A 72,089-nucleotide genomic window follows, 5' to 3' on the forward strand; every position below is an offset into this window, starting at 1 on the left:
AAGAAAGAAAAGAGAAGATAAACTTACAGATAGTCACCTCTTCACTCATTCTTTTGTTTCCTATTGTGGTGGGTCATATTATACTCATTGAACTGCTTAAAGCTTGTCTGTTGTCACTTTGAAACTCATGCATAAAGTATATTAAGTAAATCAGTTACAACGTAACATTAGGCAATGCTTAAAGTTTACATTTAGCATCTGAAATGTGCTGCAATTAATGTTCTTTTGTACTTTTTATAGTAGTCAGACACACTGGTGCATGGGCAAAGAACATCTGCTTCACTTATCCCTTTTGTAATATTTCTGCAGGGAAAGTAGCTAAGCATTTAGTTTTTATTTTTAATGAATCTCACCTCTGTATTTCATATACAAGAATGAAATACTCATCAATTTTTAATTGTATACTATGTACAGTTTGTAGAGGAGTGGCTATAATTAGTCAGAACATATGTTTGGTATTATATTCTTGCTGCTTAAGAGTGAGCTATGCTATTTAAAAAATGATCCTACAATATTCCCACTTTGTGTGGGCTCCAATTTTTGGGACCAATTGGACTTATTCCTCAGAGATAAAAGTATACATTATTATGTCAAAGGTTCACATCTTCCCAGATTCTAAAAATATAATTTTGCATTTCATAGTGCCTTCTTTGCTCTGGGAAACTTCCAAGGGAGTGTGTTGTAGAAGTTTACCAGTTTGTTCAAACACACCCACAACTTCATGGAAACCTCAGCCTCCAGGTCCTGTGTGTCTCAACAAAGGAAGCAACGAATGTTTTGCTGAATTTCTGTCCTCAAACACTGCTGCAGTTGCCAAAGTAAGGTGGTTTTTAAATGATTTTATAATAATAATAATAATTACTTCACAAAATAGTGAGTAATAGATTATAGTAATAGTGAATAATAGAGTATACTATCTGATCAGAAGTACCCAGACATCCCTGTGTAACGCAGAATGACCACTAGATGTCAGAAAAAGTAGACCCACCAGTATAAAAGGCGGTTGGGAGTTGTCAATACAGAAGCTGTTGTGTTGGCAGAAGAGTCAACACTGTGTTACTAGTGGAGGCCGAAATGCACGCGTTTTAGCTCACGCAGGCTGGCGTGAGGAGGGAAGAACTATACGGACGTGAGGTCTGGAACATGACAAGGAATGAGAATTCAGAAAGCAGACGTTATTAGTTTGATACTTAACTTTAATCCATTAATGATGAACGTCGCTCTTGACGGTACATGATTCATAATATTATCTGTTCAGATTATAGTAACTGAATATGGCGCCTTGCTAGGTCGTAGCAAATGACGTAGCTGAAGGCTATGCTAAACTGTCGTCTCTGCAAATGAGAGCGTATGTAGACAGTGAACCATCGCTAGCAAAGTCGGCTGTACAACTGGGGCGAGTGCTAGGGAGTCTCTCTAGACTAGACCTGCCGTGTGGCAGCGCTCGGTCTGCAATCACTGATAGTGACGACACGCGGGTCCGACGTATACCAACGGACCGTGGCCAATTTAAAGGCTACCACCTAGCAAGTGTGGTGTCTGGCGGTGACACCACAGAAGCAGTATCAACTGATTGGGTCCGTGAGGAGAGCTCAGTGATTTCGAACATGCACTAGTCATTGAATGTTACCTGAATAATAAATCCATCAGCAACATTTTGACCCTTCTAAAGCTACCCAAGTCTACTGTTGGTGATTTGATTGTGAAGTGGAAACACGAAGGAATAACTGCATCTAAACAAAGACCAAGTAGACCTCACGTACTGATGAGCAGGAGCTGTTGAGCATTGTGGAGGGTGGTTGTAAAAATTCACATGAAATCAGCAGAAGGAATCGCTTATGAGTTCCAAAGTGCTGCCAGCAGTCCAACTAGCCCAATGAGTATGTGCAGGAAGTTAAAAAGAATTGGGCACAGTGGTTGAGCATCTCCTCATGAGCCACAAATTTCTGTAGGGAATGCTGAACGATGCTTCACATGGTGATTCCATTGGACAGTGGATGACTCTAAAAAAGCGATTTTGCATAATGAATCATGCTGTACCCTGTGGCAGTCCAGTAGAAGTGTTTTGGTTTGGCAAATGCTTGAACAACTTTACCTGCCATCATGTGTAATGTCAATAGTAAAATACGAAAGAGGTAGTGTTCCACTATAGAGGTGTTTATCTTGGTTAGGGTGTAGTTCCCTTATTGTGCTTAAGAAAACACCAAATGCAGAAGTACATTTTACAGCATTGTGTACTGTGAACAGTGGAGGAACAGTTTAGAGACAATATTGATTGTATCAGCATGCCAATGCAACATTGTGAGGCTATACTTTGTGGATATTAGCATTTCTGAAAAGGACTGGTCTGTCCAGAGTCCTGACCTGAACCTAATGGAACAACTTCGGGATGAGTTAGAACTTTGACTTCGCTCCAGACCCCAGCATTCAAAATCACAACCTTCTCTTGATTTGGCTCTCAAGGAAGAATGGGCTGCCATTCCTCCACAGGCATTCAGAAATCTCATTGAAAGTGATTCTAACAGAGTTCAAGCAGTCATAAGAGGAAAGTCTGGCTATGCCACATATTAATGTCCACAAACAGGTGTCCAGATACTGCTGATCAGGTAGTGTATGTTTCTTTGAGTAAAGCTGAATTTCAACATTTTCAGAAGTATGTTTCAAACAGAGAGTGCCTCATGATTTGAACAGTTCGTTTTTCAGCTGAATGTTCTATTTATTTACATACTATAATAAATAAATTTGTTGAGAATTTTGGAAAGAAACTGAAAAATAACTAAAAATACTGATATAAAGTTGCAAGTTTAGCATCACACTCTTATTTTGGACACCAAAGAAAGTTCCTGTAGCATTTTTATGCATCACAGTTTATTAACTCAGCAATGAAATAGAACTGAAGGGAAAAATTGAGGCATCACTTTCACAAACATATTCACATTTTTTAAATGTCTTTCATTGTTAACAGTATGAGCTTGTTCCTGAGAATTAGCAGCTTTCACTCAGTTAATACTAGGCAGAAATCCAATCTGCATTTGGACCACATGCCATTGACTCTAGTGCAGAAAGGCATGCAGTATTCTGCTACATCCATTTTCAGTAAGATACTACAAAAATGAAAATCACATCGCAGTAACCCAAACATTTTTAAGTTTAAACTGAAGAATTTCTTCATACCACATCCCTTCTATGCTGTTGGGGAGTTCCTGGATAAAAATCAAGCAAATTCATGTGTTATGTTGTTGATCATGCTAGTTTCTTACTCAGCAGCTTGTCATCTTCATATAATTCATGTAAATTTTGTCTTCTCTTTTATTAACATTTCTGATGCTAATTAGTGTACTGATTCATTCCATTATGTATATTTGCTCAGTTTTATCCTATGGATCTAGACATATAAAATAAGATAGTAAAATATTATTGCAGAGTGACATACCTCTCTTCCATTCCTGGTAAGGGGACCAGAAAACAAATTGTAAATCATTTACCACCTCTCTCTCTTCAACACCTCACTGCTCCTTTCAAATAATATCTAGAATCCTTGCAATTATATGCAAGTAAATTTTAAATATGTGCCTTGCCAGTGGATTTATACGTTGTGTCTTTTTCTTTTTTCCATGGAAAAATTAAGTTATTTCTGTGTAACAGCTCTTGTTATTTTAAGTGAATCTGAGATTTAACTTTTAAGTTTGTAAATAGCTGCTATAAGCCGAAGTGTTATACATTTGAATCACACTGAAACTGTGTCTCTGTTTACAGGACAGATATACTGTTGACAGTGAGTACAAACATTTGTTGTCATTGTTACACAAGAAAATCAGTGCATTGTCTGATGAGTTACTGAAGCCATACTACATGCGAGTAATGAATGGTAAGACTTCCAATACTAAATCAGATGTTATTCTGTTTATGTATTCTCAAGTACCTGTCTCTTCATTATTACTCAACTGTAAGAATAATAAAGTAATTAAGTCTTCACATGATGTGACATTGCAGCTTTCCCAGCATTACAAATATGCTTTTCAGGTTTGCCACTGGATAACTTTGTGATAAGTCCCACAATATTTTTTTGAATCAGCTGCTTGATATCATCATGTAGTTGTGGTGGTTACTGCTGTGAAGTGCAACTGGTAATATTCATTTATTGGGGTCATGCAGTGACAAAAGTAGAACTCATTGAGCTCCTTGTTGAAAACCACAGCAAGACCTTCAGGAAGTGCATCATGGGCAACAACTATGCTGCTGCCTGCTTCTAAAAACTGAATTAAACCTTTGCAGCATGCTGTGTTGGGTATATTATCAGAGATTTTTGTTTCTCACATTTTAATTTACTGGCAGCCAGCACTTAATTGACTCTCACGTCCCTATTGAGGAAATTGTCTGCCATAAGGATATATATGGCTTACTTAATAATATAATTAATTCAGCTTTTAGCCATAGCAATGTCCGACAGCATAGTCATTGCCCATGGGGAATTTGCATAATGCTTATCTTCAGTTCCTATCTGGGGTCACAGGGAGTGCTCTTTTTGTTCAGCCGTAAGAGCTTTTCCACATATCTCATTTCTGCTCATGGCCCTGATAAATTTGGACGCTGCTACAGAAATATAATCACTTGTGTCAATAGCAAATACCAGAACTATCTGAATATGTCAAACAGTCGCTTTGAACAAATATCATGGGTCTTATACAATTTTTTCTGGTGACAACTCGAGAAATGTATTTGTAACTGTTAACCTGATGTTACAGCATGAACTTTTCATATGTAGTTATGTTGGAGGTTTTTCCATTATTTGGTGTCCTGCATCTGTTACCAGTATAGTGATGTTAATTTTGATGTGAATTTGTTTGGCAGTTCATGGATTTATTAAAAATGCCAGGTCTGTTTGTTAGTTATTTAAAAACAGTACACAGTTATATATGGCTTAGCATTCCATAGATTAAGTATTTATATGACTGTCTGTGTTGATTTTGCAAGGAATATGGAACGCACAGGTTCCAGATTGACAGGCACTTGAGACTTTGATAAATTTTTTTTAGGTGCACAGTATATGGCAAAAATTATAAGCAGAATCTCAAGCCACACTATGGTTCTCATTCCACATTAGGTTATTGATTTTTTTTCATGCTTCTGGAAATATCTACTTTTGGTCTTAAGGAAGTAGTAACGAACAACTTCCACAAAATCTGATATGAAAACAATGCAGAACTCCCATAGTGCTAGCAAGTGTTCAAAGTGAGGGTGATGGCTTCAGTGGCAAAATACTGGAATCATAATCAGAACGGTCTCAGTTTGTATCCTAGTTAGGATGCCTAATTTACACCTTGTGTGGTTTCCTCAGGTAGGGTTACAACAAAGTTTGTCCAGAGGTTTGCCATTACAGTCATGTTGCTGAATGCTGGGTAATTTCCATGGTACTTATGCTGCATATACAAACTTATTAATTTTAGTAATCATGATGTTGGATATCTTCACATTTGTTTCTGCTCAACAGTTTCATTTTATGCCTTTACTCTGAACAACAGTAGGTCAATATATTTCCTCTTCTATGTTGGAAGAGAAGTATCATCAACATACCTGAAATCATTTATGTTCCATTCTCCAAGTTTCATTCCTTTGTCTGTCATATTGAAGCCTGTTCATCACCTGAGTGAGTACTGTATAGTATACAGCACTGTCATACCTAGTCAGGTGCAGTGGAGGGCAGTTGCACCTGGTGTGAAGGAGCTCCATAATTTTGGAAGTATAACTATTATGTGTGGCCAATTAGATGTTTTCTGATTGTTCTATAGATGTATTTTTTTTAAATGCAAGTTATTGTCTCCTTTAATTTGATCTCCAAAAATAGCTGGAACTATGAACATATCAGTAATCATTACAGACAGACATTGATACATAAAAGTAACCCTGAAATTATTTTCCACTGGACCATGTGGATTGTAATGCAACCATGAATGGTTATTAAGTGTGTTATTGATTCCATCCTGTTCAAAGGTTGCTTCAGCATGATTATTATTTATCCAGTGACAAAATTCAAGCCACAAAGCACAGTTTCTGATATAAAGATGTTGCTTCCACTTAAGGTGAATGGGGTACAAACTTCCTCTCCTTCTAAGTACTTCACTATCAAAAGGGTGTTAAACTGTACACTTCCCTTTACAAGTTTTCTGTACGTAATGCTCATCATACATTTGGTTGCAAGTTATCAACATATGTAGAAAGTTTCTGCATGCTAGTTATAGGACTAATTTACACAATCGTAATAATATGCATACACATATTGTTACAAAGTCTTTTGTGATGGAGTTCTTAAATAAAGAGTTCTTGGTTTACTTGCTACATCAGTTTCAGGTAAAGTACTGAGCGTTTGATGACTGCCTCCAAAATCTTCATCAGGAGCTAAGTTTTCTATGCTATTTCTGTGTAGGTAGAAAGACAGTTTATGATAACTTGAACTGACGGTGACATAGAGACTGACAGAACAAAACAAAAAACAGACAGTTCTGGAGATGAATCACAGTAGAGATCATGAAGTGAACTAACAACCATCACAAGTCCAGAGCATAGCTAAGTTATCTAAAGCATATACAACCATCCAAGGAGAAAAATCCAATTGCAAATGCAATTCAGTCATGTGTAACTAAGACTTCAGTGACTGGTGAGAGATTGGCTGCAATTGCTGGGCTGAGGTATATTGGTAAACACTCATCAGGGGGTGGTGCCACCTCACATGCTTGCCACCACAGCCACACCCTCTGCAGCCGCAAGTAGCGTCTGTCACCAGGAACCTGACTATCTCTGATGACAGGCTACACAGGAATCCAAATCACTCTCAGATAATAAATCTCTCCCCACTTTAATCAACATATAGGACCGAAAGTGGCCCAGCTTCTGCCAACTTTGCCATGGGAAGGGAGAGAGAAATGTACAAATGCCTGTCAAAGACACCTTCAGGGGGTCATTGTCGTGTTTGGCTGGGGTGGTAGATGGTGCCATCTGTGAGAGTCCTGGTTGATCAACAGAGTCTGGGGAGCAGTTTAGGCCACCAAATTAAGTTGTCATTATTAGTTTGCACATCTGCATGTTGGAGGTCCTGACCATCTGTTCAGTTTCTGAATTGAATATGGGATAGAAAGGAATGGTGGTCAGGTGCTCACTGTCATTGTAATGACAAAAATCCTGAGGGACATTGTCAGAAACTAAAGTGGAAGGGAACTCTGTATCACAGATATGACACCCAGCGCATGGATGGTAGTTGCTGTCGTAATTTAGCCATCCATGTGACATATGGAAAGCTAGAGAGGGCATCAACAACAAACAACTACATCACTCCCCCTAATGGACCAGCAAAATCAACATGTGCCCTATGCCAGTGCCTGTCAAGCTGTAGCCAAGGGTTGAACCTCTGCTTGGGGCAGACTGGTTGTTGGTGCAGACATGGCACTTCCGTGCAGTGCATTCATTGATGGCATCAATCTCAGGCCAATACACATGATGCCACACTATTTCCTTCATTTTGCACGTTCCCCAATGGGCAATGTGGAGGAGTTGCACTATGCGTGGGCGGAGCATGAGAGGAACTACCACTTGGCATTCAGTATCATCCATACCCAACAAAATAACCCCGTTGATAACATTAAGCATGTGCCATAAGGAAAAATATGTGCATCATTCCAGATCAGCATCCTTAGGAAATTGCTCTGGCCAACTCCACCGTACAGCAGACACCACCTTGCAGAGAAACAGTTCACAGACAGTCTCTGTTGCTACTTTGTACACCATAATTAGAAATCCATCAACGGTGTGTTGCTGGTTTGTGTTTAAGGCAAAACAAAGGGCCTCATGCCTATCAAATTCAGCATATGAGCCACATGTCAACCAGGAAAGTGCGTCCACTTTAGAGTGCTGCATGGTGGACTGATAATGGATCTCGTAGGTAACCCACACCCCAATCTGATGCATCAGCAGCAAGTGTCAAATGCATGTCATAATGGAATATAGCTAAAAGCGAAACAAGGTGCCAGCCTAAGGCACTATTTAAGTTGCATAAAAGCTTTCTGGAATGCCTCTGACCACACTTATTTAATGCCTTCTGTACACAATTGAATGAGCAAATGTAAAATGTGGGTCACATTTGGAATAAAATTGGTGTAATAATTTACTGTGTCAAGGAACAACTGTAGTTCTTTGAGGTTCTTAGGAGCCAGTAAGTCAGTGATTGTTGCCACATGATTCTGCATCAGAGTGAGCCCACCTTGACTTAATATATGACCCAAGTACTTGACACTCAGCACAAAGAAACTACATTTGTCAAGCCAACAGCACAGATCGTGGGCTTGGAGCCACTCAAGCAACATCCGTAGAATTCACAGGTGCTGCTCTCACATAGCCCCAGTAAGTAACAAAAGTCTAAATAATTAACACAGTTGGGGATACCATGGATGAGTTGCACAAAATTTCTTTGAAATATCACGGGAGCACTTGCGACCCCAAATGGCAACTAAAAACTGTTTTGTCTGATTATGTACAGGTAACTGAAAGTAGACATCTGTCTTTGAAAAATATTGGCCCCACAGCCAATTTAGCCAACAATTCCTCCTGTCGTGGAAGTGGATACAAATTGACATTTGCTTGAGCATTAACGATAGACTTAAAATCAACACAAATGCGAAGTGAGCCATTAGGTTTCTGAACCACGACCAAGGATGTAGCCCACTGGCTCAATGATACTGGCGGTAGAACACCCATACTTTGCAACATATATAGTTCTGCTTTAACTTGCTCGCACGTGGTGAAAGGCACCGGAAGAGCCCTACAGAACTTAGACACTACCCATTGCCTTAAGGAAGTTTGGGCCTGGAACTCTGTTGCACAAACCAATGTTGGTTCAAATGGCTGCTTAAATTGTACACACAACATACGAAGTTCCTTGAATGGGATCGCAGGTGAAACTAAATTAACCTGGTCTTGAATTTGAAAACACAAAATCGTAAAAGCATCTATGCCAAAAACATTAGTCATCATCCAAGAATTTACTATGAACAAGGTTAGTTGCTGAGCAATATTTTTATACTTAGCTTGGTCAACTGTCTGACCCTGCAACAGGATTGACTCGGCATTGTATGTCACCACTTTGCACTTAGGAGATTACAGCTATGGAGAGCCAGTGCACTGGTATGTGTCCTCATTAATCAGAAAAATGTTCACACTTGAATCCAACTGGAAATCTGCATTGTCCAGTTACAACACAAGACATTGCATTTCACCTGTTGCTGCCATGGGCATCAACAAGATAGCATGGAGCATGCTGACGGCAAAAGTTGACAATGCACACCAGCTGAAGCAGACACTTGTGAGGTGCTTCGATTTGCACCATGCAAAATAGATGTTGTCACTAGTAGGGCAGTAAAGTCAGTTCTGCTGCGGTCCACCATATGGACACGATTTGAGGGCTTGAATGTAACTTCCTGGCAGATTAAAAGGGTGTGTGCCGGACCAAGACTCGAACTTGGGACCTTTGCCTTACGTGGGCAAGTGCTCTGGAAGTTTCATATCAGCGCACACTTCACTGCAGAGTGAAAATTTCATTTTGGCTTGAATGTTTTTGGTGTCTGCCAATGAGGAGGAGGAGGAAAACATCGAATGAGCCTCTGCTCACTTGAGGACATGCAAGTGGCGGACAAAGAGCTTCCATTTGTGCACATATGCTGACAATGAGGCTGAGGAATTGTTAACTTCGGCACTAACTATTGAATCGGTGTTGCTGGACAACTGGAGAAAAGGGTGCTCTGTAAATGAGATAATGACCTGGATTGGAATTCATCAGGTGATCATGGAGCACATTGCAACTTAAATTACTAACAACATCAACACCTGAGGAATCGTGAAACTGAGCTTGTGCTGACACAGTTACTTCATGAGCTTTGGCAGTTTTTAACACATCACTCATGTTGGGATCAGAAACTTCTAAAGTTTTCACATGAACATCATGATCTAGAGTGAGATGTATAATAACATCATGGATTAAGGAGTCCACATCCATTACAGGTAAAGTCACACTTGCATGCCAAGCATTTTATGTCATCAGCCCATGCTGCATAGGATTGTTTACATTGCTTAACGCATTGGTTGAACTTTAACTTAGACGTAATTACTTAAGTTTGGTGTCAGTAATAATCAGTCAGCAAAACCATGAACATGAGAAAAAGCCCAACTACTGGGATGAAATGATAATTAACCCCTTCAGTCCTGAATTATTTTAAAAATAGAAAAAAAAAGATTTGCACTTTATCATGTCTATATGGACCTATTTATTGTATATTCGAGCAAAATTTCAATATGTCATACTTGGTTTAAAAAATGAAATGTTGTCCAATAAATTGGACATTGGGTCTCGGAGGTGTTGATAATGTGAAATAAGAAGTCAGTAGTTACAAATTATACAGCAATGTTTATTGTGCAGAATCTTTTCAAGGGTGTAATTCTTTTATAAAATACAGGAATCTGTACGTTAAATTAATAATTTTAACTACTGGTATTATGATTTGCAGAACAGTCAATAAGTTGAACACTTACAGAAGACAGTTTTCTTTACATTCATTTTGTATGAAAGGCCACAAAGCAATTTGCATCCTTGTTTAGGCAAAGGTGAACATCACATTTTGAACAGATTATTTTTGATTTCCCTTGACATGGTGTGTTTTTGCATCTACCTCCATCTTTGCGTTGATCTACCACTGGGAGATGATTAGTACCATCGTATTGTACATTTGGTTGAGATCATCTCTCTGCTCTGGATCTTTCCTGTTGAGTCTCTTTTCCAGGTTCTTCACTGCCTGGCCAATCTCTTCTTCTCTTTGTGTTTGTCCCTGCTCTCACAAGACTTTCAGCTACACTCATTCGAAAATGCAGTAAGTCGAATACTTTGTTATCTTGAATTTTTTTCACTGAACAGTGTTTTCGGTATTCTAACCGGCTGTTGACCAAAGCAAAATCAACAGCATGCTTCAGCATTCTTAGAGTACATTTTCTGGGTGTAATAAAGATTCTGCACAGTCCAATCAGCTGATCAAACAAGTCTATTCCACCCATTGATTCATTGCACAATTTAACAACTTCAGGGCGCTTGATTTTTAACGTATGATCTTGAGGTTTCGTCCCATCATTCAACAGTGTCTTCTTTACCTATTCCAACAAAATTTGAACAGAATATCACAGTTCTGGTATCAAGCCACTTTGCCAGGACTACATTATTGTCTCTACTGACAATCTGGTCAGAAAATCCTCTCTCCTTCTTTCTGATATCTTAGTCATTTATCAACGTAGGAGAAGAAAACTTGTTTACATGAACTGTTCCAGCAGCAAAAATTTTTCTTTGTTTATATACTTGAAGAAGACGATAAGAAGAGAAGTAATTGTCAAAATATAGCTTGTGTCCTTCACTTTTTATTCTGTCACACAAATGGAGAACAACAGACGCACCTAAACTGAATAGTTTCTTGTTCTGTTCATCAAGCTCAGTCGCACTACCCTGATATATTAGGAAGCCATAAGCAACACCAGATCTTCCAGCCAAAACAAATATTTTAACAGCTTGCCTTTCACATACTGCTTGATTGAAAGCTGACCTTTGAATGGAACCATCTGTTCATCAGTACATAAATATTCTTCAAGGGAGAGCTCTAAACATCTTCCTCTGAAAACATTGTACAAAGGTTGAACTATATACAATTTGCCACTTGAGTTTGCAGGGCATTCCAAATTGTTGACAAATCTGCAGAGCATTTCACAACTGGAAAAACCTATCTCTAGTCATAGAATCTAAGAATAAACCTATTCCAACAAACTTGTCCCAGTAAAACCTCACTCAAGGAAATTTCAAGTTTCCTATCGCTATATGCAGGCCAATGAGTGCTTTTATTTCATCTGGGTTAGTTGGTTTGAAATTTGTATAACCAGACTGTAATGCATATATATTTGTCTTTCTCGAAAACATTTCCCATTCTTGCTCAGTTACATATTTCATAAAGTAACAGACAGGTTCTTCTTCAATTTCTTGATCAATATAGCACTGAATCTCAAAATGAATAGGAGGAGGTGACAAAGGGTGAGGTCTATACTTTATTTCTTCTTTCCTAGTGTGATAGTCATATTCTGGTTCACTATTACATACAGTCCCTGCAGGTGCAGTTAGCTCATGTGGCTCTTTGCCACCTTCTAGGCCATTATGAACTGACGCTACCTCCACTGCATCTTCTGTGAATTCAAATTGTGTCACCAACAAATCATCTTTCACTATCATTTTCTCACTTCTTATCATTGGAGTTGTGGAAACAGCACCTGGAATATTTTCAAGATGGTCTTTGTCATTGGAAATATTGATTTCGATATCAGAAATATCTCCTGCTGTTAAGAGGTCCAGGATCTCCTTGATGTGGTCTGGATTTGTTGTGTCATATACCTTCCTGTGATCTACAAACAAAAACCGAGTTTTAGCAAACTATCATGTATGTTACAGATGAAAATGTCATAAAATACAAAGCTAATCACTGGATACCACAGATAAAATAATTTATTAGCTAATATATTATGCTATGAATCCAAAGAGAAATGCAACATTAATTGAAAGAACATTATAAGACAATAGTAGATTGAAAACAACCATAATATTAATGCCTTCACTGCAGCTTATTGGGAAAATAATATTACTGCCGAATCCTGATGTCCAGAATTTTGGAAGATGTAATTTAGTGTTGTAATAGCTAAATTATGTTCATAATCTTGCATCTCTTACGTTAAATGCAATCTCTACAGATGGCTCTTACCCAATATATTTTTTTGAGCACCTGAAGATGTGTATATTGCAGCATTTAACACGTAAATATGACTTATCTGGAGTATTTCACAAAGGGTCCGCCATCTTGATTGTTTTTCGATGTAGTACACAGTTCCAGCAACAGAGGGCAGCAAGATGCATGGAACTTAATGTGAGAGATGTCCAGTAAACAGGCAACAGGGTTTCAATGGTGAATGAAATTGTTTACTGTTATAAAATATGTATAGAAATCAGTGTCCAATATATTGGACGCCAGGTCTGAAAGTGTTAAACTGAGACCCTAAGCTTTCGACGGGCATTGATGTACATCAACGGGGACAGTTGAAAATGTTTATGCCCTGACAGGGACTCGAACCCAGGATCTCCTGCTTACATGGCAGATGCTCTATCCATCTGAGCCACCGAGGGCACAGAGAATAGGATGACTGCAGGGATTTGGCCCTTGCATGCTCCCCGTGAGACCCACATTCCCAACATAATGTCCATACACTACATTCGTAGTGCCCCTGCCCATTACACTCATTACTCGCGGCAGACAATCTTACCAAGTCCCATAAGAGTTCGGGCAATGCATGTTCATCCAGCACAGAAGAAGAAGGTCAATGGCCGGTTAGCCTTAAATATATGAAGATGGTATCTGTTCTTTTGGACATGTCCGAAAAACATTGCTGGTTAACCTTAAATATATGAAGATGGTATCTGTTCTTTCGGACATGGCACACATTTTCAACTGTCCCCATTGATGTATATCAACACCTGTCAACAGCTTAGGGTCTTGATCTAATTATCATTTCATTCTAAGAGAGTTGCATGGTCACCGATGGTATCTGTTCTTTCAGACATGTCCGAAAGAACAGATACCATCTTCATATAAACAACTAGGATTCGAGAATGGGTGTAATTTTTGCAGTGCTTATTATGGTTTACCACTAGAAGACAGTAAGAACGCACACTGACACGTGGGGTCAGTTATTTGACTTGACTTGCAGTGAAGAACAAAATGATGTAAATAAATTACTACTTTTATGCTGTCAGTTGAAAGCTCGTAAAAAAAAGTTTTGATCTGGAATGACTCGTATAAAAAAGTGGTGATGGTATTCTTCAACAGCAACAGGAGCAGCGCCAGCAGCAACACTGCCATCATAGAGACCATAAAACATATGCCATATATACATATTCTGCATCAGTGAAAATTACCATATTTTTTGTAATTATTTGCACAATCAAATAATTGCCTGATGCTTCACTCCAGTATACTCTCTCTTATAGTGTTGTAATGAACAAGAGTCAGCATCAAAACCAATACTTGGTTTAGTGGCAGCGAAGGTATGAGTGCATAGATGGAGTAAAAGAGGACAGATATGTTAGATAGGAACTAGTGAAAAAGCCTGTGTACCTAACAATTTCAGCATTTAATGACTGATAGTTTAGTCTTCATCACAAATTTTATTTTCCTTAGACATGATGTGTTTCTCTATAATGTGTCATGTCAAAGGAAAACAAAATTAAAACTTTGATAAGTTTTTTGTATTTATCATTGAATGCTGAACAGAATATTGTTGCCTACCTCTGGAAGGAATTTTTATATTACACCATTAAGAACATGACATGCGTCTTTCATGGAAACAATTCAGACTAAAACATGTCTATTTTAATCTTTTTTCCCCAAAATGCTTGTTTCCATCAGGGACAGCATGTGTTTCTGGAGTTAGTGCACTCAAAAGAAAGGCTATTATTAGCCAGTATATTCAGGTACAGGGACACAGCAGACAGACAGACCCATCGAGAACCAATTCTGACCTTGAGCTGATTGTTGCCAGTAATGATTAGCAGTCTGTTCAGCACCTGGGGTGTTACTCAGTAGGAGACTAGTAGCTATACAAGGTGATTCCATAATGATGTGACAAACTTTCAGGGATGATGGAGATGGTTAAATGTACCAATTTGAGGTAAGAGACTGAGTCAAAAGTTATAAGCAAAAAACATTCTGGTACCTCTGACAGTGTACCTCTTCTCCTGCAAGCTCTTTGCTTTCCATTTTTTGGAAGGAGGTAATATGTACAAAAATTAAGTCCAATAAATGTAGGCTCTAAAGTGTGTATGGAAACTTAGGAGCTATGAGAACTTGTTCATCTATGCCACTATGAAAACACATCTCTTCTGCTGAACAAGTGCTGATAGCTGGAAGGTATTCATTTTAGAGCCTATATTTACTGGACATTATTCTTTGGTTTGGTCCATACTACCCCCTCCCAAAATATAGCAAAGCAAAGAGCTTGCAGTAGAAGATGTCCACTGTCAGAGGTAACAGAACAATATTCGGTTATAACTTTCGACCAGGTCATTTCCAGACTAGGGCCCCTTATCTCAAATTGAAAACCCTTCTTCATCATCCCTGAAAGCTTGTAACATGATCAAGGAATCATATTATCTGTGTCACACCTGACTGCAGATTGTCAGTTCCCCACATGTTAATGAGAGAGGGTTTTTTTTATGCGTTAAGAAAGGATATATCATCACTATTCAATGGAGAAAAATTTTGTTTAGGTATTTGTTGTCAGAACTTAAACAGAAGGAAGCAAACAGGCTCACAAATTAGAGCTCATTACTGAACTCTAAGCTTCTGGAATATTTAGAATTCCTTTGTTAGTGGAAACAGGCACACAGAAACTGGAGAAAAGAGTAGGTGAAGGTTCTTTAGGAAAGGAAAATTAATCCATCTACAGACCAACAGTAGCAGAAAAGGGAAAATGTGTGGCAAGAGTCTAAAGGTCAATATGTTTTGTTGCTTTTTCTGTAAAATTAATTATTACATTGTGAATGGTATTCTGTACCGCTCACCAGAGTAATGAAGTTTATGGAAATCCCAATGTTTCAGTCAATACTTATTTCCTACAATAACTTCCTTATTCCTCCTCTTCCTCTTCTTGTCTCAGTACTGAAACTCATATGATGAAGTTGCTGAACTCATTAGCAACAGAGGTATTTATTGAAGCAGCTGTGGGCGCCCTGTCCTTGTCAGCATTAAGTTTTGCTCTTGAAAGATTCTGCTTGTTGTATTTGTTATAGAGATTAATGAAATACACAATTGACTAGCTAACCATTAAACTGTTAAATCATAGTCTAGGTCATCTACTTAGCACAACTATATTTCTGCTTACTTACAATGGGGCACCTAATAGAAACTGAACATTTTTAAAGCACACATCTTTAATCCCCCTTAGTACTCTCCACTTGCATTAATACACTTTTATCTATTTTATTCTATTTTTCAAAACATTATTTACTTTCAACTTTTGTGATGCATTACATCATCTCTGTTGTTTTTTGTCACCTCAGCAGCATTAGCAAAATGCTTTCCGTTCTTGTCTCTTTTAACATGACAAGCTTTCTTGGAGCGAGGCAAACGTGAAGTCCTCCACTTACGTGATTGTTGCTTTAATTCAGGATTGTAAGCATAGCATCAAGTTTTGTCACCTGTGATAAATTTTGAAAAAAAGTTCGGATCACTTTGGGACTCTTCTTTCAAAGCGCAGCATACTCCAATGCAACCTTGTTTTTGTTCAGCAGTCAGCAGTCATTGCACGAATTTGGCAGCCACCCTTTTCATTTCCGAATCTTCTGTCACAATTCACTGCACTGAGCTCAAAGTCACTCCCAACAGCTCCAGAATTTCCTCAGTGGTCTGCCATCAATCTGCATTGATGATTGCACGAATGTTTTCAACATTTTCATGTGTTCAAGCTGTGGAGGGACAACCACAACAAGATTTGTCATCAGTTGACATTTCACCATTTTTGAAATGGGAAAACCACTTGAACATTTGAGCTTTCCCCTTAGCATAATCCTTATATGCCGTTTTTAACATTTCAAGAATTTCTGTTCCACTTTCTCTGAGCAGAATTTCACTGCTGCATGCTTGTCACAAAAATCAGCCATTACACGAACGACAATCATAGAAAACATTTGTCATTGTAAACTCCGCCAAAACTAGTCGTGGCCTTCTCCAGTGACAGCACTAGGTTTACTGACTCTGGAATGTTTGCGCTATGTGCTCCTAGCAGCAAAATGTCGTACTACAAAAACTCTGTCCACCAAAAAATCAGTTTGTTTTCTTTTAGGTGTGAGCTAACATAGATAATTGTATTAATTCTATCAGTTATCTAGTTGTTGCCATTTGTAATTACTATCCACAGTTACCATGATTCGTTTTTTACCAGACAGCTAGAAACTTGAAAGAATATGTGCTGTTTTACAATGGCACTGATCTTTAATATGATATTACATAATTTCATGTCATACATAAGATTATACTGTGTCTTTGATGAATATAGAATGTATGCATCCTATTATTTTCATTTCTCAATGTGTGAAATATTTTGATATCTAATTTCTGTTTCAGAAATTTTAACGTACTTGGCCCAGACATATCCATTGGAATCTCTATGCCAAATGTTACCTGCTGGAACAGAGTCTCTGTATGCTAGTTTTATCCACATGGGCCAACAAGTAACACATGCCAATCACATCAGATCACTTATAATGATTACTGGCCGACAGCTGTTAGGAACTCTGAAGTTATGAACTTTTATGTACCTTCCAGCGTTTTCTTTCCCACTATTGTATTTAATATTTAAGTTTGCAATATTATATTTACATTTCAGGTATTTAACTGAAAATACCGTCTAGTGGCAGGTCTAGTGCATTATAAGGCTGTGAAATTATGCCTGTATTAGTTGTAAAACAGTGTATGAATAAGTTTATAAACAGTTTACAATCATTATAGCAATTGTGGCATCATATTGGACTGCCACATCTATAAAACATAATATATAAGCCAAGGGCCTTCCACCATTGTGTTCCTTTTTTATTCTATTGAGTGCAAGATTTTGCACCACTATTAGTATTTTAAAAGCAACATGTCACTTTTTGGTATTTCTTAAAAATTTTACAGTACTCAAAAGTTATTACATGTATGGTAAATGAACTGTAACTGGTAGAATTATATTTTATAAAGAAGCCCACTGTGAGCTCAGACATAGCAGGAGCTATTCTTGATCACTTGATAACATAAAGCCATTTTCAAATCCAAAGAGCTTTTTAAGCAGTATGTAGAGTGCAGCAGTCACAGAAAATGCCTTTGTGGACATGAGCTACAGTTTGCTATTATTATTATTGTTAAGTTTCTTGCCTTAGAAAAAAATGGAGGATGCCTGTGAAATAATTTACAGATGTCTAAAACAAAGTAGTGAGTGATACTTTTTCTGTTGTTAAATTAGGTGATGAGAAATGTGGTAGTTAGTGTTATAAATATGCACGATGATTACTGAGCATCATGTGCTCTGATGGGTGGTGAAAGTGAATATAAAACATACTGAATTCAGCGTCATATTATACAATCCACATCCGAACTAGACAGCAAAAGACTTCTTTAGAAAATAGTTGCACAATGCACAATTGCTGTCAGTGAATAACTTCTGAGCCATAAAAAACAGTAATAAATTGGACAATACTGGAAAGTAGCTTGTTTGTTTCTCTCTCTCTCTCTCTCTCTCTCTCTCTCAGACATAATACAGTTGTGCTGCCACTTCGGTCAGGGCAGATGGTAAGTACAATTATGCACTTGTGTTTCTAAGTAATTAATGTTCTTTGCAGTAGAAATATATCAGTGTGGAATTCATTGAAATATAGAGTGGGAAAAACAGAAGTGAAAAATAGGACAGTGTGTTTTAATTTACAGGATTGGTAAATAGCCTGATAACAATTGTACAGTATACTAAGGATAAATCTCAAAAAATTTAAGGAAAGCTTTTATGAAGATGAAAGCCTTCATTTTAATGCCAAGATGGGGAGAGAGGAGATTAAACTCATCATTTCGTTTAACAAATGTCAGGGCTTTAGGAATGTTTGTTAATGCAAATTTGTAACATTTGTGACTTTTTTTTATAGTAGCAAAATGCATGAAAATCATCAAAATTGCAGTTAAATATCGAAATCATACAAGGCTTTGCTTCTTTAGCAGTGGAAGGAAGTCCCACAATCAAAAGATAATATGACATTTTTCACAAACTGTGAAAGTTGATCATCATCTAGTAACACAAAATGCAGAAAGAAAGAAAAAGGCAGACACTGTTACTATTACTTGAGCAAATGCGTCATGGAAGTGTTTTGAGTGCAACTCATTCACTACAGTATGAGAAACAATCCCATTTAGAACATGCAGGAAAAAACCAACAATGAATAATGTCATGCTGCACCATAAAGCATGTATGCCATGGCTCACATACTAGGGAAGTGGACATATGTAATTATTAAAAAGAGAAACACCACTTATCAATCTTACAAATAATGTGACACTTGAAGCATTAAGACAAAGGATTAAAAAATTAAGAACTTCTCTCTCTCTCTCTCTCTTTTTCTCGATATTGATTATGTTAACACTTATCTCATAAATTCCAGCAATGAAACGTGAACACCATTATGTTTCCCTCATTCCCAGTAAATCATACACTTGGGTTGTTTGGACATTGAAGTATATCTTGAGTGTTGATTTTAGACCAATGTGAGAGGTACATAACAGTGTACTATTTAAAGTAGCTTGGAATCAGCACCCAAGATATGTTTCAGTGTAGTCAGACTGACAAGATAGATTTAATGATTTACTGGAAATTGGTGAAACATAAGGCTGCTGAAGTTTCATCTACTCTATCTAACTTACTGATATCTGTTAAAATGTTCTGAAAATTTAAAGACTACAGTGGGTATAAATTTTAATATGATGCTACTTAAATATGCAGTACATTTGTTTGCATCTGAGGTTTCCCTTTTGAATAACTTGTCACTTTAGTTGGCACCTAAAGTTATGTGCCCTCATAGGCACTTGTATTATTGGACTTTAAGATGTTCCTAAATCATAGCTACTCATTGTAAAAATAAAGTTATCATAATTAAAAAAAAATTGGCCCTTTCTTTCTTTGTCGCGCGATTTCAATTCTTATCTATTTTTTTTCAGTTACGAGAAACTGTAATCTGTGTTGGGAGGGACTGTTGAAACTAAACTTTCATGGAAAATTAAAATTGTAATCTGAATTAGTAAATTAAACCAGGTTGCTAACATCCGCTTGCAGTAAGCCCAACTGAATCAATAAACTAATGACATTACCACTTACCAAAAAACCATCAGTGCCAGAAGTCTTGCACACAAGTGAACTTAAAGGCTAATTTTTATATCTGCTTCCAGTACACGTGTCTCTTTGCACTGAAATGCTTCATGAAGAGTGTCATAGCTGATGTTCTGTTTTATAATAGTTGATGGCTGGTTTCTCCATGATGTCTTCTTTTATTATTTTTTGCATTTTCTTTCATTGGATGATGTCGCTTCTCAAAGTGTTTTAAGCTGTTATTATTAACTGAATTGGAAGAGCGAGATAGTGGTGCTTATTGTGGTTAATTATGTTTGGAAAACCTAAAGAATATTTAAGATGAACTGTAAAGAAATGGGGAAGCTGTTAAAAACATATTTTAGCTGAAATGTACAGAAAAAGTTGTGTATGATGAGTCTTCTCCTTCCTATTTTTGTTTAAGTAAGTGACAGCCGCTGCAGAGTACCTGTTTTGAATGCTGCACTGTTTACACAAATTAATTGAAAGATGGTCTTAACAATCTATTGTGAAGATTGGTACTGTTTCTCAGAATTAGAATTTAAAATGATGAGAAAAAATGGAATGAACTTGCCCATTACTTCTAGAACAATATTCCATTGAAATATGCATCTCAGAAACTAAAATAATTGTTAATGTTGAAGGTTTTGATGTTGGTGTATTGTATATTCATAAAAATTATGAGAAAATTCATACTTTTGCAGTTTGTGAGCTTCTCTCCACTGCTAAATTTAAAGGAAAAAAAAAGCATCTTCTGGAGATGAGATACACGTTGGTACATTAAGTGGAATTAACTGAACATACAGTGATAAAAACAGAAATCCTAAGCACAGAAAGCTTTTGTTTACATTTTGTGCGGCCTCATACTTTTTGTAGTTACGGGTATATCAGTAACAGTTCTATATAAATGAATCATGACTGGTAAGCAGTGATCTTAAATGCAGGTTGTAATTACAGAGTGAAGTCTTCCTGCTGGCTGAGAAGAAAATTAAGTTTTTGACATCATAACAGTGAATTGCACCTCTTTATAACCTGAGAGTATTTTTGCTGTGATGTGACTGCATAGTAAACTTTCCTAAGTTTTATGGAAATGATGTATGATGAATGTCTGCCATTTTCCATGATATGCCAGTAGTTAGTTAATGTATTCAGTAACAGTTATCTTTAACTGTTAAAAGCCTTTCAGTCTAGTGCCTTTACAAGAGTTTTAACTATACTGTACAAAATATTTCTGTTCATTGCACTTCAGAGTCTGGCTTTTATTTATGATGTAAAGTCTGTAGTAATATACATGTGTTTCATCTGAGGTTGTTAATGTAGTTGTTTACAAGGGCTAAAGTTTGAAATAAGGAAACTATGTCAATAATTTGGGTTCAGACCATAAATGAGAAAAGTTATAATTTTGTTATAGTTTGTTTTTGTGCACCAACTCTGCAGTATGTAGAACTGTGTTAGTTTACTGTAAATTATATCACTGTACATCTTGTACTGTGCATATCTCATGTTATAGTATTTGTTTCATTTGTGTACTAGTCTTCCACGTTAAATAAAATTATTTATTAATATAGGTTATATTGATTCCAACTCCTTAAACCTCACTTTCATTTGCATATTATTTTGGTGTGTGACAGTGCTCTCAACATCTGCATTTACAGACATTTTTTTCAAAGGTGTGTCATGTGTCTGATTCCTCAAACATCCGTAACACAGTTTTGTGTTTAATATTCGCTGTTGCCAAAATATATTATAGATTTTTTATGGCTAATGTAGCTCCAGTTGTATTTTTATTTATAATAATTATCAGAGTTGCTCTGTAGCTCCACAAGCAAAAAGTCATCAATAATCTATAGTTTCAGAATTTAATATGACTTTGATCTCTAGAAGTACATTTTGCATGTGAAAATTACTGGTTACATCATGATTCTACTAACATTGTACCATACTTCTTCAGTAACTGTCTTTATGAGCTGATTCTCACAACGGAAACTTCCCATCGCAACCCCCTCAGATTTAGTAGTAAAATGGCCCAGTGGATATCCCTTCAAAAACTGAACACATATCAAGCATGGAAACAGGAAGAAAGTGTACTGAAATGTGAAAAAATAAGCAAAATAGAAACGGTGAATGGCCCAAGTGAGTTGCAAGAAGCACGGAGTCATGGTTGTGTGGTCACAGTGTTGGACTGCAAAGCTGGAGATCTGTGTTTTAATCTCTCATCATACCCATTTTTTTTCCCCATAAATTTATGAATTGTCCGTCTGGTCATTGACGTGTCTGTTCTCTTCTGTGATCTTGGAAATTGTCATGCTATAGATAGGTCACAGAATATGAGTCATGTGGTAAGAATATATGATCGTCACAAGTAAATGTGATGAATAGTGAGAGCAGACAGATGCTGCATGGACCTCTCGCAGAAATGAAATAAACAGGTGTGAACTATGTTACAACAAAGGAGTTCAAGAATTAAATTTCTGAAACGAAACACAAGAGTCACAACTTGGGACCTGCATAGAACAAAGAGGAGGTACGTACATCTGAGGGTCCCTGCCTTACACCTCGCTGTTGCAAATGGATGTTACACCATGACACTGACAGAAATTTGAATTCACCAAACAGGCACATCAATGACTGGACAGACAGTTCATAATTTTGTGGAAAAGAAAAGAAAAAAAGGAAGAGAGAGGAAAAAAGGGGGAGGCAGAGAGAGACTTTATCACAGTTCTCCCCCTTCGCAGTACATCATGACCACATAACCATGACGACATTGTTAGTCAAATGCACTTGATGTTGCACATCTTGAGCTTGGACCATTAGCTGTTTCTATTTTACTTCTTTTTTCACAGTTCAGTATACTTTCTTCCTCTTTTTATGCTTGATCTGTGTTCCGTTCTTGATGGGCTTTCCACTGGACAATGTCACCACTAAATCTGAGGGGTTTGTGATGGGGAGTTTCCCTTGTTAGGTCAATTCAAATGGTCAATGTACCTGCCTCACTTTTTTTTTTTTTTTTTTTTTTTTTTTTTTTTTTTTTTTTTTTTTTTTTTTTTTTTTTTGGAGAAATTATTACTTTGCATCTTTGATTATAGGGTTTGAAATTGAAGTTCACCCTGCAGTTTTCAGTTCAAGGAGTTCCTTTCATGTTGTTTTGATGTTAACATGGTTCACAAGTGTTAAATTCAATTCTGCAGTGACATTTGACCATGTTGTAACTTAGTGTATGATTTTTTTCAGTTTTCCCTGTATGTAGTATAAATATTCAGAATGGTGCCTCTTGAAACACCTAACACTTTGGCTACTTGGGTTATTTAAGCACTCATCATATGAGCACCAACAATTTACCCATATTTGAGTCCACTTAGCTCTGACATAGTGCACTCATGATTACCTCGAACACTATTCTGACCACGACTGACACTTGTAACATATTGAGGACATTGAACAGCTGCCATTCATGGTCAACTGGCTGACTGCCTTGCACAGGCTGAATATTTTTATGATAAGAGTGGTATATAAATATTGGCATAATAATATTTTGTAATCTTGATAATTACATTTAGCTGTCATGTTCAAAATTTTGCTAATTTATGCAGGCTTAATTCACTAATGAAGATTGTGATCTGGTTCAGAAAAACTGTGGCAACAAAAGTATGTCAGATCCTAGAATCTAACAAGCATAATGGCTAAAATGGCAAAAGTAATTTTGGGTGTGACCAATCTATACTACTGTACTATATAAACACAAGTCGTTTGACATTGTTACTAAATTCTTGAAAAGTTCGTGGATTCATGGATTTACTTCAAATTTTTACACCACACACTAATGACCATCCAGATGAACACAGGCTATAAATTTTTAATATATATATTACATAAATATACTGCATATTCAATATACACTCCTGGAAATTGAAATAAGAACACTGTGAATTCATTGTCCCAGGAAGGGGAAACTTTATTGACACATTTCTGGGGTCAGATACATCACATGATCACACTGACAGAACCACAGGCACATAGACACAGGCAACAGAGCATGCACAATGTCGGCACTGGTACAGTGTATATCCACCTTTCGCAGCAATGCAGGCTGCTATTCTCCCATGGAGATGATCGTAGAGATGCTGGATGTAGTCCTGTGGAACGGCTTGCCATGCCATTTCCACCTGGTGCCTTAGTTGGACCAGCGTTCGTGCTGGACGTGCAGACCGCGTGAGACGATGCTTCATCCAGTCCCAAACATGCTCAATAGGGGACAGATCCGGAGATCTTGCTGGCCAGGGTAGTTGACTTACACCTTCTAGAGCACGTTGGGTGGCACGGGATACATGCAGATGTGAATTGTCCTGTTGGAACAGCAAGTTCCCTTGCCGGTCTAGGAATGGTAGAACGATGGGTTCGATGACGGTTTGGATGTGCCGTGCACTATTCAGTGTCCCCTCAACGATCACCAGTGGTGTACGGCCAGTGTAGGAGATCGCTCCCCACACCATGATGCCGGGTGTTGGCCCTGTGTGCCTCGGTCGTATGCAGTCCTGATTGTGGCGCTCACCTGCACGGCGCCAAACATGCATACGACCATCATTGGCACCAAGGCAGAAGCGACTCTCATCGCTGAAGACGACACGTCTCCATTCGTCCCTCCATTCACGCCTGTCGCGACACCACTGGAGGCGGGCTGCACGATGTTGGGGCGTGAGCGGAAGATGGCCTAACGGTGTGCAGGACCGTAGCCCAGCTTCATGGAGACGGTTGCGAATGGTCCTCGCCGATACCCCAGGAGCAACAGTGTCCCTAATTTGCTGGGAAGTGGCGGTGCGGTCCCCTACGGCACTGTGTAGGATCCTACGGTCATGGCGTGCATCCGTGCGTCGCTGCGGTCCGGTCCCAGGTCGACGGGCACGTGCACCTTCCGCCGACCGCTGGCGACAACATCGATGTACTGTGGAGACCTCACGCCCCACATGTTGAGCAATTCGGCGGTACATCCACCCGGCCTCCCGCTTGCCCACTATACGCCCTCGCTCAAAGTCCGTCAACTGCACATATGGTTCACGTCCACGCTGTCGCGGCATGCTACCAGTGTTAAAGACTGCAATGGAGCTCCGTATGCCACGGCAAACTGGCTGACACTGACGGCGGCGGTGCACAAATGCTGTGCAGCTAGCGCCATTCGACGGCCAACACCGCGGTTCCTGGTGTGTCCGCTGTGCCGTGCGTGTGATCATTGCTTGTACAGCCTTCTCGCAGTGTCCGGAGCAAGTATGGTGGGTCTGACACACCGGTGTCAATGTGTTCTTTTTTCCATTTCCAGGAGTGTATAAATGGGAAACATTGTTACCATATATTTTTAAAAAATTAGCTTTTCTTCAGTTGTGGAATGGCTAGCAATGCACTTATTTCTGGGTTCTTACTTCATGTATGTATTGCGTGTTGTCCTACCACTTAGCAAAACAAGAATGGCTCCATCTAAGCTACTTATTTGGTTTTCATTGGCCCATATAGTACCACATAAGTAATAATTTCCTGAAAAAAAGAAAAGAAAAGAAAAAGCAGAGGAAGGTACATTGACCATTTGAATTGAATTGACCTAACAAGGGAAACACCTCATCGCAACCCCCTCTGATTCAGTGGTAACACGGTCCAGTGGGAAGCCCATCAAAAACTGAAGACAGATCAAGCATAAAAAGAGAAAGAAGATGCACTGAACTGTAAAAAAAGAAGCAAAATAGAAACAGTGAATGCTCAAGCGTAAGGTGTGCAACATTGAGCGAGTTGCAAGAACCACAGCATCATGGTTGCATGGTAACAGTGTTGGACAGCAAAGCTCGAGATCCGTGATCAAATCTCCTTCGTGCCGATTTCTCTATCCCCTCCCTCCTCATAAATTTATGAACTCTCCAACTGGTCATTGGCATGTCTGTTCTCCTTCTGTGGTCTTGGCAACTGTCATGCTATATGTTGGTCACAGAATATGAGTCATGTGGTAAGAATCTACTATTGTCGCTACATGTGGTACTTGTGTAGAGGTAAGGGGAGGTATATATGTCCGAGGGTCCCTCCGTTCCACCTCGCTGTTGCAAATGGATGTTGCACCATACCATGACACAGACACAAATTTGAATTCAGCGAACAGACACATCAATGACAGGTTGGACAGTTCATAATTTTGTGGGGGGGGAAAAAAAAAAGGGCGGGGGGAAATGTGAACATGGATCTCCAGCTTTGCAGTCCAACACTGTGACCAAGCAGCCATGACACCAGACCTACCCATAAATAAGTTCAGTGTCAAAGTAAAATCATTATATGTCATCTGAGCTGTTTACCCATGACCTAAAATAAAATAAAAGCATTGTCAAAAACTAAAATAATGGAAAACTCCCATGTCTGAGTTAAATCTGAGTGTAAATATTAAAGTAGACTGCCAAACCAATACCACACAATAGGTATTGGGTAAATTGCAAACAGAAACCAATAGAAGACACTGTTATTAAATACTACAAAGTAAGTTATGTTAATACCAATTTGAAATACAGGGTGTATATAATTAAAGTTAAACTTTCAAACTGCTGTAGAAATAACACCACTGGTCAGAAAGACGTCATATTGCAACAGAATATTATTGGAGAATGGTGAAAACGTATGGCAGAAGAAAAATAAGTAGTTACAAAATGTAGCAATACATGGCACTGTAAGTATCATAATGTAGTAATGATCAACTACAAATGACAAAGGAATCATACAACAATGCGTAAGGTGTACATTTGAAGTTACACAAACTATACTACTCAGTGTGCATGGGTGTACAGATGTGATACTGTTAGTTACGTAAGCCCATCCACCATGGCAAGGTCATATCACATTGGATGCGAAAAATCAATTTTTAATTGTCTTGATGCCGAAAACCGCATAAAAAGCATCAATCAAAATCAAATCAGATTATTGATTTCCATGTGACTGGTGCAAAAGATGTTCAATATGCTGTCCACCATTTTCTGCAGTAAGTTGAAATCGAGAAACAGCATGTTCCACAACTGATCAAAGTGTTTCCAGGATCACATTCAGAATGTGATGTGATGCGCAGTGCATGCCTTCAATGCATCTAAGTTTGCAATCAGAACACAGAACACAACATCTTTCAGATAGCCCCACTGCCAGAAGTCACATGGATTAAGATCAGATGATCAGGATGGCCAGGCAGTACAGAAATGGCAGCTGCAAATTATAGCATTTCCAAAATGGCGCTTCAGCAGTTGCTTAACTGTATTTGCAGTGCACGGAGATGTGTCATCTTGCATAAAAGTGATCCCATCCATGCTGTTGGAGAGCTGGAATGATGTGGTTGTGCAAGAAACTCCCATAGCACTTACCAGTGATGGTACAGGTAACAGGACCAGAAGCACCTGTCTCTTTGAAAAAATATGGCCATAAACCTGCACCACACAGTGACCTTTTCAGGATGAAGTGGTACTGGTTGATTTGCGTGTGGATTTTCCATTGCCCATATTCGACAATTCTGTGTATTGACATATCCTGTCAGATGTAAGTGGACTTTGTCTGTCCACAAAATCTTCCATGGCCAATCATTGTCCACTCTCATGCTAGCAAGAAATTCTGAAGTGAAGATCACTCTTGCTGGCAGGTCAACAGGAAGCAACTCGTGCACATGGGTAATTTTGAATGGATAGCAAAGAAGGATGATTTGTAGGATTTTACGCACATATCTTGTGTCTGTATATGTGTGGATGGATATGTGTGTGTGTGCGAGTGTATACCCGTCCTTTTTTCCCCCTAAGGTAAGTCTTTCCGCTCCCGGGATTGGAATGACTCCTTACCCTCTCCATTAAAACCCACTTCCTTTCGTCTTTCCCTCTCCTTCCCTCTTTCCTGACGAAGCAACCGTTTGTTGCGAAAGCCAGAATTTTGTGTGTATGTTTGTGTTTGTTTGTGTGTCATCGACCTGCCAGCGCTTTCGTTCGGTAAGTCACATCATCTTTGATTTTAGATATATCTTTCCCATGTGGAATGTTTCCCTCTATTATATATATATGCTTTCCCGATTGGTAAGTCATGGAATCTTTGATATATATAAAAATTTATAGCCTGTGTTCATCTGGATGTTCATTAGCGTGTGGTGTAAAAATTTGAAGTAAATCCAAGAACTTTTCAAGATATTTGGTAACAATGTCATACAACTTGTCCTTATATTGGACCATAGTATAGATTGTATTGTATTGTATGTTAACCGGGAACCTAGAAACGACAAAGAGGCTCCATCCCCGCCGCAGCCATAGTGGTCCACAACCCCACACTGAACCCAGGGTTATTGTACAGTTTGTTTGGCCCCCTGTGCCCCCCTCCCCCAGGGAATATCTCACACCAGACGAGTGCTTGCGTGGTAGAGTAATGGTGGTGTATGCATACGTGGAGAACTTGTTTGCACAGCAATCGCCAACATAGTGTAGCTGAGGCAGATTAAGGGGAACCAGCCCGCATTCACCGAGGCAGATGGAAAACTGCCTAAAAACCATCCACAGTCTGGCCAGCTCACAGGACCTCGACACAAGTCCTCCAGGTGGATTCGGGCCAGAGACCAGGTGCTCCTTCCCACTCCGGAAAGCCATGTGTTACACTGCTCAGCTAACTGGGCAGGCCATAGTATAGATTGGTCACACCCAAAATTAGTTTTGCCATTTTAGCCATTATGCTTGTTAGATTACAGGATTTGACTAATTTTGTTGCTACACTTTTTCTGAACCAGATAACAATCTTCATTAGTGAATTAAGTTTGTGATTAAGTTTACATAAATTAGCAAAATTTTGAACATGACAGCTTTACACATTTTCTAAACAGCTGTCTCTTAGTTAAGGCAAATGATTCCTGGAATTTGTAAGTCATCTACATTATTAAATTTTTGCCCTACATTTTTATAAACTAAATGTAATTATCAAGATTACAGACTATTATTTTGCCAGTCTTTATATACCACCCCTACTATAAAAATATTCAGGCCTTGCAAGGCAATTAGCCAGTTGGCTATGAATGGCAGCTATTCAGTGTCTTGAATATTTATACTACATACAGGAAAAACTGAAAAACATCATACACTAACAAGGGAACCTCCCCATCGCACCCCCCTCAGATTTAGTTATAAGTTGGCACAGTGGATAGGATTGAAAAACTAAACACAGATCAATTGAGAAAACAGGAAGAAGTTGTGTGGAACTATGAAAAAATAAGCAAAATATACAAACTGAGTAGTCCATGTGCAAGATATGCTACATCAAGGATAGTGTGAGCTCAGGAGCACCGTGGTCCCGTGGTTAGCATGAGCAGCTGCGGAATGAGAGGTCCTTGGTTCAAGTCTTACCTTTCTTTATTTTCGCAAAGTTATGATCTGTCCGTTCGTTCATTGACGTCTCTGTTCACTGTAATAAGTTTAGTGTCTGTGTTTTGCTACCGCACCGCAAAACCGTGCGATTAGTAGACGAAAGGACATGCCTCTCCAATGGGAACTGAAAACATTTGATCGCAAGGTCATAGGTCAACGGATTCCTCCACAGGAAATCACGTCTGATATATTCTATACGACACTGGTGACGGCATGTGCATCACATGACAGGAATATGTTGTCAACCCACCTAACTTGTACACTTGGCCAATGGGTAAAAAGATTCTTCTATCTTGCCCGATTTAGGTTTTCTTGTGGATGTGATAATCACTCCCAAAAAAGTGATTAAAACATAAGCGTTTGTCACATAAACTGAAAATAAAAGTTAAACTTTTCACTCAAGGGAAGGCTTGAACCAAGGACCTCTCGTTCCGCAGCTGCTCACGCTAACCAAGGGACCACAGCACGCCCAAGCTTGCTATTTCCTTGTTGTTGCCTATCTTGAACATGAACTACTCAGTTTGTATATTTTGCTTATTTTTTCATAGTTCCACACAACTTCTTCACGTTTTCTCGATTGATCTGTGTTCAGTTTTTCAAGGCCTATCCATTGTGCCAACTTATAACTAAATCTGTGGGGGGTGCGATGGGGAGGTTCCCTTGTAAGGAATAACGTGGTCAAAAGTGTGAGTTGATTGATCATGACAGACAGTTATTAAAGAGTATTGTGATGAAAACTAAGAGAACAAAGCTGCAAAAATCACTGCAGAACTGAATTTTGCCCTTGTGAACCCTGTTAACACCAAAACAACATGAAAGGAACTCCACGGAGTGGAAACTGCAGGGTGAACTGTAATTTCAAATGCATGTAACGGGAAAATGTTGTGACTGAACCATAAAACATGGACTATGGAACAATGGAAGAAAGTCATTTGGTCAGGTGAGTCTTGTTTCACACTGCTCCCAACTTCTGACTGAGTTTATGCTCCAAGAGTGAAACATGGCGGGGCTGCAGTGATGATTTGGGCAGCCACATCAAGGTATTCCATGAGACCTGTCATTACACTGCAAGGCCACAATACTGCCAAGGATTATGTGACCATTTCGGCTCATCAGGTCCACCCCATAGTACATTATTTGTTCCCCAATGATGATGCTGTGTTTCAAAATGACTGCCTCTTCACACAGCTCACAACATCGATGACTGGTTTTGGAATCATGAAGATGAACTGTTGCATGACCGCAATCACCAGATCTCAATATTACTGAGACTTTGTGCCTACTTTGGAGAGAAGTGTACATAATCGTTGTCCAACTCCATTACTGTTACCTGTACTTTCCACTATTTTTCAGGAAGAATGGTATAACATTCCCCTGAAAATCATATGGGGATCTTTTATTCATCCATTCCAAAATGGCTGGAAGTTTTTTTTGAATGCCATTGGGTTTTCTGCACCATGTTAGGCATGGTAATGTGTTATGTTTTAGTGTTTCCATTTTTTTGTCAACCCCCTGCAAAATGATGTGTTACGGCAATCAGTTTTAAACATGGTAACATTTCTGTGTAAAGAGTTTGCAATTATTTGACAGAATCTTCATTTCTATCGAGATTTATGGGACACTTATGTGAATGAACATTTAACTTGTTGTCAGTTTTGGTAAAATATGGTTTTCAAACAGACAATTGTACATACTGTCAGTGGTTATTGAACTTCAGTTAGTGGATGATTAATCAGACTATGTTGAGGGTGAATTCAGCGATTTATAAAGTAATGCTGTGCAACAGCAAAGAATGAGATTAATGAATTACCACAGAGTGAGAATTTCGGTTAAGATATCAAGATATAAGGGTGCTGTACTTGGCAGTTATATGACAATGTGTTGGGTGAAAATTGACTGGACAAGTTTTAAGAGAGCGACTGGTGCAACAACAAGGAAAGTACTGTTATTTGTTTGAGACTGTAAGGAGTAAGAGTATGTTAAGGAAAATAAATGTGCATACTCATGAATATGAAATCCCGTGGTATTACATTCGTTATTGTTGAGAGAAGTTAGAATATCCAAAAAAACTTCAGTTTGAGACTACGGAGGACAGAAGATTCTACAACCAAGTACATCCATTTATTAGCTGTAGTCAAGGAAAGTCATTTCTTACTATATCTCTCCTGTTTAATTCCAGTACCCAAACTAAAAATCATTATGCTTGTACACTGCTAGACTTCTTTTTCGAACATTTATTTCCGTTACATGTGGGGACCCAACCTCTACTACGAAGCTGAGATGAACCACACCCAGCCTCCAATCGTTTTAGTTTTTTTTCACTTATAACTGTCAAATGGTGCCCATATTAACTGAGGTGTCCAGAAGCAAACTGCAGTAAATCCATTTGTTTTCTAAACTGAATTGTTGCCACCATTTTGTTCTCTATGCTGCCATCTATCGATTACACACTTAAAACACAATCAAAGCAGCTTGTGTCTGCCCTAAAACATACCTGCAAAATAGGCTACAGATGTAAAAGATGTAAAAGTCTATGTAGCCACTTCTGGTTGCAAAGAAAAACTGAGTAAATGCTTTGCATGATAGAGTGGGAGAAATCTGTGTATCCGTAGAAAATGCCATTATCAAACAGTCGCTATTTCAATCTCTAGTAGGGTTCATTTTTGTGTTAACAATAATGACAGGAAATATATTAGCTGCTAATGACTCACCATGTGCATCAGGAGGGTGACAGAAAATGAATGTTCAGGAGGTGCAGAGATCAACCTTCTGTGGGATGTATGTATTACCCTCCACAAAATGGACATCATCAATATTCAAGAAACCTTCAGAACAAACCATTAACTTGCACTGTGGACACTGAATGAAAATGGTGCACCGCAGTGATCACAAAGGTTCACATCAAGGTCAAAGGTGAACTCCTTACCATGCAGGGCATTCAGCTAGGTATCCACTCTCAAAGATTGATGGAAGGTGATGGCATGTAGCTGAATGCAAAACAATCTGTCGTGGAACTTATCATGAAACTAGCTATCCTTTAAGGTGTAGCTGTAGATAGTGCGATAACATAATTTATAGGCGGGGGAGGGGGGATGAAACACCCAGAGGTGGAATTTGTCCAGTGGTTTCAGATGAGAAGAACTGCAGTGTCACACACTTATACTTTGCTCTAAAGGAGTACGAGTTTTACACACAAACCAGGAATGAAGCAAATGCAAATTTTTAAGTTGTTTTGACCAGCTATTGGCCAAAAGCAGTGCTTATACTATTGTTGCAGTTCTCTTACACCCATTTTCCCACTCTTACTTGCTGTGATTTAAATATTCCCTACTGCCCTTGCAAGATCACGCACATGAGAAGGAATCATAGGGGGCAGAGCACCTCAAGCTTCTCGCTGCACAATAAATAACTTTCCAGCCAATTTACCATCCAGATTAACAATCAGCATAATTATATACCAGTGTGTTAAGGTACTGACGTTAGTTGATCTTGATACAACTCTCTTGGTACCACTGATTTCCAGGCTTCGTTTTGTATGCATTTCTTCTTCAAATCCTAATTGGTCGGAGTTGAAAACAAATTCTTTACTGAACAATGGGATAAGTTTGCTTATCTCATCTACAAATTTTTGGGCCAATTCCACTATTTGCTGTGCATCATCAAGTTGACATTTTGTTTGAAATTTTATTTTACGTCCTTTAATTCTGTAGCACTCTTTGTAGTTGTGCAACCATCCCCTGCTTCTCTTGAAATCACTGTAATCTTTGTTGTGTACAATTTTGTGTAGGAAGTCACTATCCTGCACATCCTGTAACTTGTATCAAGCATCCTTGAAACACGCAAACACCAGTAACAAATGCAACTTGTTCTCCCTTGAATATCCATAATTTTTCTTATGCACTACAGTCATATTGCTGCATACTTATTCGAAATCTTAACATAATATTTTTGTTTCTTTCTTTTTTACTATGTTGCGGATCATCTTCCACATTTGTGATTATGTTTAGTATCCACTGCTTGTATGACAAATGTCCTTTACAGCGTTTTGCTCGAGATGGTATTTGTGGCTTTGTCGAACAAGGATGATGAAGTACAAGGCTTAACACTTGTTTCAATATCACTTTCACTTGTTAAGCATGTTATCATCATCATTGTACTCCTGGTGCACATTGTCCGCACAGTCGAGTGTATACAACACCACACCTTCCATTGACCCATCTGGCAGAAATGCTAACATTTCATCTGCAACTTCTTTCTCATTCTGCAAAATTCCTTGCGCTCCATCCTGGCAAAATGTCAACTTTGGCAACTGTTTTTGTAGATATAATACAATGTTTGCTTTGTTTATCATTGCAAATGCCCTGCTTTGTATGAACACCACTAGTGCTGTAACACTGTTGCGAGTTACTTGTTGACTAAGCAGTTCAACTATGCTCCTTAACCTTATGCTGTGCTCAGCATTGGATAACCCCATTCCCACCCCCAGTTGCCAATAGCAGCCAATATATTGGTTGCATGGTAGACAATATATGTGGCGTCCAATGCTATAAACTCATTGACCTATTGCAATGCCGCATTCAAGGGGTTCCATGGAGGAAGGTTTTAAGAAGCAACACTTGCTTTGTACACAATATGTATTTTGTCTGAATAATGCTGCTTTTCCAGCTTATTACTTCGTGAATGTTAGCTTATGTGTAGTGGCTTGGTCAAGTTGTCCCTACTTTGCACTACCATAAAACAAAAAGCAGTAGTACGCCAGCCATTACCTAGCCATATTGGTACCTTTTTCTTGGCTTCTTTGTGAGTGCATGGACAACGTTTATGGTGTATTTGTTGCATAAAGATTGCTTTATCATTTCCTCCATAATCATGGATGTTGATGATGGAGTATGTGTACAATCAGTTCGAGACAGAAAAGCCACCAAAGATCAACAAATCTTTCTGACCTGAAGAGAAACGAAGCAAAATGCATGAGATAAGATTCTGTTCTCAACTCTCGTATTTTATACTATTTCAATGCATGGAAATAAATAAGAACTTCATTCCAGAATGAGATTTTCACTCTGCAGCGGAGTGTGCGCTGATATGAAACTTCCTGACAGATTAAAACTGCGTGCCCGACCGAGACTCGAACTCGGGACCTTTGCCTTTCGCGGGCAAGTGCTCTACCATCTGAGCTACCGAAGCATGTCTCACGCCCGGTACTCACAGCTTTACTTCTGCCAGTACCTCGTCTCCTACATTCCAAACTTTACAGAAGCTCTCCTGCGAACCTTGCCTTTGCATCTTCAGTGTGTTGGTTTTTGGCAGTTTGCACGGTCTTGCTCTGTTCCGCTGCGAGTAGTGGTCACTGATTGGCAACTGGGGTGATGGTGACTGCCTCTGTGGCAGAATTTGTGGTTGAACAGAAACGTTTCTTAGGTCTAAAGTCACAGTTACCCCACCATTTGAGTTGAGTTAAGTGTGCAAGGATCATGGAGTAGTTTTCCAATTAGGAACATATGGCAACAATAAGTGTTGGAAAGATGCAGATGCTGATGTCGTTAAGCCACCTACTCAGCAGCACTTCAGGTTTAGCCCTGTGAAACTGGTTGACATCACCAAAAGTAAACATGGAAGCCAACTAGTAAGAGGTGAAGAGGGCTGCAGGATGGACCTTAGTGAAGGAGCAGAGATATGCAAACGAGGCAAAGCCTACTTGTCCACGCAACCAAATGTTATCCAAACTGGAAAAGCAGAAGGGAGATATACAGATGAGGCAAAGCCTACTCATTCATGGAACCAAATGCTATCAGAATCAGAGCTACTGATCTCCTGCTTAATAAGCATTTTGGGCAGACTTGGAAAGAAAACAAAAATCTTGGTCTCTACAACAATATCATTGATCATCAAAAAGCTGTGAATAATACAGAGGACTCGGGCTTTGAAATTCATACAGAAGTAGTCACTGTAATTTAGACAGGGTGAGACAGTACAGGATTTTTGAGCTCATGACATTTCAACTACTTTCAAATTTTTGTGCAATGCCACATACTTTGGAATCACAATCAATTATAGCCATTGAATTATTTTATTTTCTCCTTTGTACCAGTATTAGGTGTCTTTTTACTGTTATGTGGTGCACATCCATCTCTACAGAAGCAAAACTCTGTAAATAAGCCGAATATTTCAGGAATTGTCAGAAATATACTCCTTAAGAAAATATAACTCTATAATGAAAAGGAATTTCAAATCTCTGCCATACGAAGGAAGTAAGAATTAGTTTGAGCTTCCTGAAAAAAAAAAAAAAAAAATGTTCTTGTCCACTCACTGCATTCTGCTTCTGTATGCCTCAATTGTTGTTAATTGTTGTAATGTATTATGCTTGTGACAAATAGAATGAAAATTTGCAATCAGGTCAAGCATGATACCACTGCTTGACCAACACATATTCACAAGCAGTAACAGTGCTGGCAATTTGAATATCCTCATGCAATTATTAAATCATAATCAACAGTGCATCATGACATAGTTTTGGCATTGTACAAAATATGGTTAACTAAATGAGTTATGACCTATGGTCTAGTTTAAGTTTGCAATCTGGAATCTTTTATCCTGAAATGGATGTATAGTTCACAAGGACAAGGTGGTCAGTTCCTAGCCTGACAGTGAAAGGCTGCGTTTTATAAAAAAAATAGAAGTATCTTTATTTTTATGTTATCCCCTTTTAGATCACTACACGTTGCCCAACCTATGTACCAGACGAATACCTTGTATGATAATCTGAGATTGCATTGAGTATTATAGATGATTACAACAGATCAAAATTGCAGCACACTTGAATATGTTCCCCAATGCATATCATTTTAAATAGTCATCTGCTCCCTCATCTTATGTTTTCAAATCTTGTCTGCTACTAGAATTTCATTGTCAGTTCAACTATTTTCCTGTCATTTTGTGTCTGCAACATAGGATCCTTCGTGACTTTCAGAATTTAAACTACGAATATATAGTGACAACTGAAAATTGCACAAGACTGGGACTCAAATTGGATTTCCTGCATATTTCGACCATTTGTTGTACTCATTAGGCTGTTTGAGTTTGCCTCCAGGCTTGTCTGAAACTTTCATTGTCACTGTTGTTTCCACCTACAATCCTGGAACAATTCCACTACATAGTGCATGTGCCAATTGCACCACAGGGGGAATGAATGGACTCAGTAGAGTGAATTGGTGGGGATGAAATCAGTGAAGATGCAGTAACATGAAATGACAGCAGAAACTGTTCAGTTATCCTGAACCTACAGTGGAATGAGTATGTAATTATAATTAAATATTTGTACCACAATATGACCCAATCCTGGATTTCTCGCATATCACAAGCAGTTACCTCAACCACTATTTCATGGCAACAGGGGATTTATTTATACCATGAACTTTACCATACTTCCCCAGTGTCAACTTTCTTGCTCAGTAGTCACACTACATTGAGGGGACAAAAGTTGGGTTACCTCTTAATGTTGTGTCGGACCTCCTCTTGCCTGGCGTAGTGCAGCAGCTCGTAGTGGCATGCACTCAAGTCGTGCAGAAATATTGAGATAGTAGTGAAAGTGTTGTGCATGAACTGACCTCTCGATTATGTCCCATAAGAGTTTGATGGGATTCATGTCGGGTGACCTGGGTGGCCAAACCATTCACTCAAACTGTCCTGCATATTCTCCAAACCAGTCACAAACAACTGTGGCCTGGTGACATTGCACATCGTCATCCATAAAAATTCCATCCTTGTTTGGGAACATTTCATCCATGAATGGCTGCAAATGGTCTCCAAGTAGCCAAATTTCCAGATAATGCATTCCATTCCATGTAAACACAGCCCACACCATTATGGAGCCACCACCAGCTTGCACAGTGCCTTGCTGTCAACGTGGGTCCATGGCTTTGTGGGGTCTGCACCACACTCAAACCCTACCATCATCTCTTACCAACTGAAATCAGGACTCGTCTGAGGAGGCCACAGTTTTCTAGTCATCTAGGGGCCAACAGATATGGTCACGAACCCAATAGAGGTGCTGTAGGTGATGATGGGCTGTTAGCAAAGGCACTTACGTCTGTCTACCATAGCCCATTAATGCCAAATTTTGCTGCACTGTCCTGATGGATATGTTCATCATGTCCCACATCGATTTCTGCAGTTATTTCATGCAGTGTTGCTTGTCTATTAGCACTGACAAATCTATGCAAATGAGGCCATGACCACTGCATTGTCCATAGTGAGAGGTAATGCCTGAAATGTGGTATTCTTGGTACGCTCATGACACTGTGGATCACAGAATATTGAATTCCCTAACGATTTCCGAAATGGATATCCCATGTATCTAGCTCCAACTAACATTCTGCATTCAAAATCTGTTGATTTCTGTAATGTGGCCATAATCGTATTATTAATCTTCATACATGAATCACCCGAGTACCAATGACAGCTCCGCCAATGCACTAGCCTTTTGTACTCGTGTATGTGACACTACCACAATCCGTATATATGCATCTCACTATCCCATGACTTTTGTCACCTCAGTGTACTTCCTTGTTCACTGATTTCCTTTACTGTGATCTTGTTGATGAGTGAGAACTCGGATCTTCACAGAGAGGAATAAATTCATCATCTACTCCAGTTGTTTCCAACGGGGGGGGAGGGGGGGGGGGTAATTACCACATGGGGACTAAAATGAAATTTTCTTAGTAACAGAAACAAAATATTTCATTATCTTTCAGACATGAGACTAAATCAATTCACAACCCTTTGTTATTGCCATTTTGCTAGATACTAATACTTATTTGATCACTACTACTACTACCACCACCTTCATCCACTTGAAAGCTACTGCTGGATAAAGTTTTCCTCCACAGTTCTTCATGTGCTGCATTCTTCACATATATTTATCCATGTTCCTCCTGCAAGTTGTCTAATGCTACCTACCTACCTTTCATTACACCATCAACTTGGTCATTTTCTCATCTTTGAATCCAGCAGTGACCTTCCTTGGTCCATCTACCATCTATATTCTTACCTACATGTCACGCTCACCTGCTTAGCATTTTTATTATAATCGTATTTTCAGATTCCAGTTCATTATATTCATTGGTTTGTGCGTCTCCAACTGTTTCCCAACATGCACTCCTCCACTGCTGATTAACTTCATTTTTCGAATGATTTTTCAGTTTAAGAGTCCATAAATCACAACCATTTGTTAAAAACAGTAATGCACACTCATTTTAAATATTCAATTTTATGCGTACAAGAAACTTCATTTTCAAAACACTGTTTACCTTACCAAACAATGGAAAATCCAGGATGGAATGTAACAATGTAATTGGCTCCAGACTAGATACTGGTCATGTGTGCGAATTGCGTTTGCGTTTGCGTTTGCGTGCGTGTGTGTGTGTGTGTGTGTGTGTGTGTGTGTACGTTATCTATTTTTGACAAAGGCCTTGTTGGCTGAAAGCTAAATTTACTTTACCAGTAGCATTTGTGCCATTTTTACTATTCATTACCTGTCTCCATTCTTTGCAAGCCATCTTATGGTGTGTGGTACTTTGTGTACCATTCTAACCTTCCTCTTCCTCTTCCTCTTCCTCTTCCTCTTCCTCCTCCTCCCCCCCCCCCCCCTTTAATGTTCCTGTCACAAATGTTGTGCAGGAAAAATAATTATCAGTAAGCCTCTGTGAGTTCAGATCTCTCCTCTCACAGGTTACCTTCATGATTTTTTTTTCTTCATGATATAATAGAGGGAAACAATATAACAGTTGACACTTCTAGAAATGTGTTCACAGAATTTTAATGGTATACTACACCATGATAAACAATGCATCTCTTGTAACATAGATGACTGGATTTTGATGAACATCACCAGGACACATTTACACTTACTAAATGAACCTGGGATGTAATGCACTGCTTTCGTGGATCTTCTCTATTTCCTCTATCTTTCCTATCCAGCAAGGGTTCTAGACTGATGACCAATATTCTAGTAATATTAGAACAAGGGTTTGCAAGTTACTACCTTCATGGGTGGACAACACTTCCTGACAATTCCTCCAACAAAATTCAGTCTGGCCTCTGCCTTTCCTACAATTAGTTTTATGCAGTCATAACACTTTAAATTACTTTGTATGCACTCTCTCATATATTTAATGGATGCGACTGCTTTCAGTGCTTCTTCAACACTCATAATTGTACAATGAAATATGGCTTCCCGGCTAAGAAACAAGTTGAAAATATGACCACTATTTTTTATTTACTTAAATTTGCCATATTTCGTGACAGTACCTTTTCCGTTAGACGTTTGCATGGTGATATTAGTCTTGGCTTCAGTTGTCTAAGTATGATTCCACAATGCATCGTTGTCGGCTGCAGAAAAGACATGGTTCAACGTGTTTCTCTCATTTTGGTGTTTCAAATACAGTTTCTTCAAATGTAGTTTCTTCTTTTTAGTTAACACAAAAATAATAGTAACATAATTCAAAATTATTTATGACGGCGACCTTCACATTGTTCTTCCGTCAACACACACCAAGAGTTAGCTGCCGACTGACTATAGTCAAAGACGACGCCAACGTCAAAGATATTTTACACAATTCACAAGCCTCCACCTGTAATCAGTCTCCTTGCTATTCTTCGATACATTTTCTAATAGTAATCAAAATGCTTTTACTCTCAAAAACAGAAGTAAATTAACATATGATAAGACAAATTATAATAAATTCTGACAAAAATATAAGAAAACATTTACAATTCGGTATCGACAAATACGGTAAAAAAAATAACATCTCCCAGATCCATTACAACAAGAATGGGCCTTTTCATCTGTTCATGGACTATGTGTTACATTTATTCATGTTTAGGGTCAGCTGCCAATTCCTGAACCAAGTGTAAATCCAACACAGCTCTTCCTGCAATTCACTATACTATTCTAGTGACACAACAGCATCATCTGCGAGCAGCCTTATGGTGCTTCTGTGTTATCTGCTATGGCATTTATATACAGGGTCAGTCAGCTAAGTTGTTCACCTTAGATATTTCCTGAACTGTTTAAGATATCTCAATTCTGTTTTTGTCCAAATGAATTGTGAAAAAGTCCTCACTAAACGACAGTCTCTCTTCACAACTATATAAATTGCAAAGATATTCCAGAATGAATTTCCTTCTTGGCAGATCAGAACTGTGCGCCAGAGTCGACCCGAACCCACGACATTTGCCATTCATGGGCAAGTACTGTACCAATGGAGCTACCCGAACACAACTCGCGACCCATTCTCATAGCTTTACTTCCTCCCGTAACTCATCTCCTATCTTCAAAACTTCACAGAAGTTCTCACACATAACTTGCAGGACTAGCACTCCTGGAAGAAAGGATATTGTAGGGACACGGCTTAGACACAGCCTAGGAGAATTTTTTTACTTTGCAGCACAGTATATGCTGATGTGAACCTTTCTGGCAGATTAAAACTGTGTGCTGGACTGAAACCCGAACCAAGACCTTTTGTTTTCCGGGCAACTGCTTAACAGACTGGGCTATCTGAGAATGTCTCACAACTGACACACACACACACACACACACACACACACACACACACACACACACGCACACACACAGCGAGTGCGCCAGTACCTCATTTCATGCCTTCCACACTCACAGAAGTTCTTCTGAGATACTGACGAAAGTAAAGCTGTGAGAATGCATCATGAATTGTACTTGAGTAGCTTAATTAGCAGAGAACTTGCCTGCAAAAGTTTCTGTGTTCAGGTACCAGTCTGGCACACAGTTTTTATCTGCCAGGAAGTTACAAAGATATTGCTATCAATGTTGTATTTTCGAAAAGAACTATGGTAATTTCTGCAGCTAGTCTCATAGTTCTAAAAGAGAAGACTTCACTGGAATTTCACTTTTCAGAATCTGATAATCGTTTCAGGGAAATTACAATACTTAGAACTTGGGATTTATCTGTTTTGAACAAGAAACTGATTGTCATCTTATGTAGAAGATTGTGTTGTTATACAGAACTGTTGCATCAGGCTGATGAGATGCTCCAGCTTGTGTCACAGTTACATGGGTCTACTTAAAAAGGTGGACTAGTGATGAAAAGATTAATTTAAAACTGTTACTAATCACACTTGACTACATGTGGCTAGATCAACACACCAACTGCTGGCAAAGAATGTGGCATTTATGAACGATTCACCTCTTAACTACAGTAACAATCCATGCTTGTTTCTGCCAGAGACTAGAAAGAAACGTGCATGTCAAAAATCGAATAGATCTGTAAAAACAGGAAACTTACATTTTTATACATTTAAAGGTAGCTGCCATTCATCACATCAACTAGAAATTTTGTGTAGGTCATCTGGTGTCATACTACAGTCACTCAGTGACAACACCTTCCCATACACTACAGCATCAACAACAAACAGCCACAGACTGCTGCTCACCCTGTCTATAAGACCATTTATGTACACAGATAACAACAGTGGTCCCATCACACTTTCCTGGGGCACTCTGGATAATACCCTTCTCTCTGATGAATGCTCACCAGTGAGGACAACGTACAGGGTTCTAATACTTAAGAAGTCTTCGAGCCACTCACATATCTGGGAACCTACTCTGTCATATGCTCATACCTTTGTTATCAGACTACACTGAGGCACTGTGTCAAATGCTTTCCAGGAAGCTCAATGGTATCTAATCATTAATGAGTTTCTTCAGCTCAATGTGACATACCTGAAGCAACTGGAGCCACTATCAAATTAGAGCAGAAAGCAAGATAACGGCAGTACGTACAAAGCCCAACATCAACAAAACAGGGGAGAAAAGCAATGGTTTCATTTCAGGCCTACCATTTGGAAATACACAGGGTGTGCCAGGAGGAATGGTCAACATTCAGGGATACGACGGGAGCTAGCATTTGAAGCAAAGACTTGCAAGGCCCACACTTGAGTGCTTGGAGTAGCTGAAGGCTGTGATAGAATGTAGTAATAAGGGTAAACATATCCTAAAGGCCCATACTAGAGCTCCTATAGTAGCCAACAGCTGTGTCAGAACATAGTAGCAGTATGCATCTCCCCAAGGCCCCTACTAGAGGATTTTTGCAGTAGCGATGTTTGTATCAGGACATAATAGAAATGTACTTCTCCTCATGGTCCGCAATAGAAAACTTTTAGTAGCTGATGGTTGTGTCAGAACGTAGCAAGAGTGCGCATCTCCTCAACATCTCCATTAGAGGACTTATAGCAGTCAATGGTCATGTCAGAATGCAGGTATGGAAATCAACTCTCAAGGCACCTACTAGAGGACATCTGATAGCTGATGTCTGCATCATAACACAGAAGGCAATAACATCTCAATGGCCTTACTAGATGACTTTTAGTAGCAGACAGCTGGGTCAGAACATACTAGCAGTAGACATCTCAAGATCTCTACTGGAGGATGTCTAGTACTGATGGCTGCATCAGAATGTAGCAGGTGCGAACACCAACTCAAGGTTTCTAATAGAGGACTTCTGGTAGCTGATTTCTACATCAGAATGTAATAGGTATGAACAACTCCAGGCTCCTACTACAGGACTTCTGATAGCTGTTTCAGGAAAGGAGTAAACACCTCTCAAGGCACAGAGGAGTAGTTGTAGCTGATGGCAGTGTCGGGAATATAGTAGGAGTGTGCATCTCCTAATGACACCTAGTTAAAGATCAAGAGCTGCAGATTGAGTGGATGTGAGAAAGCAATGACTAACAGCTGCACACAAGAACAGTTGTTTCAGTACCTCTAAAATTTATTACGATAGCATAAGGAACTTCAGAAGATGGATGCAAAATCATCTGAAGCTGTTAATTTTTGAAACACAGATCAATAAGTAGTTGCTGTGTCATTTCTTCAGTATTATTACCACAGCTGAGCTGTTTGACCTGTTCAACTCTGATAAATTCATGTGAATATTGATTTCTGTGTAAAGCAACAGAAGCAGCACAGTGCAACTGTATTTCGCAAGCACTGCCAGCAATAACACGCGAACTCTATTTTAAATCTCTAAATTTATTTACTATATTTTACATGTCCAGGACATTGAATTATTACAATACTGACAGAGCATTAATAACATACATATTGAGATTTAATACATATAAAAAACCAGTTACAGAGGAAATTCAGTAACATACAGATAGAAATTAATAACAGTAAAAACACAGAGAAAAATATGTACAACAAGAATTGATAAAATACAGACAGGAAGATTTAAAAAAACAGCAAGCTAATTCTCTTCAAATCCTGTGGAGAGCCCACTATTTGACAATTTTGGCTGCTTTCTTAGCTGCAGCAAGATCACTCTTAGTACTGTGCACAGTAGGTTCCTGTTAACAGACGAATAGATGTTGATGATCCTGCAGGCCACCACAATGGCAAATTTCATCATCACTGCTGAAGCACTATTTTGTGAAGTTGACTTTGCATTGTGAAACCCCAGTGATCAATCTGTTTGGCATTTTTTCTTATCACATAACGTAGGTCTGAACCCGCCACTGGTTCTCCTTTGACATTTGCTTTGTGTGCTTTGGGCGAAAGATCTTGTCAAAGTTCCACTAGGCGAGCACCAAGAAATGAAGGCATTGCTGTAGTTATCTGCATGAAGCGCTTTCACAATTCTGGGTCCTGGTCGCCGATGCTCGTGGTCAAATAAGGGATGTCTGGAATCAGTTTTCTGTTTCTTCCTATCAATTTCTCAAGTTGGTTTCATGGGGATACATGTTGGAGCTGTACCCACAGTTTCGTAAAATTTACTGACAGGAGCTGCCTCCACTGTGAGCAGATCCTTCCACTTCCAGGATCAGGATATCTAGAAAGAAACAGGTTTCTTGTAAAATTGATACTATACCATTTCTTAACAAAAATATGATTATATGTGATATCAGAAAAAAAAACAAGACTGAATTGTGGATTTCTCAGCAGGAAGAACACAGTCTGTTATTTTGGATGTAGAAGTAACTTAGGTGTATGCAAGGAAAAGTGTTGGGACCCTTGCTTTTCATGCTATATATTTATTACCTGGCACACAATATTATTCGTAACCTCAGAGTTTTTGCACATGATGCTGTTACCTCTGATGAAGTACCGTCTGAAGAAAGCTGCACAAATGTCCAGTCAGTTCTAGATAAAATTTCAAAGTGGTCCAATGACTCAACTACTTTTAAATGTTCAGAATAGTAAAACTGTACATTCATTCACAAAATGCAGGGATAAGACTACAATATCAAAGATTTAGAACTGGAATAAGCTGACTCACACAAATATCTGGGTGTAACAATTTCTAGGGATATGAATGGAATGACTGCAAGATGTCATATCATTGTGCTCTCTTTAGCAACATAAAAAAAATACATACCCAATTTCATAGGCGCCACAGTCTTCAAGTACTGACCTCTTACTTCCCCTTCTCCTTCCCTCCATATTCCCATTCCAGGTTATCTGCTACTTTGCTTGATGAAAGACATGCTTGTTCCATCTAATCACTGCTAGTTAGGTGTTTATAGTCCATCAAAACATCTCCTGCTATTGAGAACACTCCCAGAAAGTTCCTTTCTGTGTTCAGCAGAACAGTCACTGATTTCTTGAAAACTAAGATCGACAGACAAGAGCAACAAATGATATGTTCATTGCGAAAGCTGTAAGACTTTTATACAGCCATTATACAGAAGTTTTGAAATTCTCCGAAAAGCTGCTAACTGGTGGCACCGGAAATAAGTTAGCATACTGATGGAAGGACCAGAAATCATGTATTCATTTGAACAATGCGTTCTTCTGGCATTGGAATACCACAAGTTGGAACACAGTCCTACACCACAATGGCAAATTTCATCATCACTGCTGACACACTATTTGTGAAGTTGACTTTGCATTGTGAAACCCCAGTTACCAATCTCTTTAGCATTTTTTCTTATCACATAAGGCAGGTCTGAACCAGCCACTGGTTCTCCTTTGACATTTGTTTCGTGTGCTTTGGGCGAAAGATCTTGTCAAAGTTCCACTAGGCGAGCACCAAGAAATGAAGGCATTGCTGTAGATATCTGCATGAAGCGCTTTCACAATTCTGGGTCCTGGTCGCCAATGCTCGTGGTCAAATAAGGGATGTCTGGAATCAGTTTTCTGTTTCTTCCTATCAATTTCTCAAGTTGGTTTCATGAGGATACCTGTTGGAGCTGTACCCACAATTTGGTAAAGTTTACTGACAGGAGCTGCCTCCACTGTGAGCAGATCCTTCCACCTCCAGGACCAGGACATCTAAAAAGAAACAGGTTTCTTGTAAAATCGATACCACACTAACATTTATTAACAAAAAATATGATTATATGCGACATCAGAAAAAGAAATTGAGACTGAATTGCGGATTTCTCAGCAAGAAGAACACAGCCTGTTATTTTGGATGTAGAAGTAACTTAGGTGTATGCAAGGAAAAGTGTTGGGACCCTTTCTTTTCATGTTATATATTTATTACCTGGCAGACAATATTATTAGTAACCTCAGAGTAACCTGCACGAGGTGCAGTTTTGTAACATGAGTTAATGTTTGGAAAGGACCTGATGGGAAAAGCATTCACAAGTTCTTCCCCAAATTCCAATTGACAGGCAGCAAGGTTGATGGTCTAGTGGGGAATGATTGGCTCAGGGAAGCTGTGGTTATTCCTGAAAACGTCACAAAGGTTTCTGGTATTACTAAGCAAAATCCAAGGAAAACCATCCAAAGAATTGTAGCAGAGACTGGTCTGAAGCATTCACGTATGCAGAAAATACTGAGACAGAGCCCAAACATGTTTGCATTCAAAATCCAAAGCCAGCAGGACATACGTATACGAGCTGTGTGACAGACTTTGCAAACCAGATTTTCACAATAATTAATAATGAAGAAGGATTTGATGTTTGCTGCATCTGGTTCACAGATGAAGTGCACTTCCACCTGAATGAAAGTCATGAATAAGGAAAACTTGTTATTTTGGTGTTTCAAAAATTTCAATTTGCATGAAGCAAAAGCACTGTATTCTCCCAAAGTTATTGCTTGGTCTGCAGTATGCAGCAGGAGCATTAGTGGCCCCTTTTTCAAGCAAGAAACGATCACTAGTGAAGGTTATGTTGCAATTCTGGAACAATTAGTCTCTACACAGCTAGTTTTGGGAGTACTGACCAAGCACTGGGCAATCCATGCGAGATGGGGCCACACCACAAACCACTGAATGGGTGCTTTGCTTTCTTGATGAATACTTTGGAAACAGAGTCAGTGCATTGGACAACTGCAAATTTACTGGTGCAGAGATGGAGTGTCCTCACTCCTTGTGACTACTTTTTGTGGGGCACACAAAGAAACTGTCTACTGTACCCATACTACCATGCTAAACAAGTTCGAATCGGCAACCTGTGCAGCATCTGAATCCATTGGCCATTGAGACATGGCAGGATATGATGGCAACTTTTTTTATTAGTATTTCAATTTATTGGCTTTCGGTTCATGCCCATGTAGCCATCTCAATAATAGAAAGATGATATGACAGCGTATTGGAGACAATACTCTTCTCATTTATGATGATACAAACATAAGGACAACACAACACCCAGTCCAGGACTCGAGAAAAATCTCTGACCTGGCCATGAATTGAACCCAAGCCCTTTCAGTTAGCAATATGCCTTGCTGATCGCAAAGGTACAGAGGCGGACAAATGATAAATTTCATTGTTCTTTTGCACCACCTCCATACTGCGAGTTGTGGACATTCCATAAATTTACAGTTTGTGAAAAATAATGATAACCTACATTAGCTATGACTGGAGATATTCAGTTGAAAAAGTCTCAAAAAATTTTTCCATGCAAGAGTTACCGACATTTTATGATTAATGTGACTTGTGTACACTGTTCAAAGACTTAAGCACACAAATCAATGGCAAAAAATATGAACTTTGTATTAATAATGAGGTCCCATGACCTACAGTGGCAGAAACCAAGGGAGAAACAACCACAAACAGCACATTCCAGACAAGGAAAAATGAAAACAAGCAAACAAACAGGTAAAAGGACCATTGGGGCAACAGGACCAGGAAACAACAGGAAAGTGGGGTGGAGCAGAGGGTGGTAGATTCCTACTGAGTGAAAAATGTCATGTGGTGGGAGTCTCCTTGATTGCATGAAGTTTATTGGACAGGGGGTGGGGTTAGCCTCCCAAGAGTTGGCCTGCAACTGAGCAAAAAGGGATTTACCATACTGCTGCAAATCCACCTCTGGTGGTATAATGGGACATGGTGGGGTAGGTGCCTACTACCCCCAGCCAGATGATCAGCCAGTTCATTACCCAAGACACCTATGTGGCCAGGAACCAAAAGGAAATCAACCAAACAAGCAGCATCGCCAAGATCGACAATGTTGTGAATGGCAGAGACCAAGAGGTGGCAGGAAAAACACCAAGTTATAGCCTGAAGGCCACTCATTGAGTCCATACATAATAAAACTCGGGTGAACATCATTTATAAAGCAGAGGGGCCCAATAGATGGCTATCAATTCTGCAGTAAACACACCACATGTGCCAAGAAAGAGATGGTGTTCTGTGCCAACAGAAGACGTGAAGCCACATCCCACGTGATCAGCAGATTTAGAGCCACTGGTTTAAGAAACAATGGCACCCTGACATTCCCATAGGAGCATTCAGAACAAACAACACAATTGGGGTGATGGAGACTTTTGGACCCCGAAAGACATCCATCGGAATCCGGGGCCGAGGAACTAATCTGGGGTGGGGGGTTGGGTGGTGGAGAGAACATAGAGGAGAGGCCAAGGAGGAGAGTTGGAAATCATGGCAGAAAGAAGCGAGGCACAGCCCAACCAGTAAACACACCCAGGGACAGGTAGTGAGGGCAGGCAACAGCCCAAAGCAGCAAAATGAATAGAATAGAAGGGGTGAGCAGGAGAGGAGCAAATAGTGATGGTGTACGAAACCAGGAGCTCATACCGCCAAATCAAAAGGGGAGAGATGCAAGCATTAACCAGAAGACTTACCAATAGGGCTAGTGTGAAAGGCACTGGTGGCTAAATGGATACCGTGCTGGTGAATTGGGTCTAAGAGGAGCAGTGTGGAAGGGGCAGTTTATCCATAAACTTGAGAACCACTTTTCAACTGACAGAACTAATGCCTGATAAAGGTGGAGAAGGTTGAATGATCTGTGCCCAAAGATGTGTGGGCAAGGAAGTGAAGGGCATTGAGTTTACGAAAACAGCCAATATTTAGATGACGGTCATGGAGCAACCAAGCAAGCTTGTTGTTAAAAAGGCCCAAGAAACAGAACTGTTGGGTGTCAAGGCAGAGCTCCAGATCAGGCTGGGCCATCGTATGGTGACAGAAATGCACCACCCTTGAGAGAATTGAAAACCGTGCAAGTGTGTCCATGTTGAAGTGTGCCGGATGGACCCCTGGAGTTGTCGTTCCTCAAAGGCCACTGAGTGGGAGCTAGCCCAAATACAGAAACCAGCCACATACAGAATAGGATGAAAAACGGTCCATCAGAGGCCATAAGTCCATTAATAGGGATGAGGGAAAGAAGTACACTAACATGGAGCCCTGTGGAACACCATTCTCCTGGGTCCACAGAGATTCGAGAATGGTGCCAACCTGAACTCTGAACAGCTGTTGGGATAAGAACTGGCAAATAAAAATTGGGAGGGTGCGGCCTCAAAGGCACCACTCATGGAGTGTAAGGACGACGTGATGGCACCAAGCTGTGCTGTAGGCCTTACAAAGAGCAAAGAAAACTGCGGCAAGAGGGTGGTGCTGAGGAAAGGTCTGCCAAACAGCAGTTTCCAATCGAAGCAGATGATCTATCAGACGCCATCCCTCCCAAAAGTTGCACAGGTAAGGACATAAAATATCTAGAGGTTCAAGGATCCAACTTGCAGGGGACACTGATCAGGCTGATTGGCCTGTAACTATCAAGGGATGACAGAGTCTCACTGAGCTTACATACAGGACCTACAATACTGTTTTTCCATTGAGAAGGGAAAATGCCTTAAAGACAAATATGGTTAAACACCAGAATATTGGCATTGTGGAGGCATGAGGTGTTGAAGCAATTGATTATGGACAGAATAAGAGCCTGGGGCTGAATTGTGAGAAGAAGAAACGGCCTGAAGAAGCCCCCATTCAGTGAAAGGTTCATTGTAGGTTTCTGCCTGACAAGGAGTAATACATAGGCGGGAAGCTTCAGACTGCTGTTTCCAGAGGAGGAACAAGGCAACACCATACCACCACAAAATGGGTTGTGAGATGTTCCGTGAGAACTGATGGATCTGTACAAAGGCCACGTGGAAGGAGAAGGCCCAGAATGGAAGATTGCTGCTGACAATCTGGGAGGGTGCAGAGTGTAGCCTACACCCATGACGAACGGACAGAAGAACCTACAGAAGAGAAAGCAATCCCAAACACACACACAATTGCTCCTTTTTTGTTTTTGTTATGGTTTTAGGGTGCAAAGCTGCTACAGTCTTTAGCGCCCGGTCTGTGACTTGAGGGGAGGGGGGGGGGGGGGGAGACAACGAAACTGGAAACCAGCAGCAATGGGAACAAAACTAAAAAAATTGCAAAAACTATAAAGCTTTAAAAAACCACTATAGAATGGGGTTGGTTGTCCCCAAAAAGAGCTTCAAATGACTGATGTCATCTTACTGGCACTAATAAACTCGAGAACACGATCGGCTGAGCACGTGTCATCTGCTAAAAATGGAAGATATATCAGGCGACAGCTGTATACGGGCACGTAACAGAGTAAAATAGGAGCACTCAAGTAAAAGGTGTCTTACCGTCCACAGCTGAGAGCAGTGGAGACAGAGTGGGGGAGGATCGCCACTTGTTGATGGCTAAAAAGACAGTGCCCTATCCAGAGTCTAGTTAAAATTACCTCCTCCCGCCGACACGTTCGGGAGGAAGAGTTCCAAGCACAGGGAAGAGCTTTCACATCCCGCAATTTATTATTGGGACGTGTCTGCGTGCCATAAAAAAGCAACACGACGACATAAAACACTCCGTAGATCGGCGAAAGGAATCTTGCGAATAGCTGGCCGAAGAAGAGAGACTGCTACCTTGGCTGCTATATTGGCCGCCTCATTTCCACAGATACCAACGTGTCCTGGGATCCAGAGGAATGCCACAGAGACGCCCCCCCCCCCCCCAAGTGGAGCAAGTGGAGGCAGTCCTGAATCCGGTGGACCAGAGGGTGGACAGGGTACAGAGCTTGGAGACTGAGGAGAGAGCTGAGAGAATCTGAACAGATAACATACTGAATCCGCTGATGGCGACGGATGTATTGGACAGCCTGGAGAACAGTGTAAAGCTCCGCAGTATAAACCAAACACTGGTCGGGATGCCAAAATCGATTTGGGGTATCGCCAACAATATAGGCACTCCCAACACCTAACGATGTTTTTGAGCCATTAGTGTAAATAAATGTGGCATCCTTCATTTGTGCGCATAGAGCAGCAAATGCCCGACGACAAACAAGTGAAGGGGTACCATCCTTCGGAAACTGACAAAGGTCACAGAGCAGGCAGGTCCGGGGATGGAGCCAAGGCGGTGCTGTACCCCAAGTTGCCAAGAAAGTTTTAGGAAAGCGGAAGGAAAGAGAATGGAGCAATTGACGGGAGCAGACTCCCTGTGGTAGTAGGGAGGAAGGGCGGCCTGCATACCCTACATCCAAGGAGGCATTGAAATAAATGTCAAGGGCCGGATTTGCAGACATGGAAGACAGATGGCTAGCATAACTACTCAGAAGGACAGCTTGCTGATTGGACAGCATAGGTTCAGCAGTCTCAGCATAAAGGCTTTCCACAGGGCTGGAGTAAAAAGCTCGACACTAAACGTAATCCACGGTGGTGGATAGAGTCAAGACGACGAAGAATAGACGGCCGAGCAGAGGAGCTAAAAAATGGTTCAAATGGCTCTGAGCACTATGGGAATTAACATCTGTGGTCATCAGTCCCCTAGAACTTAGAGCTACTTAAACCTAGCTAACCTAAGGACATCACACACATCCATGCCCGAGGCAGGATTCGAACCTGCGACCGTAGCAGTCGCGCGGTTCTGGACTGACTGCCTAGAACCGCTAGACCACCGCGGCCGGCCAGCAGAGGAGTAAACTATGCTTCCGTAGTCCAATTTCGATCGCACTAAGGCCCGATAGAGGCGGAGGAGGACCACTCAGACCGCTCCCCAGGAGGTACCATTCAGGACACGGAGGGTGTTGAGGGATTGCAGACAGCGAGCCGAAAGACAGGAAACGTGGGAGGACCAGCACAGTTTTCTGTCAAACATAATACCCAAGAATTTAGTGATGTCCGAAAACGGAAGGTTGACAGGTCCTAGATGTAAGGAAGGTATGTGCGCTCTGCCATAAATTCGCGAAGAAAAAGGGGGAGCTGGCCTCGAAAGCCCCCAGGAGAACAGTGTGCGGAGGATGCCTGTCCTCCAACAGGTATCGTATGCTCTCTCCATATCAAAAAATATTGCTACCGTTTGGCGTTTCCGGAGAAAATTGTTCATGATATACGTGGAGAGGGCAACAAGATGGTCAACTGCAGAACGGTGCTTCCGGAAACCGCATTGGGCAGATGTTAAAAGACTGCGGGACTCCAGCCACCAAGCTAAACGGCAATTCACCATACGCTCCAAAACCTTACATACACTACTCGTGAGAGAAATGGGGCGATAGCTAGAGGGAAGATGTTTGTCCTTTCCAGGTTTCGGAACAGGAACGACGATAGCTTCCCGCCACCGTCTGGGAAAAGTACTGTCGGTCCAAATTCGATTATAAAGGTGAAGGAGGTAACGCAGACTATGGTATGGTAAATGCAGCAACATTCGGATGTGGATACCATGCAGTCCTGGAGCGGAATAGCGACAAGAAGAGAGTGCATGTTGGAGTTCCCGGATGGAGAAAACAGTGTTGTAGCTTTCGCGATTTTGAGAGGAGAAGGCAAGAGGTTGCATTTCCGCAGAGCGTTTCTTCGGGAGAAACGCTGGCGGTTAATTTGAAAAGCTCGAAATCTCAGCAAAGTGTTGACCCAATGAGTTAGAAATTGCGACGGGGTCCACTAATGTATCATTCGCGACAGTGAGCCCAGAGACCGGGGAGAAACTAGGCGCGCCAGATAACCGTCGAATCCGACTCCAAACTTCCGAGGAGGGAGTGAAGGTGTTAAATGAGCTAGTAAAGAAGTCCCAGCTTGCCTTCTTGCTATCACGGATGATGCGACGGCATTGCGCACGGAACTGCTTATAGCAGATACAGTTGGCCAATGTAGGATGGTGTCTGAAAACGCGAAGAGCACGCTGCCGCTGACATATTGCGTCATGGCATGCCTCGTTCCACCAAGGAACTGGTGACATATTGCGTCATGGCATGCTTCGTTCCACCAAGGAACTGGGAGGCGCCAGAGCAAGTCGGAGTTGCGAGGTATTGAACGTCCCGCAGCTGAAAGAATAATGTCTGTAATATGAGTGACCTCATCGTCGACACTAGGAAAGTGACTGTCATCGAATGTCGCTAGAGACGAAAAAAGTGTACAATCGGCTTGGGCAAACTTCCAGCGTCTCGGGCGCATATGTGGCTGTTGTGGCTGCAATCGAAGGACACATGGAAAGTGGTCACTCGAATGTGTATCAGCAAGCGCGAACCATTCGTGCGCCGAGCTAGCGGAACAGTACCGACCAAAAGGTCCAAATGAGAGAAATTTGTCGTGGAAGCAGACAAAAATGTAGGGTGCCCAGTGTTGAGGCAAACAAGATCCGCTTGATGGAAGACGTCTAGCAATAGTGAGCCACGCCGACAAGGATGTGGAGATCCCCAAAGCGGGTGGTGGGCATTGAAGTCCCCAACCAGCAAATAGGGGGGTGGAAGCTGACCAAGAAGATGAAGGAGATCAGCTCGTGTCATTGGTGTGGACAATGGAATGTATACAGTACAAAGAGAGAAGGTGTATCCAGAAAGGGAAAGACGGACAGCGACTGCTTGGAAGGAAGTGTTTAAGGGGATTTGGTGATAATGGAGAGTATCATGGAGAAGAATCACGAGTCCTCCATGTGCTGGAGTGCCTTCAACAGAGGGGAGATCAAATAGGACTGAATGAAAATGGGGGAAAACAAAGCGGTCGTGGGGACGCAGCTTTGTTTCCTGAAGACAGAAGATGACCGGCGAGTAGGATCGTAAGAGGATCGTCAATTCATCCCGATTGGCTCGAATGCCGCGGATATTCCAATGGATAATGGACATAGGGTAGACAGAAAATGGAAGAATGGGACCAAGGTTGCCGTCAACTTAACGACTGCTCAGAGCTTGCAACCGACAGCATGGAACAGTATTCAGCTGAAGGCAGAAGATCCTGATCCATAGGTTGTTCAGGAGCAGCTCCTGCCACAAGCGATTGGCCGGTTGATCGGCCGCCAGTAGTGCGCCTCAGCGACACAGAAGACGGCCGAGGGCGGTTACTGCCAGGTGGTGCTGTAGATGGGACACGCCGTGGCGGAGAAGGAGAGGAACTGGGTTTCTTATTAGCCTTCTTGGAACCATGATGTTTAGATGAAGGAGGAACCGATGGTTGTGAAGTTGGGGTATGTAAAAAATCTTCACGAGTATGCTCTTTTTTGGAAGTCCGGGTGTCTGTCTTTTGGGATCGAGATTTAGCAGAACCCGAGAACCCAATGAAGGGTGACTCATAGAGTGAGCAGGCGAAAGTGGGGAGGTTGAACGGGCAATATTCGCACTGGCCGATCTGACGACCGTGTCACTAAAGGTGAGATCACAAGTCTGCGTGGCCACCTCCTTTGTTGGCCGAGGAGAGGCAAGGACAGTGCTGTATTTTCCTGTCTGACGCACAGTGGGCTTTCGACTGGCGATTAATTTTCGAGCAGCAAAGGTCGACACCTTTTCCTTCACTCTGATTTCCTGAATGAGCTTTTCGTCTTTAAAAATGGGGCAATCTCGAGAGGAAGCAGCGTGGTCACCCATACAGTTGATGCAACGAGGGGATGGAGGTGGACAAGCACCCTCATGGGCATCTTTGCCACACGTAACACATTTGGCCGGGTTGGAACAGGACTGGCTGGTATGATTGAACCGCTGACACCGATAGCAACGCGTAGGGTTTGGGACGTAGGGGCGAACAGAAATTATCTCATAGCCCGCTTTTATTTTCGATGGGAGTTGACTCTGTCAAATGTCAAGAAGACAGTATGGGTTGGAACGATGTTCGTGTCAACCCTTTTCATGACTCTACGAACAGCCGTTACGCCTTGGTCAGACAGGTAGTGTTGAATTTCCTCCTCGGACAATCCATCGAGGGAGCGGGTATAAACGACTCCACGTGAGGAATTTAAAGTGCGGTGCGCTTCCACCTGGACAGGGAAGGTGTGGAGCAGTGAAGTACGCAGCAATTTTTGTGCCTGGAGGGCAATGACTGTTTCTAACAACAAGGTGCCATTCCGTAATCTGGAACAAGACTTTACAGGACCTGCAATTGCGTCTACACCTTTCTGAATAATGAAAGGGTTGACCGTGGAGAGGTCGTGACCTTTGTCAGACTGAGAAACAAAGAGGAACTGTGGCAACGATGGAAGAACTTTCTGTGGCTGAGACTCAGTGAACTTACGCTTGTGAGCAGACATAGTGGTAGATGAGGAAACCACTGCGGAAGAATCCCCCATGATTACCGGCGTCTCCGTTGGCGCGCTCCTCCCTTGTGGGGACCCTATCTGAGGGCACTCCCCACTCCCGCCTTAGGTGATTGTTCACACCTCAGGTCACACCTCCGACCAAACGGACGGAGGGACCAATCGGCACTTTCGGAAGGTATCAGCTCGGGTAATCACCCCTCCCTGGGCCTGGCTGTTACCAGGGGGTATGTACGTGTCCTACCTATCTACCCGGGGCGGGGAATTACGCGTTACCCCGTCACTGGCTACGCATGGAAATGCTTGGGTCGGCCTTCAGACACGCACAGGGAGGAAAAAAGAGAAAGGGAAAAACAAAGAATGGGAAAGGAAAGAAGAGAGGTCTCAAACGCCGCAGTGGAGAAAGGATAAAGAGAAGAGGTAAGGAAAAGAGAAGGACAAAGGAAGGACGAAAACTTGCAAGCAGAGAAAGCGAAGAATGTGTTACATTTTCGAGCGTCCGTCTCCGGACATAGGCACAAAACATACGCCCAGAGGGGGAGAAAGGGAAGGAAGGAGGCAGAGGGGGACGGGGGGAGGGGGGGGGGGCGCGAAGATGGGGGGATGGGGAAGGATGCGGAAAAGGAAGGTATGCAGCCCGGAAAGGAAGGAGGGCCACATTAGCTCAGGGTCCCGTGTTCGCTACGCACGTATCCACAAAAGAGTTGTGGACCCCCCGGGGGGACACAATTGCTCCGTTTGATTAAGTAATGGACTTTGGTGCAAAGACATTTAAGGGTAATAAGACTAGCAGTGAACAGGCGCCGAACAAGATGTTGCAAGTCACGATGACGATCACAGGTGGTGGTGGCAATGGCTGTGCTCCACCAGGGGACTGGCTGACAGAAAACAGGTCCCATCGAGTGGGGGACAGCAATATTAGCAGTGTGTATTATCTTATTGGACAGATTACATAATGACTTAATCAATACAATGTGACAAAGAAGGAGTAAACATGACCTGGGAGATGTATAGACACCAATCAGCATGATGAAAAGCCCAGTGGAGTAACCTGGCCATCAAGAGGGGAAGGAGAGAATCAACGGGAAATGGTCACTATCATAGAGGTCATCGCATTGTGACTCGCGTAAGGAAGGAAGAAGGGGAGGGGGAGGGAGTGAAATAGCAATGGCAGAGAAAGTGCCACATGCAGCACTAAAATTAGTGAGAGAACCCTCATTAAGAAGGCACAAGTTGTGGCCTACAAGAAATTGGTCAATAAGGAGCCCACAACTAAATGATAAGCACTACTCCACATAGAGTGGTGGGCATTAAAATCACCAACTTGGAGGAGGAGGAGGAGGAGGAGGAGGAGGAGCAGTTAGGGCACCACATGTAGGTGGACTGTTAGGAAGGAGATAAGAGACCGCAAACCACGACCGCAGAGTCTGAGTGGATCCGGACGGCAATTGCTCCCAATGTGGAACAAAGGGGGATCCATGTACTAATAACGCCCATATGGACCAACATGCAAATGCCAGCAGATGCCCTTGAAGTGCTGACCCAGTTCTGACAAAGCACAGAGCCCACGAAGGGTCGGTGAGTGAGCATCGGTAAAATGAGATTCTTTGAGAATGACAACTGCCAAGTAAAAGGCAATAAGGGATTAAGGCATTGCAACTCCAGGAGGTGATGGTAGTATCCATTACAGTTCGACTGAATAAGCACGGAGTGGGTATCCCAACAGGAGGCAAATGGGCTGGAGCCAATCATGCTGCCAGGTGTCACCATCTGTCACCGAAGATGATGTGGTGACATCCATACATAAGAGGTCAGAATCAGGTTGCGAGAAGGGAGATGGCATCTCCAGGGGCACCTAAGGGGGCGGGGGAGTGAGTGAGTTTGAATGTCCTGGGACATGTTTCTACTTCTTCTCTTTCAGAGCTCGAGGAGGGCAGGGCACAGACAGAGAGCAGGTTTCTGCAAGGTCTGGCACTAAAAGAGAGGGGGAAATCTTGGGGCACACTGACTGTGTGTTACATGGCTGAGTCGTGGCAAGAGGCCTCTGACCCGAGATGCTGGGGCGAGAGGTCATGGGAGGGCGCCCCATCACCAGCAGATGCTGAAGAAAGGACACACGTCTCCAGCTGGGGAGTATGAGCAGCATCCAGAGGGGAGGTTGTGGGAACCAAAGGGGGGGGGGGGGGGAGAGAGAAGAAGGGGGATAGGACTTGGGTAAGGAAAAGGGAGGAGTGGGAAAGGACATAACATTGGCAAATGCTGAAGTCATTGACACAGCGAAACCAATCATTTCTGATGAGACTCAGTGTAAGATAAAACGATTGAGGGACTAATCTCCTGTATCTTCTTTTCCTTCTTATATGCCAGGCAATCTCGTGAGCGTGGAGAGTGATGGTCATGACAATTAACACACATGGACAGCGGCACACAGTGGCTTCCCTCGTGGAGTGGGTGTCCACATTCAGCACAGAGGGTCTGCCACACATTGAGAAGGCATGTGCCCAAAACACAAGCATCAAAAACATCTCATGGATGGTGGGATGTATGGCTTCACATGACACTGATAACACATAACCTCGATCTCCAGAAAGATCTCTCTCAAAAGCTAGAATTAAGGTGCCAGTGTCCTTACGGTCTTTCTGCACACGCCGAGCAAAATGAATGTCCTGTCATTCAAGATTGGCCCGGAGTTCCTCCTCAATGAGGTCCCAATAAAAAAAAGACTCCTTGAACCATGTTAAAAGACTGGTGAGCAGTGAGGGACAGGGGACATTGCCAAGCTGAGCATAATCACAAAGGACTGCAAACTGGGCACCAGAAGTAGTTGTGATCAACAGCGAACACGACCACATCTTACCAAGAGACTCCACTTTGCCTAACTTTTCTTCGATATTTTCCACAAAAAAGTGAATGTGTCCCCATCCATCCTAGTGCAAACCAGGTAGCCCCCAGGGTGTAGCCAGGAAAGGAAAGCTGCAGGGTCATAAGAAGCAGCATTCAATGATCCATTACCAACTGAAGAAATGGTCATAGAGGAACAGCCAGTTTTTTGGAGCTTAATAAATTTCATATGCATACCTGATACCACCCACTCCAATCAAGGGCTTTCCCCACGGCTGCCACACAGTCACAGCAAGGGCCTTCTGGCTCCATGGCTACTGCCGGGCAGTTCTTATGCTCCATAATGACAAGCAACACTCCTACGCATACATGGGGAGGCAAAAGCTCAGATATCAGAAGTGTAATCCCTTGCGTTGCCAGGGAGCTTAGTCCAGATGGGTACATAACAGCCCCACCACACGAACTAGCTACATATGCTTGTTTTGTTTTGTTTTAGGGCGCAAAAACAACCAATGTCATAAGCTCCCATGTCCTAACCCTAGAACATTAATAAGAAAAATAGCTAAAAGTGACTATACGTTAAGCCCAATCGATGGAAGGAAAGAGAGCTAAGAACAAGGACTTCCTTTTGGGGAAACATCCACAAAATACACTGTAGAGACAGCAGAGGTCCCAAACTAAATTAAATATCCTTCGCCATACTGCTACAATGGATAAAAAGTAAAACGTGGTCAACAGCCCATGTGCCATTCGCTAAAATGGCCGATAACTCAGATGGCAAACATACACTAGAACATATGTGGTTAAACAAGGGGAATTCGGTCAGGAAATACAGAACCATCAAAGGTCGACAGTAATGAACACAGTGGTGGGGGATCACTACCTTAGAAATGATTATGGCTAAAAAGACAGTGCCCAATAGGCAACCTAACTAAAATGATCTCCTCTCGGCAAGAGAAGGTCGGCCAAGCTACTGGGAGAGGTTTAATTTCCTGGAGCTTGTTCCCATGAAAACACGACCAGTGCTGATGCCAAAGTGACACTACATGCCGACAGATGGCAACAATGAGCTCATCAAAAGGAAAGGAAGAGCTAGCAAGCTGAGGTAGGAGGACTGCAGCCTTGGCAACAACATCAGCAGCCTCGTTTCCTGTCAGACTGGCAGTCTGAAGACTAGTTTACTCTATCCATGTTACTCAAGCCGTGTGAACCTCTTCATCTCCGAATAACTACTGCAACCTACATCTTTCTGAATCTGCTAACTGTATTCATCTCTTTGTCTCCCTCTACAGTTTTTACCCCCAACACTTCCCTCAAATAATAAATTGGTGATCCCCTGATGTCTCAGAATGCGGCCTATCAGCCAAGCCCTTCTTTTGGCCAAGTTGTGCCACAAATTTCTTGTCTTCCTATTTCCTCATTAATTACATGATCGGCCCTTCTAATCTTCAGTGTTTTTCTGTAGCACCACTTTTTGAAAGCTATTTTCTTCTTATCTAAATTGTTTATTGTCCATGTTTTATTTCTATATATGGCTACACTCTAGACCAATACCTTCAGAAATGACTCACTAAAGCTTATATATATATTCGATGTTAACAGATTTCTCTTCTTCAGAAATGCTTTTCTTGCCAGTGCCAGTCTACTTTATATCCTCTCCACTTGTTCCCATGAAAAGAAGACCAGTTATTTTGCTTCCTAAATAGCAAAACTCATCTACTACTATTAAGTGTCTCGTGTCCTAATCTGATTCCCTTAGTATCACCTGATTTACTCTGACTACATTCCATTATCTTTGTTTTGCTTTTGTTGATGTTCATCTTATATCCCCTTTCAAAACACTGTCCATTCTGTTCAACTGCTCTCCCAAATCTTTTGCTGCCTCTGACAGAATTACAACGTCATCAGCAAACCTCAAAGTTTTTTATTTCTTTTACCTGAACTTTAATTCCTACTCCAAATTTTTCTTTGGTTTTCTTTACTGCTTGTTCAATGTACAGATTAAATAACATCAGGTATAGGCTACAACACCGTCTCACTCTTTTCTCAACCACTGCTTCCCTTTCATACCCATTGACTCATAACTGCCATCTGGTTTCTGTAAAAATTGTAAATAGCCTTTTGCTTCCTGTATTTTACCCCTGCTACCTGCAGAATTTCAAATAGTGTGTTCCAGTCAACACTGAAAATCTTTTCTAAGTCTACAAAAGCTATAAATGTAGGTTTGCCTTTAATCAACCTCATGTGTTCTTTGATTTATCTGAAATCCCACCTGATCTTCCCTGAGGTCAGCTTCTACCAGTTTTTCCATTCTTCTGTAATGAATTTGTGTAAGCATCTTGCAACCGTGACTTATTAAACTAGTAGTTTGGTAATTTTCATACATGTCAACAACTGCTTTCTTTGGAATTGGAATCACCACATTCTTTTTGAAGTCTGAGGGTATTTTGCCTGTCTCACACATCTTGCATGCCAGATGTAAGAGTTTTGTCATGCCTGGGTCCCCAATGCTATCAATAGTTCTGACGGAAGGTCATCTACACCCAGGGCCTTACTTCAACTTAGATCTTTCAGAGCTTTGTTAAAACTATTACTGCAGTATCATATCTTCCATCTCCAGCCATGTCCACTTCCATTTCTATAATACTGATTTCAATTTCATCTCCCTCTCTATACTCCTTCTGCCTTTCAGGCTTCCCTTCTTTGCTTGGGACTGGTTTATCAGTCCTACAATGGTAAACCAATCGGAACATATGACAATTAAAATACTCTGTGTCACTAGATGTACTGTGTGGCCTGATACAGGGTGAAGATGTCTACTGTAAATATTGACCAGTGTTCTGGAAACTGATACTGAAAATGGTCAGTGGCAATGACAAAGGCACACCGGACAAAGGTCAGTCTTAGAGCCATCAGCGTACACAAAGGTGCTATTGCTAATTTGTGTATGTAGGTGGAGCAACTTACAGCGATAGAATCAGGAGTAGTTTCCTTAGGAAGCAAATAAAGTCAAAGATGAACATCGGTGTGAACCTTTCACAAGCTCGGCTTCGCGCAAAGCCAAGGTTGAGAAGGTTCACACCCATTGTGAATGTGGCAGGTAGCATGAAGTTAAGCTGCTGGAGCAATAGCCAAAAGCGAACTCTGAGAGGTAACAGAGGAGGACACACCCCATACTGGTGGTAAAGGGAGTCATCAAAAAAGAAGGCATAGGATGGGTGGCCAGGCATGGCAGACAAACAGCATGCATCTGGAGCAATAGCTAAAAGCGAACTCTGGGGAGAAGAACGCCATGCCCATACAATGGCAATAGTTTGGCAGCTTGTGCATAGAGACTCAACAGGGCTAGTGTAAAAGGCGCCAGTGACCGAACGGATTCCATGATGCTGGATCGTATTAAGATGGCAGATGGATGGATATGAGATGAATTAACGAAACACCCACAGCGTAGTTTCGAACAGACATAGGATCAGTACAAACAGAGGACGGTGATCTGCCTGCTCCCCAGGAAGTACTGCTTAGGACACATGCGACACTGATGGACTGGGTATAGTGGGTGACCAGGTAAGACACATGGGAGGACCAAGAAAATTTTTTACCATGCATGAGCCCCAGAAATTTCACAGTTTCAGTGAATGGAAGAGCAACATGCCCAATATGTAAAGAAGGTGGAAGAAGTCCACTGCGCCACCAGAAATTCATACAAACAGTTTTGTCAGTGGAAAAGTGAATGCCATTGTTGACGCTCCATGTGTAAAGATGATATAGACATCGCTGCCTCACAAGGAGGCATGTTCATGGAGAACTACAATAGATCACCAAGTTGTCGAAGAAAAGGGAGCGGCAGCTGCCCAGTGAGAGATACTTCCATAATAGGGTTAATGGCTATAGCAAAGAGAACACTAAGGTGAAGCCTTGAGACACACTGTTCTCCTGGGTGAAGGTGTCCAACAAGGTCAAATCTTCAAGTACCTTGAAACTTTGGTCTTTTAAAAATTCCTGAAGGAAATGGGGCAGGTGGCCTGAGAAGCCCCACATGTATAGAGTGGGGAGGATACCAGTACTTCAGCAAGTGCCCTAGGCTTTCTCTAAATCAAAAAACATAGCCATAGTCTGGTATTTCCACAGAAAACCATTCATTACATGGGTTGACAAAGTGACGAGATGGTCAATTGCAGAATGGCGTGCTCAAAATCCAAAATGTACAATGGATAGTAGATTGCAAGATTCAAGCCACCTTACCAGCAGGCCATGAACTATACATTCCATAACCCTGCAAACACAGTTGGTGAGAGAAATGGGGCGGTAGTTAGAATGAAGGCTTTTCTCCTTACCGGGCTTAGGTATGGGTATGACAGTGGCTTCACGCCAGGTTATGGGAAACATGCCATCAGCCCAAATGCAATCATACGTATGAAGCACGATTTAGCTCCTCATAGTAAAGGCAGCATTGTAGCAGTCACGATTCTGAGAGGAGAAGGCTATCATCTGAGCCTCATGCACTCATTTACAAGGGAGGAAGGTGGGGCGATGGGCGGAGTTCTTAATCTCCACAAAGTAGCGACCTAAAGTGTTAGAGATAGCAACAGGATCCACAATGACATCACCTGCTATAATTGAGTGGAAATTGGGGACTGGACCTTGGTCCCAGAGAGCCAACAGAGGTTGCCTCACATGACAGAAGAGGGAGTGAAATTGTAAAAAACCCTAGTAAATGAAATTTAGCTAGCTTGTTTGCTATCCCGAAGAACGAGATGACATTGTGCATGCATCTGTTATAATGAATACAGTTTTCCATCGTAGGATGATAGTAAAAATATGGGGAGCACGTCTCCACACGTGAATCACGTCATAGTATACCTCAGTCCACCAAGGGACTGCGACACGATGCGGTAAAGATGAAATGTGAGGTACAGAACGTACTGCAGCAGTAAGGATAATGTTTGTAAAGTACTCCACCTGGTCATCACAACTGGCAAAATGTTGTTTGTCAAAGGTTGTCGAGTATAGCCTTCAGGTGACCTTAGGAAGCTGCCAGTTGGGTTTACATGTATGTGGGGTAGGCGTCAGCAACCGGATAGCGCACAGGAAATGGTTACTTGAGTACGTGTCAGAACGGAGCACTCGAGATGACAGGCAAGCTAGCCGGTGCAGAATGAGAGGTCCAAGTGGGAATAGGTGTGCGAGGAGTCTGAAAGGAACGCGGCTACTCCAGTGTTACGACAAATCAGGTTGAGTTGATGGAGGTCAGCCAAGAGGACACCTCTCAGACAGGTTATGGAAGAGCCCCAAAAGAGGATTGAAGTGCATTAAAGTCACTGAACAGTAAAAAAGGGATGGAGACTCGACCAATAAACTGGAGGAAGCCTGCCCTGGTGACCCAAATGATGGAGGGATATAGGCATCACAAAGAGGAGAGGTGAAGCAAGGAACGATTAGGCAGACTGCAAGAGCTTGCAGCCCCAGGTTCAGTCAAATGGTTTGGCTATGATCATCATCCTGGATGGACAGCAAGACCTCCCCCCGCCCCCCCCCCCCCCAACCTCTACATGAGATGGAATACCAAGCGGACCATAATGAAATGCAGACACGAGGATGCGATTTTGTTTCTCGGAGGCAGAAAACAAGCAGACACTAAGATTCCAAGAGCAGCTGCAATTCCTCCTCTTTGGATTTAATGCCATGAACATTCCATTGGAGAGTCATAATGGGGAAAGTAGAGGAGGGAACAAATGACAAATGAAGGGTTGTCACCTCAGCAGTCACTTTTGAAGACTTACTGCTAAAGGGTGCAGAGGCTGAAGGATCCTGTTCCCTGAGATCTACAGAGGCACTGGCATTCTCTCTGGGTCAGCCTGTGGATTCCAGGGTAGAAAAATGGTAGGCAGTGCACACCAGCGAAATGGAGGTTGGCCAGTTGAGGGTACCACATGGCGATGCCAGTTTAGAGGATCTTCGAGTCATGGCAGATGAAGATAGAGATGTTTGTTGGTTGGTTGATTGGGGCTGAAGGGACCACAGAGCAAGGTCATCAGTCCCTTGTTTCAAAGGTGGTCCATTCAGACAGATTTACATCTCAGAAGAGTCATAACGATAAAAGGTAAAAGGCTGTTGTTGTTGTTGTTGTGGTCTTCAGACCTGAGACTGGTTTGATGCAGCTCTCCATGCTACTCTATCCTGTGCGAGCTTCTTCATCTCCCAGTAACTACTGCAACCTACATCCTTCTGAACCTGCTTAGTGTATTCATCTCTTGGTCTCCCTCTACGATTTTTACCCTCCACGCTGCCCTCCAATACTAAATTGGTGATCCGTTGATGCCTCAGAACATGTCCTACAAACCAATCCCTTCTTCTAGTCAAGTTGTGCCACAAACTCCTCTTCTCCCCAATTCTATTCAATACCTCCTCATTAGTTATAAGATCTACCAATCTAATCTTCATCATTCTTCTGTAGCACCACATCTCGAAAGCTTCTATTCTCTTCTTGTCCAAACTATTTATCATCCATGTTTTACTTCCATACATGGCTACACTCCATACAAATACTTTCAGAAACGACTTCCTGACACTTAAATCTGTACTCGATGTTAACAAATTTCTCTTCTTCAGAAACGCTTTCCTTGCCATTGCCAGTCTACATTTTATATCCTCTCTACTTCGACCATCGTCAGTTATTTTGCTCCCCAGATAGCAAAACTCCTTTACCACTTTAAGTGTCTCATTTCCTAATCTAATTCCCTCAGCATCACCCAACTTAATTCGACTACATTCCATAATCCTCGTTTTGCTTTTGTTGATGTTCATCTTATATTCTCCTTTCAAGACACTATCCATTCTGTTCAACTGCTCTTCCAAGTCCTTTGCTGTCTCTGACAGAATTACAATGTCATCGGCAAACCTCAAAGTTTTTATTTCTTCTCCATGGACTTTAATACCTACTCCGAATTTTCCTTTTGTTTCCTTTACTAGTTGCTGAATATACAGATTGAGTAACATCGGGGACAGGCTAAAACCCTGTCTCACTCCCTTCCCAACCACTGCTTCCCTTTCAAGCCCCTCGATTCTTATAACTGCCATCTGGTTTCTGTACAAATTGTAAATAGCCTTTCGCTCCCTATATTTTACCTCTGCCACCTTCAGAATTTGAAAGAGAGTATTCCAGTTAACGTTGTCAAAAGCTTTCTCTAAGTCTACAAATGCTAGAAACATAGGTTTGCCTTTTCTTAATCTTTCTTCTAAGATAAGTCGTACGGTTAGTATTGCCTCACGTGTTCCAACATTTACGGAATCCAAACTGATCTTCCCAGAGGTCCGCTTCTACCAGTTTTTCCATTCGTCTGTAAAGAATTCGCGTTAGTATTTTGCAGCTGTGACTTATTAAACTGATAGTTCGGTAATTTTCACATCTGTCCAACACCTGCTTTCTTTGGGATTGGAATTATTATATTCTTCTTGAAATCTGTGGGTATTTCGCCTGTCTCATAAGTATAGACCCTCCATATCCTCCTTCCACTTTTGTGCTTTCCCTTCTTTGCTTATAACTGGGTTTCCTTCTGAGCTCTTTATATTCATACAAGTGGTTCTCTTTTCTCCAAAGCTCTCTTTAATTTTCCTGTAGGCAGTATCTATCTTACCCCTGGAGAGACAAGCCTCTACATCCTTACATTTGTCCTCTAGCCATCCCTGCTTAGCCATTTTGCACTTCCTGTCAATCTCATTTTTCAGACGTTTGTATTCCTTTTTGCCTGCTTCATTTACTACATTTTTTATATTTTCTCCTTTCATCAATTAAATTCAATATTTCTTCTGTCACCCAAGGATTTCTAGTAGCCCTCGTCTTTTTACCCACTTGATCCTCTGCTGACTTCACTACTTCATCCCTCAGAGCTACCCATTCTTCTTCTTCTGTATTTCTTTCCCCCATTCTTGTCAATCGTTCCCTAATGCTCTCCCTGAAACTCTGTACAATCTCTGGTTTAGTCAGTTTATCCAGGTCCCACCCCCTTAAATTCCCACCTTTTTGCAGTTTCTTCAGTTTTAATCTACAGGCCATAACCAATAGATTGTGGTCAGAATCCACATCTGCCCCTGGAAATGTCTTACAATTTAAAACCTGGTTCCTAAATCTCTGTCTTACCATTACATAATCTATCTGAAACCTGTCAGTATCTCCAGGCTTCTTCCATGTATACAACCTTCTTTTATGATTCTTGAACCAAGTGTTAGCTATGATTAAGTTGTGTTCTGTGCAAAATTCTACCAGGCGGCTTCCTCTTTCATTTCTTCCCCCCAATCCATATTCACCTACTATGTTTCCTTCTCTCCCTTTTCCTACTCTCGAATTCCAGTCACCCATGACTATTAAAATTTTGTCTCCCTTCACTGTCTGAATAATTTCTTTTATCTCCTCATACATTTCATCAATTTCTTCATCATCTGCTGAGCTAGTTGGCATATAAACTTGTACTACTGTAGTAGGCGTGGGCTTCGTGTCTATCTTGGCCACAATAATGCGTTCACTATGCTGTTTGTAGTAGCTTACCCGCACTCCTATTTTTGTATTCATTATTAAACCTACTCCTGCATTACCCCTATTTGATTTTGTATTTACAACCCTGTATTCGCCTGACCAAAAGTCTTGTTCCTTCTGCCACCGAACTTCACTAATTCCCACTATAACTTTAACCTATCCATTTCCCTTTTTAAATTTTCTAACCTACCTGCCCGATTAAGGGATCTGACATTCCATGCTCCGATCCGTATAACGCCAGTTTTCTTTCTCCTGATAACGACGTCCTCCTGAGTAGTCCCCGCCCGAAGATCCCAATGGGGGACTATTTTACCTCTGGAATATTTTACCGAAGAGTAAAGGGGGGGGGGCAAAAAAAAAAAGTAGGCAACCCCAAGGCTATGCTAGAGGCAGTAAATATGCCACCTCTGATGCAGTACAGGCAAGACCACCTGCTATTCAAAAGCATTCAACTGCTAGAATGTAAAAGTGTGTATTGTGAAAGGAAACTAACTAAATCTAAAAAGTGATAAAAATAGAGTAAAGGGGAGAGAAAAGAGGATCTTGGCCAGGGAGAGGAGTCAGGAATCTCCAAACACAGCTTACAATGGGAGACACCCCAACCCTCACCACCCTGCCCCTACTCCAGAGGGAGATTACAAACCTTAGAACTGAAAATAAAAACCACTTTCACGAAGGAAACAGAGAACCAGTTCAACCATCTGGGAATCGTCTGCCAATATTAAAGGTAAAGTGCAGGGAAGTCTGTACTTAGTACGCAGAGCCAAAAGAAGGGGACATTGCACCAAAATGTGGGCTACTGACTCAAAGGCTCCACAACCACAAAGTTGGGGTGGCTCATTACGCAAAAGAAAACCATGGGTCAGCCTGGTATGGCCAATGCAGAGACGACACAGGATGGTCGAGTCCTTTTGGGAGAGGCGGAAGGAAGAACGCCATGGGACAGGTGTCTCACCTTAAGCGCTCGAAGTTCATTAGACAGGGAGGTAGCCTCCCAAGAGTTGGCCCATGATTGTGCGAAGTGGGATTTGATATGAAGCCGTAAATCTGCCACAGGAGGGGTTACAGAGAAGGGGCGGGGGGGGGGGGGGGGTAAGTGACTGCTCCCCCAGCCAAATGATCAGCAAGCTCATTACCTGGGATACCCACATGGCCAGGGACCCAAAGAAACTCAATGGAACAAGCAGCATAGTGAAGATAAGCGAGACGGTCATGGATGGCCGAGACCAAGGGATGGTGGGAAAAACATCAGTCAGTAGCCTGAAGGCCACTCATTGAGTCCGTACATAACAAAACGCAGTTGTGTTGGGACTGTTAAATAAAGATAAGGGCCCGGTAAATTGCCATCAATTTTGCAGTAAACACCCCACATGCAGCTGGCAGGAGATGATTTTCCATGCCAACAGAGGACGTGAAGGCATATCCCATATGATCAGCAGACTTAGAGCCATCGGTGTAAAATACAACAGCATCCTGAAACTCCCATACAATTTGGCAGAAAAAACAATGGAACACCATCGGGGGGACGAAATCTTTCGGACCTTGGCGGAGATCCATCTGAATCCAGGGATGAGGAACTAACCGGAGGGTGGGGGGTAGGGAATGTGGGAGACAGGACAAAGAAGGAAGCTGAAAATCGCAGTGAAGGGACGCAAGGCGGAGCCCAACCGGTGAACTTGCCTGAGGGCGGGAATCAAGTGGGCGACGTCCTTGGTCTGGGAACAGGATAGAATAGGAAGGATGACTGGGAGAGGAATGGACAGTGATTGCATAAGAAACCAGAAGCTGGGACCGCCGAACAGAATGAGGGGGCGGGGATCCCAGCTTCAACTAAGAGACTATCAACAGGACTAGTAGGGAAGACACCAGTGGCCAAACAGATACCACAATGGTGGACCAGATCCAGGAGGCGCAGTGTGGAAGGAGCAGCTGAACCATAAACTTGACAACCATAGTCCAAGTGAGACAGCACTACAGCCCGATAAAGGCAGAGAAGAGTGGAACAATCAACACTCCAAGAGGTGTTGGCGAGAAAGCGAAGGACATCGAGTTTACAGAAACATCCTATCTTCAGAAGCCGGATATGAAGCAGCCAAGTGAGCTTGTTGTCGAATAGAAGACCCAGGAAATGAAACTGTGGGACCACAGGTAATCGTCGTGCATCGAGGTAGAGCTCTGGATTGGGATGGACCGTAGTACAGTGACAGAAGTGGACCACCCATGATTTTAAAGGAGATAATTGAAACCCGTGTGAGAGGGTCCATGCAGAGGCATGCCGTATAGCAGCACCCTGGAGATGGCACTCTACAGAGGCCATCGAAGAGGGACTAACCCAAATGCAGAAATCATCCATATACAGAGCAGGGGTGACCAAAGGACCGACATAGGCCACAAGTCTATCTATAGCAATGAGGAAAAGAAGTACAATCAATACGGAACCCTGTGGGATACCATTCTACTGGGTCCATGGAGAACTAAAAACAGTACCAAACCGAACTCTGAACGACTGAGGGAACAGGAACTGGCGGATAAAAGTCAGGAGTGGGCCCTGAAGACCCCACTCATGAAGTGCAAATGGCGATGCTGGGAAAAAGCCTGCCGAACTGTGGATTCCAATTGAAGTAAATGATCAATCTGAGACTGTACCCTCTCAAAGCCACCCTGGTAAGGTGACAATAGATCCCGAGATTCGAGGACACAATTGAGCCAACGGGTTACCATCTGTTCAAGTAACTTGCAAACAACGCTTGTCAGACTAATTGGCCAATAGCTTTCGACAAACGGGGTTCTTACTAGGCTTAAGAACGGGCACCATGATGCTATCCCTCCACTGACAAGGGAAGTCACCTTGGAGCCAAATACGGTTAAGCACCCGGAGAAGATGTCATAGTCATGGAGCAATTGGGTATGAATCGAGTCTGGACCAGGGGCCGTATCATGAGAAGAAGAAAGTGCAGAAAGAAGTTCCCATTCAGCAAAAGGTTTGTTGTGAGATTCTGACTGACAAGGGGTAAAACATAAGGCGGAAGCATCGGCCCGCTTTTTCTGGTGAAGGAAAGCAGGCGGATAGGAGGTTGTGCTGATGCTGTTGCAAAATGGGTCACAAGATGTTCCGTAAGAATCAACAGGTCCGTGCAAAGGCCATCTGGGAGGGCAAGGCCCGAGAGGGGAGACTGCCGATGGCAACCTTGGAGAGAGCAAAGTGTAACCCATACCTGTGACATAGGGACAGTAGAACCATGCAAAGAAATGCACCCATTCGCTCCGTTTAATTAAGTAACGGCCTTTGGTCCAAAGGCGTTTAAAGGTAGTAAGATTGGCAGCGGATGGGTGCCTCTTAAGGTGTTGCAAAGCTTGACGGCAATCATGGATGGCAATGGCCGTACTCCACCATGGGACTTGCCAGTGGCGAAATGGTCCAGATGAGCATGGGACGGCAAGGGTAACAGTGCGAACAATCGCATCAAACACATCATGTAGGACGTCATCAATACAACCCAACAAAGAGGGAGAAAAAACGACCTGTGCAGTATATAGAGGCCATTCGGCATGTTGGAAAGACCAACAAGGTAACCCGCCAATCAGGGAGCGAGAGAATCAGTGGGAAGTGGTCACTATCATAAAGGTTTGTCGTGTGGCGACCAGTGTAATGAAGGGAGGAGGGAGGGAGAAGAAAGACAAAGATCAATGGCAGAAAAGGAACCATCACTGGCACTGAAATGGGTAGGTAAGAAGGCACATGTCGTGGTCTGCAAGAAACTGGTCTATGAGAAGACCCCAACTAGATGGAAATCCACTGCCCCACAAGGGATGACGAGCATTAAAATCCCCGTGAAGGAGGAAGCTGCTGAAGAAGGGCAGTTAAGGCAGCAGGTGTGAGAGTCCTGCCAGGGGGGAGATAAAGATTGCGAACTGTGACAACATAGTCCAGGTGGACCCTAACAGCAACCGCTTCCTGAACCACACAAGCTGCAGAGTAAAATGAAATAAGGGATTTCAACTCCGGAAGGTGATGGTAATATCCATTACAATTCCAATGGATACCCACAGAATGATGATTCAAATTTGGGGGGGGGGGGACAGACAGGCTAAAGCCAGTCATGCCACTGGGTCACCATCCATCACTGACAAGGAGGGGGCGACATCTAGCAACAGCAGGTCAGAGTCAGGTTGCAAAGGTGGGGACGGGACCCCTGGCGACACCAGAGGCTCCTTGTCCTGAGACTTATGTTTCTTCTTCTTTTCTGTTTGAGATCGAGGAGGGCTGTGCTGCAAAAAGGAGCCAGCTGCAGCAAGATCTGGAACAAGAAGAGAGCAGGCGACCTGGGGGCCAACAGACCATGGTTCTTGTGTTTGTTGTATGGCAGCAGACCTTTTGCCTGGAAGGTGCCTCGACCAGCAGACGTTGAAGAAGTGGGACACTTCTCCGGCTGGGGAGGGGGGGAGAGGAGAGGGGTTCGGGACTAGGGGGAGGAAGGGGTGAAGATGTAACTAAAGCATAGCTAGACATCACTGACACAGGATGTAGACGTGCATGCTTCTTACGAGCCTCAGTGTACGTTAGATGATCAAGGGACTTATACTCATGTGTCTTCTTTTCCATCTTATAAGCTGGGCAATCCGATGAAAGTGGAGAATGACTGCCATGACAATTAAAACACACAGGAGGGGGAACACAGGAACTCCCATCATGGAGTGGACATCCACAGTCACTACAGAGAGGGGTCTGCGAACAGTGGGGAGATGTGTCCAAAACGCAAGCACTTAAAACATCTCATAGGTGGTGGGATATAAGACTTCACGTCACATCAATAAACCATTATCTTGACATTCTCAGGGAGGGTATTACCTTCAAGGGCCAAGATAAAGGCACCAGTATCAATGTGATAGTCCTAAAGGCCATTCTGAACATGCCAACAAAGTGAACACCCTGCCGTCCTAGCTTGTCCCCAAGTTCCTCATCAGTTTGAAGGATGAAGTCCCTGTGAAAAATTACACCTTGAACCATATTCAAAGACTGGTGGGGGGTAATGGTCACAGGCACAAAGCGCCACAGACTGGGCAGCCAAAGCAGTTTTGATCAGTAAAGGACCTGACCACATCTTGTGCAGAGAGTCCACTTCACAGAACTCGTCTTCAATGTGTTCCACAAAAAAATAAAGGTTTGGTATTGGTTAAAGTATCCCCATCACTCCTGGTGCAAACCAGATAGCGGGGAAAAGGTTTTGCCCCTAAGCTGACAAGCCTGAACCTCCTCCCAGGGGGTAGCCATGGAAGGGAAGGCCGAAGGGGCAGGAGAAGCAGCACTAAAAGAATAATTTCAATTCAAAGAGACGGCCATAGAAGAACGGCCAGAGTTCTGGACCCACATGCATTTCATTTGCATAGCATTTGCCCTGGTACCACTCACTCTGATCAGGGTCTCTCTCCACGGGCACCATCCAGCCACAGCAAAGGTCGTCTGGCACGGCGGCCATTGCCGGGAGTTCTGATGCTCCAACGTGACAAGCAACCACTTCTAGGATTACATGAGGTGGTCACGGCTCAAGTATCAAGTGTGATCCCCGTGTTTCCAGGGGGCTCAACCAAAAAAGGGTACATAGCGACTCCACCACATGGACT

This window comes from Schistocerca serialis, chromosome 3 (assembly GCF_023864345.2).
Source record: "Schistocerca serialis cubense isolate TAMUIC-IGC-003099 chromosome 3, iqSchSeri2.2, whole genome shotgun sequence".
NCBI lineage: Eukaryota > Metazoa > Arthropoda > Insecta > Orthoptera > Acrididae > Schistocerca > Schistocerca serialis.